This window comes from Rhea americana, unplaced genomic scaffold, assembly GCF_003343005.1.
Source record: "Rhea americana isolate MKP2758 unplaced genomic scaffold, rheAme1 scaffold_72, whole genome shotgun sequence".
NCBI lineage: Eukaryota > Metazoa > Chordata > Aves > Rheiformes > Rheidae > Rhea > Rhea americana.
In genome coordinates, this window is record NW_028186890.1 from 623,526 (window position 1) to 695,614 (window position 72,089).

A 72,089-nucleotide genomic window follows, 5' to 3' on the forward strand; every position below is an offset into this window, starting at 1 on the left:
TTTTAAATGCACTAGCTAATATGATTTCAAATGTCTTATAGTGATTAGTATGGAAACAGACAGACATATTTAAAATTATGATAGGTTATTTTAGAAACTTGCTTATCAGTATGTCAGCTCATATATTTCCGTTTTTAATAAATGTTCACTAGAAATTATGGGATGAATGGATTTTAGCAATGAAGAGTAGATTCAGGTACCTAAACATCAAGTGTCATTTCATATACCTTCTTGTCTTCAAGCAGCTGCTATGGAAAGCTGCAAATTTCCCATAGGACCTGTGTCCTAGGTCCTAGTCTATCTAGGGTTTATGAATTATCCTTAGGTACCTACGTTTAGGCACTGAGTGACTCCCAAAGTGTTTTCTCTTTGATCCTGTATAGTAATTGTTTGGTCTTCAATGTGCTATGCCTATTCTTTGATTAGGCAGTAAAAGCATTTTAAACAGGAAAACGGAATAACAGAATATTGTTATTTAATCTAACTTTTCATATTAGTGTTTATTTTGTGAACATTTAAAAAAAATCATATTCATGACAATTTCACAGCTACTAGAATGCTACCATATAGTGTATGATTTGATCTTACGAACTGTAGCAAACCAAAAGTACCTTTCAGTTAGAAAAAGATAYGGTATTTGAACAACTCTGATTAGATACTTTAAGTGAATGGATTCCAAGATAACATGGAGTCTTAATTGCTAAGTGCTCACTGCTGTCTATCAAATTCTGTCAGCAGTCAGCAGTTAAAAGTAACTTGGCATGAACACATTGCAGAATTAAATTTATTTTGCAAAATTATATTTTTTTCTTTTTTCTTTGATTGCTCTGCAGGGTCTCCTTTTGCAAAAGGAAGAGAGCATATCCCTGAAAAGCAGCTCCCAAATTCTTCACAGTCAGAATCCTATCCAGATACCTAAAGAGCTTTGAAGTCCTCCATAAAGAGGGTTAAGAATGTGAGTTTTTATATAGTATTTCTCAAAACATTTGCTAACTATCAATCAAGTTTGCTTTGAGCAAAACAATAAGTTAGACGTACCTGGCTGATAGAGGGTTTTTGCGTCCTCTGAAATCTTTCTATGTAATTGGGATTCAAATGTGAGCACTTTGAGGAATCTTCTCTGACTGCACAGGGGGTTTGTGGCATAGAGAGGCAGCCTGATGGAGAGGAATCTGTTTGCTTAATTTGCAGATGTGCTCCTGAGAACTCAATCTACTGTGGCTAACTGGCTGTGACCGTTTTTTTTTCTTTCCTTCCTTGTCTTCAGATGGCATAACAAGGAACCCACTACCAGCTTTAAAAGCTTTAACTCTTTGAGGTAGAGCCAGAGCAGAGTGAAAGTAGGTGTCTGTAGAGCCAGAGCAGAGTGAAAGTAGGTGTCTGTTACTTAGATTGTAAATGGCTTGGAGCTTGCACTTCTTTTTGTTTTAATTCTACTCATTGCTAAGCTTGGCAAGCTCCCAATCTTTTTTAGATTTTTTCAGTGGCACTGTAATATAAAAATAAAACCTGAAGTAATTTTTGAGTTWAAAAAAAAGTAATTCTAATATCTAGTAAAGAAAAATAAACCCATGCTGTACAGATTGCTGTATGCTTTCCTCAGAAATCCTCACTGATAAGTAGATTGTGACATTAAAGCAAAGGAGCAAAGGAATTGACAAATGTATGCAACCCAATGAGTAAGGGCTGACTAAAAGTCTAATCCAAAGTCCACTGAAGTCATTAGAAATGTTTTTTTTTTCTATTTCAGTGGCCCTCTGATCCGACCTGAAAAGAATAATAATACTTTGCACCTTTCTGTGGCATTTTTCATCAATTTCACAGAGCTTTTCCAACAAAAATAATTAGACTCTTCAGTCCTCTTGGAACATACCCTTTGGACAGCTAGTAGTGTARGGTACAGAGGATAATTAACTTGCATAACAAAGCACAGCAAATAAATGGAAGAAGCTGGAAAACAGCTCGCTGTTCATAGCTCCCTGCTTTTGGTGTCTTGGCCTTGCTTCACCTACCCTTGAATTACATCTGCTGCATAGGATTTTAGAAAGATCTTATCTCCTATTTGAAACTGCAGTGAGAATATAATTAGGAAGATCTTGAAGTGAAATTTGATTAGTAAAGGAAAGCAAACATACCAAATGTTTGTGGAACTTGTCTGGAGACCTTTAAAAACTGTAATATAGATACGATGTGGTGATGTTTCTCATCTGAAATACAATAGCTCCAAGGCACTGTGTCCTGTAACATTCATATGGACCTGTTACTTTATTACTGATACAAGGATAAAAGTAGACTCTATTGCAGGGTTCAGAGCTAAAGAACTTCACTTCCTCCAAATTTAAGAGTGTTCAGATCAGGTTTATTTCTATTTCTAGTAGTGCCTAGATGATATTTGACAGTTTCCTATCCAAGTGCTTGACATAATCTGGTCCTTGTTAGTGTGTGTGATGAAAGGATCTACTGGCAGAAGACACAGAAATATTTAAAAGAAAAATTTCTCCTCCCTTATGTCTCATTTAATATTTTAGATTTATTTTAYTCTTCTTCTGCCAGCTAACGTGTCTTATCTTTAGAAATTCTTTTTCCAATTACTTTAGATGAGAAGACAGAGAAATTAAAGTTTGTTGGCAACAGCATGTTAGTTCTGGATGAGGAAATAGTCTGTCCAAGCTGGTCTTCTATAACTGCCAGTGACAAACTGCTTTGGAGGAGCTGCAGCAAGTAGCTTTGGAATAATATATCTGTAAGGTAGAAAAATTATGTTTGGAACTATCCAGTTTATAGCAATAACACCTAGAATTTGCACCCTGAATTTATTTGGCAGCTAACACATGCAAAAATATATAAATAGTCTTCTTCTTTACAAATTCTATTTTGATAACATTGACATAGGTAGTCTATTTCCAACAGATTCCTCACTGTCGTGCAAATGCTTTATTTCACTTGATTTTCTTCTGCAGTTAATTACTAAAAATAATACGTGGTTTACATCATCTTCATTCCAAATCTTATATGTTTGTATAAGTTTAGCCAGCCAGAATGCAAATGCTCTGCTGGAAACATAGCCAAGACCCACAGGCTGAAACCTGTGATAAAATGGCACAGGGAGTCCAATGTCCTAGAGTCTTCAATTTTCTGTCTCACCCCAAAACATTAGTATACAGTATTTAACATGTGAGTGACTGGGTTTTATTTGGATGCCTCATCTAAAAGAGCTGATAAAATTCAGCTGTACTATGGACACTGGGGACTCCCGCAGAGAGTGGCTACTGTGCTTCAGAACAGTGTTTGGTGCACCGGAAATGATATTCTTGTCGTAGGCCCTTCTGGAGGTCTTTAAAATGAGCGGTGTTCTTGAAGCAATTGGAAATTCATAAAAAACAACTGTCTGATCATGCACAGGACTGAGATAATAGCACTGAAATCAAACAGGATCAATGTGCTTGCTTGCAATTAAAGCCCTTAGATATATCCCTTAAAAGCCCATTCTAGTTGTGTATGAAAGGCGCATGTTTTTGACCATCACAGAGGTCAGCTTTGAGGCTCAGTAATGCACTTATGTAAGCAGATGCAGCTCCTATTCAAGCAAATTGCTGATGCATTAAGTGTGTGCCCTTAAGACCTTCTCCTGCTGAAGGCAGTGGCAAACATCCAGTTGATTTAAACAGGATTAGAGTTAGGCCTTTAGCTATTGCAGATCACATTGAATTGAGAGATGCTGCAAGAAACATCTCTTGAAAGTTTTTGTTCTTTGTAACTGAAACATCTTTTACATCCTTTTTTTTTAAAAAAAAAAACAGTGGTTCCCATCATTCAATTGACCCACACCTGCTCATAACCAGAGCTTTCTACTGCAAGGTTAGCTCTAGGAGTTGCTGTTGAGTTGCAGGTGGTGGGTAAGGGGAAAGATAAGGGAGAGAAGTAGGACAGGATTGTAGAGCAGGGGGGCTTTGCTTTTGCAGCTGTAGCTTTGCAGATGTCAGGAAGACAAGAGTGCTGGCAGGAAAGAGAGTTACCTGCCTGTTAGAAGGTGGCACTTTCTGTGTTGCCCCATAGAGGCATTTACTCCTTGCTCAAGGCAGTCGGGAACCCCTCAGCTCACTCTTTCTGCTTGATCAGCTTCCAAAGTGCTAGCCTGAACTGTTTGTTAAGATACGCGATCACAGCCCATACTCAACAAAAAAAAATTATGAAAGACTGGCTTCCACTTAGTCCAAGTTCCAGCTTTGTATACCTCTTTTTCCATGGTGCTGAAGAGCTGCACAGTAGCAGCTGTAGTGGTAACACAGGTATGAGTGCCCTGGTAACAGCTGCTATTGCTAGTGTGAAAGAAACATGGCTTTCTTGGCCGTTTGTGAGTGGTGTTTCTGATGAAGATCTGTTTTCACAATTGCATAGACACGACCTGCTGCCAAAAGGGGCAGTCTTACATCTTTCTCTTGATACCACTGCATGTTCTCACTGTCCCCTTGTGCAGGCACTAGTGATTTTGTGGCTGTACAGAAGATCAGAAAACACATGTATTTAAAACAAGACATACCTATTTACTCTGTTTAGTTTCAGTTTTAGATGGGTTGTTATTTTGTCTGACACAAGAAGGGCAATTAATTGCCAGGGGATGGAGAAGGAAAGAGGGTGGTGCTGTCCTTTTCTGGAGCAGCCAACACTTAGATAGGCTTAAGAAGATTTTGACCTCATCACTGGTGACAGCTTACTTTCTTTTATGCCGCTAAATTATCCAGGCCAAAAGAGTCCCTCCAATCAAGGTATTTCTGGTTGAGACCGAAGTGTAAAATCTTTATAGAGCAGACGTGTTGAAGAAATGTTTGTTGCTAGTTGGATATTGTGGGTTTTAAGAGTAGGGTTGCTTTCATGTGATGTTAGTTAGATCTAAGGTATTAAAGATTCCTTTGAAGAAAGTAATTGTGACAGGTATAGTCACTGTACTAGCTGTGTAAAGAAAAGGATCAGGCATTGTCCAGTGGTAGCACAGCGTGAGATGTCACAATCATGTAGCTGTGTTGAATATAATTTATACAGACATAGATTACAAAATCTTGGGAACACCAGCTCTGTTTAGTGATCTTTTATATGCACCAACATAGTCATCTCAATATAAATATTTCTGAATAACCTTATTTTTACTGAGAATGACTTTTAATAGAACAAATTCATAGTATGGAAACCTGTCTTTAACTTATGCCAGAAATCTTGGTGTTTTTTTTAATGAATAAAACTATCATGTAAGATTTCAGTGAGTTTGTAGAGATGGGTAGCTTACTGCTCTTTCAGTTTAAAAATTCAAAACCTTGATTTTCGTTATTTTCATTTTAAGTATTTTATTTAAAAGAAACATAATAAAGGACTCAAAAATGCATTGTAAAACAGGAAGTTGATGTTCCGCCACATTTTTCATTGTTTAATAGAAGTAATAACTGTGTAATTGAAATCATGCTAATATGCAGTTGACCTGCCTCTGTGATTCAGTGCAGGGATTTCTGGTTTGGCTTAAACTGCTGGGAAGATGACTGCATTTTGGGAAATAAAATTGATTTTGCACAATCTGCTGATGATCAGCCAAGCTTAATGAATGATTGCCTCAAGAAACCTCATTACAGTAATTTGGATGGATGATCAGGATTTACATGCAAAAAGAAGAAAGTATACTTGCTGCATGAATGCATCATTTACTGATATTTGACTCTAAAACTATTCAGAGTCAACACAGGGAAAGGATCAGATATCCCTGCCATACTTTCTGTGAAGCCTTTGAGTTACTTTGATACCTCTTGGGAAAAGTATCAGTGGTAGTTACTCCCTAGCAGAAGAACACAGTCTTTTCACTCTTAGGTATGGTTTTGTCCAGTTCATAGGTTATGGGTGATTCTAATCCATTATTGTAAATTAAAAGAACCTATTTTTTTTTCCTTTTTGTAAAGTTCAAAGAAGTCATTGCCTTGATGTGGTGAACTAGATGATTGCTGTAGCCTTTTACTTTTGTGGAGCTCTCTAGGAAAGGTGAGAGTCTTCTGGTCAGCCTGGTTTCAGTTGTTCATGTCACAATCCTTCTCTGCAGCTAACACAGTATGGTGTTCATTTAAAACGGGCTCAGGAATCAAGTAGGTGGGAAACAGCAAAAAATCAAGTTGGAATGAAAATGAAAAATGCCAAAACCTTGATAGGCCGAGATAAGTTACTGAACACATCTCTAGTACTATCCAGTCTAAGCATATGTTCAGTTTCAGGAATAGTGGATGTTCTCCAAATACCATTCTCTGTGCTTGCTTTCATCTAGACTGACAAAATAGCACCCTGCAGTTCTTCAAAGTAACTGAAAATAGTTGAGACAGATAGTTGCAGCTCTCTGTCTCTCCTGTCCATTGTATGAGTAAATGGGTGTTCTTCTGATAAAACCTAACCTTTTATTAAGATCTGTTTGGTTCTTCCTGTTCGTGGTCTCCTGATTTCTGCAGCCATAGATTAGAGCCTTATKGCAGTGCAAGAGAAGATTAGATCTGTGTTGGGCTATCACTTCTTTGGTTGCAACAGCGAAGAAACGAGCAGGCAGATGCCAGTAACAATCGGATTTTTCTCCCCTCTTTTCTAATTTAGGATATGTCAGAGTATGAATAGCTAAGTGAGCTCATGTTTGGCAATGTGTTATTTGTGTTTTTCAGAACAGAAACTGAGCAACTGTTGTCTTTAGATTATATGTTATTTCCTTAACCAAGATGGATGCCTTGACATAATTGATAGCAGACCTCATATACAAGTGTTAGCCTATAACAACTACATTGACCTTAGGGGAGCTACTCAGGGTGGAGTGCTTTAACTTGGATAAAAATTTGATCCATTCCTTTGCAAAAGAGCTGCTAGTCTTCAGAAAATGATCTTTTCCCATGCTTGGAAATCCAGGGAATTTTCTCATTTTTTTTTTTTTTTTTAAGTAGCACTGTTTTGGTGAAGTTTTTCCCAATGCTTATATTTTGAGTGCATGCTAGAGGGAAATACATAGGCTCAGTGAAATACATTAGTGTAAACCTGTAGGGATAACTTCCTCTTTAAAGTACATCATGAGATTTCAGATATTAAATGTTAGATTATATTCTAAGGACATCCAGTACTGCTTTTTTTTAATGACGCTGATGTTCAARATTTTACAAGTGTAGTTTGGTTACACTTTGTCAAGCTGAATTCAGCACTGCACATCCTAGCTAACTATAAGAAGTCAAAACATGGTGTTTTTCCAAAGTCGTCTTGTACTATTTCTCCCCTACAGCTTAACTAAGAGAGGATGTTAAAACCTGAAGTAAAGTTTCCCAAATTCTGTAGAAAGTAGACTGGGCAGCTGAGTAAAAATTCAGCTGTAGCATTTTTCTAAAACTTTAATCTGGACACTTAATCTCAAAGGGATGTTCAGGTGTGTTCAGGTGGCTGTAAAACACAGCATTTACTGAGAAAGCTGGTGTTGTGTTTGCTTAATGATGTAAATCCCCCAAATTGCTTATCAATTTTCTAGCTTACTAGAACGTTTTAGAATAAAGAAATCTAAGCTGTATTGCCAACCCTCCTCTGATTTGTTAATAAGTCATTTAAACTCTCTGTGATTCAGTTTTATCAGCTATAATTGAGAATAATATTTGTTTGCTCTTCCTCACAAGACTGCTCTGTTGTTTCAGTAGTGTTTATAGAAGACTTGGAGATCCTACATGCCAGGTGCCAAAGAAAAACAAGAGGTTGTTATTACCATTACTCTTGGTTAAATAGATGTATATTTATTTTTTTTTTAACAGTGGGCTTACAAATCACCATAGTCATTCATACAATGAAATTTATCTCAAACAATGATTGTGATAACTGAGCAATAACGAGGAATAGAAGAGCATTGCTTCCCTCTGAAACCACTACAATTTGCATAAACCACTCTGAGTGTCTAGTAAATGATATTTTGCTTGGTCACTCCACAGAGAGATTAATACTGGCTTGTTTTTAGTAAAACATTAAAAAACTTTTTAAACATTCGATCGTGTGCATCGTGTGCATATGTTTTTATATCTTCAGAACATTAGCTTTCTTTATGAGCTGGCAGTCCAACACAATTAGAGTTTGACATTAGAAACCATGCTTTCTTTTCCTGATAGACTCTGAACATTTCTTGTTCAATCTTACTTAAATTCTTAAATAAGGTTGACAGATGTTTCTTAGTGTAGTTGATCTAAATTTTTGCCACAGAATTAAACTTTTATTCCTAAAAGATGCTTTTTARTGCTGTGATAAATCAAGGGAAGAAACATGGGGCCACATGAAAAGCAACCACTAACTGTATAATGTATTCTTGCACCTTTATCATGATTAATGTGTGCAAACTGGTCATTTACATTTTTTAGTTAATCTGCCACTGTATGAGAGATACCTCGGTTTTAATGAGACCTGTGTTTTAATAATGTGCCAATTATGTATGTTCCTGCCCTGGGCTTTCTACCAGTAGCCTGGTCATATATATATATCAAAAATCAGAAATATTATTAAGTATTTAAAAATGTTAACAACAGCATTTACACAGCTTTTACAAGCGTTGGGCAATGTTAACTTCGACATACTTCACTGACAGCTGTTTCAGGGCCATTACTTCCCTGATAGTTTGCTGAAGTAATTAAGATCAACTGGAAAGCTGTTGCTGACTGACTGAAGAGCTCTCAAGTGAAGAAAAGCATCCAGTGTTCCTTCAGCTCTCTGTATTCTTTCCCTTTGTAGGATGGGATCCATGCTTTCCTCTGTGACTGCCTCATTCCGTCAAACCCTCTGTCCTGTGGCCTGTCTCAGTACACATACATCAGCATGATTTGATGTGCCCCTCCAAAACTTAGGTTTAGTGGCTTTGGTGGTAGAGTGAGCAGTGCACCTGCAAAATAATGGATTCAGTCCAAACTCTGAATGTACAGGTGTCCCAGTCGTAAAATCCAACGTGTTGGTGAGTGGTGTCACTGTTTTGGCAAAGAAGGCAGGGATTGACAGGTTGTAAAACTGAACAACKTAAAATTAGGGGGGAGGAACACTGTTGAGAGAGCTCAGCACTTCTGTGGTCCAGATGCTACTTGAGAACATAAATTTTAGTCAAGCATGATGCCAGTCTCTCTCTTTACACTTAAAATAACTATGTTCCCTTGAATCTGGGGGGAATTGTTGAGTAAAATTCCAGTGAGAGAGATCAGGCCTTCACAAGGAGGGAAGAAAAATCTGCACATTCTGATGCTCATCTCTGTGAGTTAGGGACTCTTCAGTTAATTTGTTTTCTGCCTACAAAAATATATGGCTCTTTGTTTTTTTATTGCAGAAGCCTGATAAAGCAGATATATCTGTTTGACTATCAAGGTTGTGGATCATGGAAGAACAACTAAACAACAGCATCCTTGACCAATTTATTAATAGCCATGAGCAGTCATATGAAGAGTTTCTAAATACATTCACTTACCTTTTGAAAGGTATGTAACTTTCAGAACATACCATTAGAAATTGTGGAAGGAAGGGAAAGTAAAAAGAGAAGCAATGTTATTTACTGCCATTCTGCTATTTACTTGCTCTGTGACCTTAGGCAAATCCTTCTCATGTCTTTGCTTTTCCTATCAGCAGTGGAATCTCTAACAACAAGTTTCCTTGATTTGGTTAACAGACTGCTAAAGTGTAGCTTTAGAGGTGGTTAACAGCAAATTCTGAATCCTTGTGATCCACATTTTGCTTGGGAAGGTGGAGCACTATAGACTATCTAGAAGGATAGGTTTGGCTCTTCCTAAATAAATCTTGCATCATCTTTCTAAGGAAGCCTCCATGAAAGGGGAAGAGCGTAGCGAATGTGTGTCATTGCAGTACAAGATGGCCTATGGTTGGGGTTGTGCAGTTTGAATGCTTTTGCTGGTTTATTAACACTGGGCTGCTGTGCTATGCTGTGGTATGCACCAAGCTGCCTATACAGATAACTTCGATGAAGGGACATCAGATTAGGGTGATCAGGCTGAAAAGGTCTCATGCTTTGCAGATGAAATGAAAGCATTAGAGGTGGGGCTTAATGCTGATGTGAGCATTGCTGAACTACAGGAAGTTCAGATCAGTACCCAAATTCTGCAACTCAGGTTCATTTCTGCTGGCCACGTTAAGTCAAATGCCGTAAAAATGAATGTGAGTTGCATATTACTCAGTTATAATTCTCTTGACTGCAGCTTTCCACTAGGAATGATATCCTCATTTTATTCCAGAAGTACTGTATTTCCCAATTACCTGATGTTGCATGCTCCACTGATTGCTACGCTGAAGTCCTGTCCTTGTCCTTCAGGCAGAACTAAGTGTCAGTCACAGGCACTGAGCAGAAAAACAGTGGGGGAGTGGAAGCTGCCATAGAAATAATCTTATGGCAGCCTTCTGTCTCTACTCTCAATAAAAATAGAAAAGAAAGGAGGCACTGAGGGATGAGATAAGAGGATTGAAAATTAGGTTCTAGTCATCTTTATGTATGATTGATACACTGGGGATAGCTCCTATCTTAAAAGCATGCTGCACATCATGATGCAACTTGCAAAAAGCCTCAGCATGTAGTTCAGTCACTTTGAAAGTCACTACAGCATTTGCCGCCAAGAGTGTATGTATAAAAAAGGTGGAATTTTAGCTGAATTAAATGCTTAGAAATGCACTTTTCTATGAAAAACTCAGGTTGTTTTTCTCCCATCTTAATTTTCCTTTAAAAATAGCCAAAGGCTCTGGTTTGCTTTATAAAGTAATGACCTGCAAGAATTCCACTTAAAGCACAAGGCATTTTAGCATCAGAACAGTGCAAAAGTACTTTTAAAAATATCACAGTCTTAGTTTCTGTATTTTGCATTTGAAAAATAGTCATTTGACTTTCAACAAAAAATGAAAAAAAAAACTGTGATATCTTAATAAGACTGTCTGTTAGTAGTCTCCAGAACTTTTCGCTTTCATGTCATGAGTTCAGCTATCTACTGTGGAGATAGATTCATGGTTACTATCAGTATATTAAAAAACAAAAGTAAAATCTGACCATTTTCAGGCTGCCTTTTTGAATTTGACCTGATAATGATCCATAGACTACATCTTTGCACAATGGGCATTAGTGTAAGAATTTGCACTTGTGCATAATTAAATATGGAGAGATCTATTTGTGTGCACAGATAACCAATGAATCTGTTCAGTTTTGTGTGTAAACATATATGAGGTCTTTAAAATAATTCCTTGAATATCATCACCATCTGACAGATTTCTGGCTGTCGTAGCAGTGGAAACAGAAAAAACACATATAATTAACTAGATCCCCTGGATTTCACAGGCTATCATGTTTATAAATAGTGATTTTTACTTCTGCATGACTTTGTATTAGCTCCCTTGCTAGGGATTGCTGGGGTATCTGCACCAGGAGTTTCTTCTTTATTCTGGCAAGTATGTCATAGAAATCTGAGTTCTGAACTAATGTTTAATTTTTCTGCATTTGTTAAATTCACACAGAGTGAAAAGAATAAGTATTTCAAGTATAGAAAACCAAACATCTTTGACTCTTCTGGGATATCTAGAAAGAGCTGTTTGAAACTATGAATGTCAGCCTGGAATATCCCCCTGTGAGCACATTAAGATCTTTTACTAATAGAATATTCCCATTCTTTTAAATATGGAAAACTGAGTTTTAATGTATTTTGGCATCCCTGGCTTTATAGGCTTTTTAAGAATTGCTAATACCCTATTAAAGAAAATTGCATTTTTATAATGTTCTCTTTGTATATCTGAATGTGTAATATTACCTTTGACCTTTGAGTAGGAATAGAGATCCTATTCTTCCTTGTGTTAGTTAAGAGAACGTTTTTTTAGCTCTAGTAGAACAAGATTTGGAGACAAAATAAGGTAATTCAAATCTGTATAATTTATTTAGTGATATATGTGTGGTTTAAATACCACACAGATACACTAAAACTTAGTTGAACCATAAAACCGTATCTTTGAAATAATACTTTAATCTTCCTGACTTTGGTATTACTTTGATTCTACTTGTTTTAAAGTGTACTTGTTGCTGTGACAAAATGATAGACTGATTAATGGGTAGATCTCATAGGAAATCTTTTACCTCACTTCTATCAGATGTTGGTGATAGGACATGAATAAACTTACTTAATGTCATTTTAAAACTGAGCCAGCATTTAAAGCATTTATATTCCAACAGAAAATGCTTTGCATGTTTTAAATGCATATTTAAAGAATATGGCAGCACTCCTTACATAATTGGTAAGAATTTTAATAATTTTTATTGATCCTGTAGTGGATGGACACTTGAGGCTTAGATTGAAATTCTAGTAAGTCTCCTGGTTTTCCTATGCACAGCCTCGAAAGTGTTTTTTTTTGAAGAGGATAACACTAACAAGATGCATAGATAGATGAAAGGGCTGGAAAACCTACTGTAATATAATTTACTAGTTACAGCACAAGACCGGAGGACTGAAATTTTCAGGCTATCTGTAAAGCTTTGCAGAAGCTTTCAGTTTCTGGAAAAAAAATGGCCATTTCTTCTGTGCAAAGCCGGAGCAAGGACATTCCACAAGAGGAATCATTTTATTAGTCATTGATTTTAATACATTCGTGTTGCCCTTAGAATCACTGTACCCCTTATGCTTATGTCAAGTTATGTATTTAGTTTTGTTGGTTTGTTCTTTTAGCTTTGAACAATTTGATAATAAAACAGATGGTTGGCATTTACTTTAAGGCTGTACAACTCTACTATGCTGCTTAAGTCAAAAGAAAAATCTTTAAAGTGACGTCTTGACTGTGCAGTTGGATTTATCTGTTGACAATTCAGTTCTGTGAGTCCTAAGAAGCCTCATAAGAGTTGAATTTACAAAGAAATTGATGATACAGATTTGTATAGATGTGATCAATGAGTGGGCTCTTCTAGTACTAAACATTTCTTAGAGCTACTTTGGGTACCAAATCCATTTGAAATAGACCCAGTCTCCACTTAAAAAAAAAAAAAGAAAAATTGCCACACAGGCAAGGAGGCTCTTTCAAATTGTAGAAAGAGTGTTTGAAATGTGGTGAGAGAACTATGAGATCCAGAATTAGCAGGCAGCATCTGCTTGTTTTTCTAAATTCAGAGGAAGATTGGGAAATTCACTGGAGCATAAAATATCTCYGTTGATCTTCTACAGGAAATAACAGTGAAAAATAAAAAAAATGGCCTAAGCAATTACTCCTCTCCTGCTTCTAAAAATGTGGGATCCTGAAGTCAGTCAGCTGAATAGAGAAATGCTTCCAGGAACAAAATTCTTATCCAAATCCAAGTTTAAGTTCAGAGTTTTTCCATGGTGCTGGGCATTTAACTGCCGGGATTAATTTCAGTCCCTGCAGCTGTTTAGTTTTTTTCTGCTTAAAATACCTCTTACTGCCTGCCACTGAGTTTGGGTCTTGGGACTATAGTCAGACCCATCTCTAAGTAAACTGAACCGTGGATAGGTATTTTGTAGGCTCAGTGCTGATCTGATACTTTTGTACCTAGCAGGCTGACAAGCAAAGGAAGCTGGAAAGTGACTGACCACTTCCCTGCTTCCAGGTGGCATGCAAGAGCCAGACTCTGTGTTGTTGTGATCAAATTAATTTAATTCCCCAGTGAAGGCTGGGCAATATATTTAGTTCACAGTCCATTTGACAGTAGCTGTCTGCTTCCTTTTTTCGTTAACCACGTTTAGGAAAAACAACAACTTTAAACTTCCAACGTAAGTGCCAGTGAAGGCACTTTACAAATACGAGCTTAACAGCAGAAAGCACAGCAGAAAACTATACAARAAATGACAGTAAATTCCCTTTAATTTTAAAAATGGACCAATAGGACCGTGCTAACCCCAAGAGAAATTTGCAGCCTTCTTCATATGAGTGGATTTGCCAATAAAAGCAACTAGGCAGTTCAATAAAACTAATTAAATTAATCTGTCATCCCCAGRGAACTTAAACAGGGCATGAAATAGGGAAACAGCGTCAACTCAGAGCTTTTTATTGATGCATTTTGCTGGATCATTGGAAAGAATTGGTTAGGAGAAAAAAATGCAATTTTCTATTGATCATAAATTCAGTAGCCATCTCTATGTAACCTTCATTCAATATAGTATAAAATCAATTACTATACAGAACCCCTAAATGAAGATAAACACAAGGATGCAGACAATATATTATTTTTGAAATAATGACRGGGAATCTGTTCTGTGGATATTTTTTGTCCTTAGATCTCAGTGGTATTTGCTATATAAAGTCCTTCAGCTCCATTTTGTAGACAGAAAAACTAAGGCATGAAGAGGGGAGATGACTAGTGAAGTTTGCAGAGCAGCTCGCTGGCAGCAGCAGATAAGGACAGAGGGACTCTGATGCCCTGAAACTCTGACAGTCCTTGAAAACTGGTGCTTCCCTAACAGCAATTGTTTGTTCTTTTTTGTGATGCCTWTATTATTAAGCAGTTTATAAAGATTGTTTCAAATGGATAAAAATTTATTTTTATTCTGTTGCATTTTCTTTTTCTAGAAAATAGAGAAAAGAGAAATCTATAAAAATATCAACAACAAAACTACTAAAAATTTCTTTCTACTGTGGTTTACTGGCTATGGATGAATTATATAGTACTATATAAAACAGTAACACAGAATGAACCCTTGTTCTACCTCATCACCTTTCCTTGAAAGGCACCAAAGYTCACTAAATGCAGCAGTTGGCTGTTTCATGACCTTGCAGGGAGGTGAGAAAAACCTGTTATCCTTCCTTCTCAGATTTGGAACTGACACAGAGAAAATATTGTCAGAGATCAGAGCCATTTAGTGGCTGTGTAGGAAAATCAGAAAAAATTCAGGGGACTTCACTTCAAGTTTGTGCAGAACTCTTTATAGAAAGTACTGGGAAGGTTTTCTAAACCTGTGTGCTTTTCTACATTCAGGATGAAATCACACAGAAATACCTAATTTGAAGAAAGTAGATATTTGCCAATCTGTGTCCTTTAAAMATTTTCATTGTTTCTTTCAGTGCTCATCTCTGTATCTGCTAGTGCTGAATTGTTCCTGAATGCAACTACAAAGGTTTTCAAACCAATTCCATACTGATTTATTAGTATATCACCTGCTCTTTTAAAGTGTTCCCAATGTATGTGTTTCATGTAGTTTCCTTATGCTAAGGAGAAATTCAAGCACATCTGTGCTTCCTTTGATAGTGAAACRGAAAAACAACTGTAACAAATGCTGTTTCCTTTGGTAATAAACCCAAATACATTCTGTTTCTTTTAGCTAAGTTCAAAGTATGGCTCACTGCAGCCARGATTCAGAAAGAAGTATGAAGTTCCTGTACACTAAGCTAGGATTTTCCTATTAGTTGCTGTCAAACTTAAAGCTATTCCTAAACTATCTCCCAAATATAATTTCTAAACTGTACTATTTTTTGCATTCAGCAAAAGGTAAGGTAGATTTTCTGAAGCCATCAGAGGAAGGCCTACCTTTCTTTATTAACTACTGCAAAAAAATCTTTACTTATACCTCCTATATCCTGATAAACTCTCAATTTAAAACTGTGAAATGGCACTACTTGGACCTCGTCCCCGGTAGATATTAATAGATTTAGCTCTCTTAATAGGAATTTTCCGGTTAATATCTGCTGTGGATATACCTAAGATTTCTGTCATAGGCTCTTTGAATTTTTTTAAAGATTATTTTCAGTTATTGTCTGTTGGAGGAAGAAGGATTTTGGTCTTCAGCAGGATGGTGAAATGGTCAAATGAACATGTGCTTTGTTATTTAACTGCCTGCATTAAAATATTCAAATGTAGGTTTCTGGCAACAACACTATTGAACCATGGCAGAATAGTGTATGTTTTTAAATGATCAGCTGGGCTGAATATGGTATAAACAGGAAATACTACCACTTTTTCTAACACAATACGTAAAGCACAACACAAACATATATATTGATATAGATAAACAACACATAAAACCACAACATACAGGTTACATTAAGGAAGAAAAAGAGATACTGATACAGTAAAAGAGCAGTTATACTCTTGAAAATCTAGAGCTGAGTTAGTTATGTGACTGAAATACACTTGAGAGTAGTAGTCTTTCTTCTTTCCCCTGAAGGAGGAAAGTCCTTTCCTTCATGGTTTTTAAACATATTGCAGGGAAGTATACAAAAATGGCAGTAAAAAATAGTAATAGTTTGCCCTAAGTCAATAACAGTCCAACTGAAATGACATGCCTCAGTCCATATATTTATTTATCCTAGCTGAGTATATGGCTTAGTGAACCTTTTGCAGTAAATTGGTACTAGTGAGGGAAGAACCAGGCCTATATTACTGAATATAGTAAAAGTYGACCTCTTAAATGAAAAAATACAGATAAACAATACTTTTTGCTAAATATTTGTCCTTTAATCAGGGCAAGATCAAAGACATTCAGGGAGAAGGTTGTAATAGCTGAATCTCTGCTCTGGTGTAAACTCTGCAGATACTAATGAGTTACACAAGAGAAAAACTACAGTGAGGGAAAGGGGATGCAGCAGCATAAATGTCATTGTTAATTGAAAAGGAGGTGAAGTATAGAAAAGGAAGACCACCATGTTTGACATTTTGTGCTTCCAAGATGTGATATGTGTATTAATTCACACTCTTGGGCAAGTAAGTTGTTATTCTCTCTGCTTTATAGATAGAGTTGCTTTGACAAAGGAGTTCTGCTTTCCTAGTGCCACTGTGAAATCCCTGTCGCTGAAATTAGTGAGGGTTTTCGCTGAGTAAGATTAGAATTKGGATAGTTAGGGGATAGGTAATTCAGATGGTAAGGGTTAGCAGATATTATATTAGATTTATGGAAAATCCACAGCCTTCTTGCATGCCAGCAGAAGGGCAGGCAGGATACCCCTAGAACACACAAAGCAGCACTAGATGACTATATTTAGGCATCTGAATTGCACCTGGATTACTCTTATTTATTGACAAATATACAGGCCCCTAATATTGAATTCCTCCAGGTATTTACTGTAGGGGGTACTTGGGCTTTTTGTTTGTCACAGAGAGGCAGACAAACTCAGTGTCGATTTACAGTGATTTGTACATTTAAATACATGGAAATAGGAAGGTAGCTCAAGAATGTAAATCAGAACAGATTTTATAGGCTAAGTAAATTTAAAATAAAACACTAAGTGCTGTTCTTAGCTGTACAATACACAGAGGGAAGCTCTACATTTTGATGGAGTTAGTGTAGAACTATGTGTGGGAGCAGGTTTGACTAAATTATTAAAAAAGAAGAACTTTAAAATTTTCCTCCCAACAAATTGTTTTTTCAGGCTTGGGAATTTTTGTTTTCTTACGRCTTGGCATTTAGGGTAAACTACCTCAGCACAGTAAAACAGTTTGCATAGTTGCAAATAGGTAAATACAGGTACTTCTCCTGTGCTTACCTATGTCATCTTCTGTTTTGAACGTCCAAAGTAATATTTTATGGAAACATTTCAGTGACAAGCTTTAGTCATGATTTAAAATACGTCTAACACCTTTGGTTCACAGCATCTTTTTGCTGAGGATGTGTTTGAAGAATGGAGATGGTAAATGAACATGAAAGTTGTACTCTTGATCTCTGCAAAAGACAGATACCATGTTACTATGAGTAAAATTATTTTTTTGTTCAGAAGTCCTGTGCAAAGTCATCCTATCATTTGAATCCCAATTGTTCCATTAAAGCATGGCTTAGAAGGGATTTAATGGATTCACAGGCCTTCCACTGGCCAGCAATTTGAGGACAAAGAAGTAAATCAGAACTTATGATAATAGCTTTGCTATATTATATTTTATAGTTAAATGGGACTGTTTGTCACCCTCACCCAATTTTTATTAAGATTTTTGGAATGAATTCATAGAGGGAARTACCTGGTAGTTTATATTGTGTAGTCCAGCATTTTTTGCCAAGCCAGGTTTTCCACACTATATTATTGAGTGCTGTGTCTGCTCTTGTTTTGCAGTGTTTCAAATCAGAGGACTTTCATCATTCTTCTGGGGCTAGTATTTCATCTGATAGATTTCACTGTCAGGAAGTTTTTCCTGATAATCCTGATAGCTCTCTTCTCTGGCTGTGTGATAAATGACTCCATTATTCTTTGAAATATGTGCGTGATCACTGAACGTTTTCAAGAGATTCTATTCCAAATTGGAAGACAAAAAGAATTTTAAGCAATATAGAGAATAGATAGATGGACAGAAAGAAGGTATCAAGTGGGATATACTTTCTGATAGAAATATGTTTCTGAAGTCTGCAACATACTTTTCAGTGACACACAGTTACGATGAATATTTCTCTTGAGAGGCTCAGATTTACTTTTCTAGAGACTTAAGCTTGTTATGTCATTGTTAAGGTACTGACAGTGGAATGTCTCGAAAGTAAAACTGAAAACTTTCTGCAGAGTGAATATGTGAGTATGGAGGAACCTTCTTCCTCTGATACTTTTGTTGTGTTTGTATCCTTTAATTAGGGCTTTTGTCAGATGTTTTTAGGCCAGTGTTGTACGTTCGGGTCTTGGCAAGTTGAGAACTGTGACTGTGAATAATGAGTCAGTTATCAGGCTGGGGGAAGGCAGAGTGGTCCTTGCTGGCCGAGACGAGGATGAGAAAGGTTGGAATTCAGAATGTTGTCAGAGGCACAGCATCTTTCTGCAAAATGTAGCTTCTTCAGATTTAGAACAATTTGTGTGAGTTTTTTTAATATAATTTTGTTTTAAATCATAGCTCTGACTGCTTTAAGGGAGCCAGTTACTTAGATGCACATGTTGAGAAACTAGAGTTGTCAGTAGTTACTTTGGACATCTGAAGAGAGGACCTCATGGCCCTGAACAATTGTGCTTGAGGCTAGCAATATAATCCTTGTTTCATCCCCCAATTTGTGCGACATAGCCTCATTATGCACATGATTACTTATCTCTTATTGTGACTGCAGTGTGCATTTTCAAAACTGCTTTTGGTTGCTTAGATTTTTTTTCTCTTTTCTTTGTGAATTTTTCTCCACTTGCAGTCATGAATCTAGTATCACATTGTATTTGTGACTGTTTCATCAAATATAATATTTGATATTATATAATCCAACAACTCTGCAAAGATCTTAACCAAAAAAAAGTTTGACAGCAATTTATGACTGATCTCTTAGGAACAGGGACAGTGCTTCTAGATATAGCCTGGGATGGGTGAATGGCATATAAATACAGAAAATACACTTGATTTCTTATTGGTTCATTTAATCTATCTAGCTTTTTATCTGTGACAATAACTCAGCTGACCAAAAATATATATACTCTATTAAAATAAGTTTGTGGGCTTATGTATGTACATCTAATTATAACTATCCAACTCCGAGTCATAGATATTTTGATGCTAAAAATGATATTCTTTTATTTGGGGTATTCAGAATCTGCATTTTGGAGCAAGGTGGTCTGATTTATATTTCAGTGGAATGTCCACTGGAGTATCCAAGATTGGCATGGGTTTGTGCAGAAATATCATTTTTATTCAGAGAATACCAGCTGTATGAATTATGATTCTGATCATTCCAGTTGATGCTTTTTGTCTCCTCGTTGACCTTGCTGAGAAAAGTATGTCTTCCAGAACCTTCTTCCTAGTTCACATACATAAAGCTCCCTGAAGTGTGTACAGTGAGGACACTGGTTCCTCGGTACCTATAATTACACTCTATAGAGCTGCTCATATTTGGCTACATAACTTGCTAATGCAGATATATCCTGAAAGACATCAATATCCTTTTGTGGCTTCTCAGTCTTTCATATGAAACTTTTACATTCTTAGGATAAAACAGGAAGTTCATCCTGTTATTATCTCTGTAATAATAAAAGATTGAAGCTTTGTGAGCAGCTTGTCTGATTCTTCCTGTTAAGTTGAGAGGACAATAAGAATATCTTCAAATAGTGGGTGATTATTTTACCTGTCAAGAGTTTCAAAGAGGGCTTCTGGTGTGATACATCATTTCCACAGCTTGAAAAAGAGAGTGTGTAGGAAGAAGTGATTGCCCATATGTAGTGCTGTTTCCAAATATTGTTTTAAGAAAGTACTTGTTAAAAAAGCAGGGAGAAGCCAGATGTCATATCAAAAGACCTGGGATTTAGGAATTATATCTGGTCTAAGAGTTAAAATCAGTTTTCTAGGTTATTCTGATTGGTGCAATTTACTTTTTGTGAACCTTGACTCTTATGAGTATAGACCTCAGGTTGTGTCCAGAATGCCAGCCCTTTCAGTATCATAATAACTCGGGCATGGAGCTGTCCATGGGGATTAATAACTCCTTGGGAAAGTGGGCTGCTGAATGTACTAACCCTGAGGGCATCATTAAGACTATCCACAAGAACAACTTCAGTGCCCATAACATATAATTATGCCTTCAAAATGTACTGCAGTGTTTCTTATTGTTGTGAAGCAGATTTTTCAAATTAAAAGCAAGAAACTTGTTAAATTCAGCATTTATTTTTCATTAAGAACAGGTGGTGTGAAGTCCATTTGAATTTATTGTCCTGTAGCTGTTCCATATTTGATAACGGAATTTTTAAAACAGAAAAGTTGTGCAGTTTTGTTTTGACCATGATTAATATATCTTTTTACCATGTTGTAAGGAAAAACTATTCAGTATGAGGTCAGAAATCCATACTTCATCCACATACTTGTCCTGATCTCTAATGAGCTCTTATATCCAGTCTTCACTGTTGAGATTTGGTTGGATGATCAGCTAGCCATTTCCTAATTCTGCTGGCTGCTCTGTGCCCTGTGGATTTGATAGGACAGTCAGCAGAGCTAACAGTTGTCCTAACTTTGCTCCTATTGTCAAGAGAATTGTTAAAGGTCTGAGAGATGTCCCAAGCTATCACTGAAAGCCCCACTTTTGTTTTGGAATACTTTCATATTTTCTTTGAGGGCCCAATTAACTATTACTGATGAATAAAATAAACATAAGAGAAGGTATTCCAATCTTTTGTCAATGTACTGTCAAAATGTTTTTCCAGTCTGTCTTTCAAGATCAGAGGAATACCCTAAGGAAACCAACCCTGCTTAAACTTCTGCATTTAATCTTTAATCTCAAGAACTAAACCTCTGGCAACCAAATATCACTGACATGCTGCTGTTTGTTAGTCTGGACAAAAAATAAATACTTACTGACAATTTCTTTCCCCACACAGTAATGTTGCAGGTATAGTGGGGCAAATCAAATAAATGATGCTCTAAGTGAAGATCATACCACAGCTGTTAAAATACTGAAAGCTGCAGTGCCTAGTGATCCCAGTACATCCAGCTAAAACGAGAGGATGTTCTACCAAATAAAGATACAAGGGCTAGATACAGTGAGGGAAGAGGAAAGTAAATCCTTGCTCAGTGTCAACTGCGGTGTAGGAAGCCAACCTCTGCAATTTGCTTTCTTCTCCATTCCTATACAGATACACATCAGTGTATCTGTTACATGGTCCAAGACTGGTCGAGGTTCTGACAGTGCTGCCTGCAGAAGCATGACGGCTCTGCAGGGGTTGCAGCTGGGCAGATTCAAAGCCGCGATTAATAAGAGCCGTGACAAAGGAACTGCCAAGGCACACTTCCCTGCCAGACAACATGGGCATCTGCCCTGATGGTTTTGAGATTCACACACACAATGGCACGTATTTGGACTGATTGTCAGTTTAAACACAATGATATCAGTATATTGAGGTAGAGAATATTAAAACTATCAAGTTGATAATTTGATCAAGCTATCAAGTGATTTTTGTGAATGTAGATCTTGGACTTTCAAAACTAGACATGTAAGTGGTGGAGCATATACTAGTTTTAGGGAATGAGGAGCATTTGGTCTGATCTGGTTTTAGTTCAAACAATATACATCTAAGATATAGCAACTGCAGGTGCTCAGTAGCACTGGGTTTTATACTGGTATCACAAAGAAAAGTATGTGTCTTCATACGTGCTGGTGTTTGTGGTGCTAAATGTAGGCATGAACACAGGATGTGCCATTTTGCATAGCAATCGGGTAATTTTTATACAAAGTATTTAAATAAAAAAAAAAACTGCAACCTTTCTTATTGTCTTGCTTGTTGTTATTTTCAGCCTTTGGATTATTTTATCAAGCTTTCCATATATTACGTAAGGTTTTAAGACAATGAATTCTTCAGTATCAAGGCATAGGTGATACTCTATGCCCTTTAAGTTCAAATTCCATATTCTGCTTTATGATAAAGACTGCAAGATAGATGTCTATGCATCATGTGATGTTTATGGAAGCTCAGAGGGAGAGTGGAAAAACAGCTATGTAAAAGAAGTCAATATTAGATCTAACAAGGTTCATATTTTTCTTTTTTCCTGGATGGTGTATTATGTTATCTATCTGGTGTGAGTCTCCTTGCAGAAGAAGAGGGGAAGCCAATACAAGGATATAAAGTGGATTCCCTAAGAAAAACATTTTCTACATYTGAGTTACCAAACAGAAATAAAGAGGATGATAGCTCACCTGAAAGAAGCAAAGAACTGTCTGTGCCCCTCCCGCCAAAGATGCCAAATGGGAATGAGGTAATGAGTTAACATTTGTCCATGTGAACAAGCATCACATTAAAAAAGATAAAAATATGGGGAGATACACAATCCAAATGCTAGAGGCTGATGGTATTATCCCATCTGAGGCAAATATTTAAAGTRCTACGGTAGTGTGTAACACAGAAGTACCTGCAGGGATCACATTTGGCAGTGGCATTTGCTCTACTGAAGAGTTGTCACAATCTGACTGATAAAAAAGGAATCCTGTAAAGAGCATTTTAATGTTTTCACTGCAGGCTGCTGTTAACAGTGGAGGTTGGCATGGCAAGAACGGAGAAAGTCTTGAGAGTGTAGTCAGTGTGGACAGAGTGTGCATAGACTTACTTTGCTTCTTGGGGATATTAGCAAGGATGGAATTCTGTGTTACTGGAACTAGATTGCTTCAGCTACCTAAAGTAAACAGTATGCAGTCAGGAGGCATTTTTAACCTTCTCAAACCCACGAGATTATGGATTTAATGTGTAGGGACAGGAAAACAGTAGACATCATCTAGAGAGAGAAAGGTGGAAATCTGTGAGTTTTCTTGTTAAGAACTTCTGCCTTCCTGCCTGAAAAACAAATGATGGGCTGTGATCAAAAATTCCCTTCATTAAACATTTTATTATAAAAGAAGTAGAGGATCATATTGTATAATGTACAGAGCAACACACTTAAGTGACCTGAAAAGCTGTGGCTACCACGTCAGTCAAAGAGCAAAAACTGTCATTTTTCCTCTGTACTAGCACACGCTTTTGAGGTTGAATTAAGCACAGTTTTTAAAATGATCACTTTCTTTCAGTTGATTATATAATAACAGCGACGAGGATCTTTCTGCCATTTTTTTCATGAAGAATGTGATTGTCTTGTTGGGATAGGCTGCTTTGGGGTCTCTTACTGTAACCATTTGGATGTGAATTTCTGACCCATAAAGCAATGTGCAGCTTCCATTATCCATTCCATTATTTATTTAATGGAACATCTTCATTTTTTTGTCTTTGTTGCTACAGAACAAAAGTTGCAGCCATTGCATGTTTTTGTTCAATTAGCAATTTGAGAAACAAATACAGTAATAGTACAATGCATTAGAAAAATTGCTGGCGTAGTAGCAGGAGGAGTTTATAATGCAATAGATTGGCCACTGTAACATTTAAACCTGCCCTGAGGAAAGGAGAGGGAAAAACTACTACGGAAAACAGTGCTTTTGTTCTAAACACTGTTTTTTAGGTATACTGTGATAATACATACTGTTGTTCCAGTGGATTCAGTCTGAACCTGTGTAGTATTACCTATGTATATTCTATTTTAAGGAGTATTGCACTCACTTTTTTTTTTACATTTTAAATACAGTGTAAAGAGTCCGTATGTGTAAATCAGTAGGAGCTTTGATTGTGATTTTGGTTCTGTTTCATGCATATAAATATTTTTGCTTGCCTACGTACAGATGGAGATGACTGAGTGCTGGAAAGCTGGTGGCCCTGATGGAAACAATCTCAGTCTGTCTGAAAGAGTGAAGGTGAGGTTTTCTTTGAGGTCCTTCAAGGTGGGGATTATGAGGAAAACATGACTAATTTTTGTCTCATTCATTTACGAAGTATTCACAATTTGGGGGTTTTTCTCCACCAGCAGGAAAGAGGAATGACAGCATCACTATACAACGTTTTTTGAAATGTTAGTGAATGTGTACTTTTATACTATAAGGGTTGTGTAAGTGTGAATGAGAACAGTGTCAAATCAGTTTGGAAAAAAAGATCTACGAGCATCTCTAATTACTGCATAGAAACACAGAAAATTGTGTGGTGCACGTAGTAAATCCTCCATGGCAAAACTCTTCACAGAGCCCATAACTTTTCTTCACTCTCTGTAAAGGCTTCCAGTTTGAAGATGCTAATTCTGACTTTAAAAAATTGTTGTTTGTGCTCTTCCCCTGTTTTAGCTCAATAAACTAGATCTTTTAGGGCTTTTGGGGGATACTTTTTAGGGAGAATGAGAATTGTCTCAATTTGTGTTCTTTAAATTACTCTCCCATTTGTTCCAAGTCATTATGTTCTAGTCTCTTCTGCAAGGACGGTCTGTTTTCCTAGGTTTTAGCTAAAGTGATCAGAGTTGCGGGATGAGTTAAAGATAACTCTAGTTTTTGAGTCAGACTGAATCCTTTTAAGACTTTCCATATTTTACAGGTAGYAAGATTGCAGAGTTCCAAAGTTTACAATTTGTAGATGATTATCTCAGCTTTCTACAAACTGAAAACAGCAAAAGAAAACCCAAACTCAAAAAAGAAAAGATGCCATTTTACTTATAGACATTTTTTATGCTTAATTGATCAGGTCAGCTGTGGCTTTGTTTAGCTAAGCCTTCAAAGCCTCAAAGTGGGGAGATTCCACAAACTTCTGGGAAAACTGTTCAAGTGCTGCATGACCCACTTAGGGAAGGAGCTGAAGGAAATCTTTGCTCTGTTTCTCTTCACAGTTTGCTGTTAAGAGTCTCTTTTGAATGTTTGTAAGATTCTGCCAGCTTTTTACATTGATCATAAAGGCTAGGAAGGACTTTCGCTCTTACCCAATGCATCTATGCAGAGTGCTTCCTCAAGTAAGAGAGGTGTATTCTGGACATTTTCCATTCAGTTCATCATTAGTATCAAAATAGAAGGATCAGGGTCTCCTTTGCTTATAGCATTTACTGTGTCTGTTTCACATGCAATGAGCTTGCAGAACTGCCGACTAACTTATCATGTAACTCCTTTCTATGAAACTGCTTTATTCTTCCATCTTCCCACAAAGTTCCTGAAAGTTCACTGCAGTTGATATGCCAACTCCGGCAACAATTTGTTGGCTATACTTAAAAATATTTTCATTGGGTTATACATTTCAAAAAGAGCTGTCTTGGAAAAATTCAGGAGGAAATGGAGAAGATGGAGACAATTTAATGATTTTTCCTTTGCTCTAGTTTATTTAGAAAGGAATGGAATTCTACTTTCTGATTTTGTCAAAAAAGTCAAAAGTCTGATTTTGGACTTTTCCTGCAGGTGGACAGGTACTTAGATTTGCAAGACATTGACACAGATGAAGAGACATACAGTGGTAGGTTTTTCCTTCATAATCATTGTCTGCATTTGTATTCAAGTGTATTGATTTTCCTTTTTTTTTCATGGCTCTGAGACACTGTTTAGCAGAACACTTTCCCCTCTAAAAAGGATATATTCCCTCAGTTTTTCCAATGCTAGAAAATTCCCAACACCTCAAAATTAAACCATGACTTACTCTAACAGGTAATCATGACTTACTCTAACAGGTAATGAGAAAATGTTTCGAACAGTCTTTATTATACTGTGTCTTGGTAAGAAGTGATTTTTTTCCCAAGATTTTTCAAAATTACAAAATACTTTTTAATAACGTTTCTACATTTTTCCATACTTCTATTTAGTATTGAACTTATTTTGATTATAAAGGGTTTCTCCAAATAGTAATGTTGTTTCTAAGAGAAAGGTCTGTAAAGTGGAAATATTTAATGAATATATTGTCCTTACTCATTAAAATGATTTCATCCTGGGCTTAATATAGATTAGATTAATTTTGAAAGCACAGTGAAGTTCTCCAGGAACTCCAATTGTAGGCATTTCAAGTTTTGTTAAACTATTCCACACATCTATAATAATTTGAACTCTCGTAACTCTAAAAAAGTAAATAGTTTATCACCACCAGAATTGAAGATCTTTTCACGATTAAATCTATTTTCCTCATAGATACCTGTGAGTGCATAAGGAAACCAAGACACACAGATAAAGGGATTTGTCTAAGGTCACTGAAAAAAGCTGTGTCGGAGCAGGATTTTGTTCCTTGGGTCCTTGGTTATTGCCATTTGATTAGTCTGTCTAATCTGTTAACTGTTTGATTAATCTTTGCTTTCTGTATGTCCAGAATTCCCATACAGAGAATTTACAGGTTTCCAATTGACAAATATTTAGAGCTTGGCTGTAACTCGCAAGACAGCAATAAAACAACCTAAATCAAGTTTACAGCATTCTTTCCTCTAACCCGGGCATTTCAAAATGCAGGGATTAAGATAGAGGTCCTGTATCAAGTACGGAAATCAAGGATTTCTTTTCCACGTAGAAGCATGTGCAGCATTTTTTCCCTTTGTAGGACACTATTCTGAGTTCATTTTATAATTTTTATTGGTTAAAAAATGGGGCTTACTGGTGGAAACTTAACCTTAAATTTCACTTGTATCATAATGAAATGAGGCTTGTGGTCCTATCTAGTTCAGTGAAAAAATTCCCAGATATCTGTAGTTCAGAACAGGCCACAAAGTTGAATGGTAYGTCCGACACCAAAATATCAAGCAGGACAATGAGTCAAAAAGAGCTCTGATAGAGCTTGATGATAGTTTACAATGCCACTTTCCACRCCATGCCTGACTCTTTTCAATCATTTATGTTTATTTGTGCATGTGTGTATATATTTATGCCTGAGACTCAATGTTAATCAGAAATATTTGGAAACACATAGTAAAACAGATTGCATTTAAACAAGTTGAGAATTAYAAAAGTGATCATCTGCTTGTACTGTCTGAATATCACTTTATGCCAGTATATTTGGAAAATCTTTCAGTTACTGCTTTTATTGGTGATTATAAAAATAATAATCATAACATTATACCATCACTACTGTAGATTATCTTTGAGCTAACTACCAGTTTTTTATGTGATACTTGATTTGGCTTTCAGTATCTGCTCTCCTCAGCTCCTCCCATCAGAGAGCATTCTCTGCACAAACTGTCTCAGTGCAGAAGGAAGCCATATCCACCCCAAGCAATCTACAGTGCCCGTAATAACAACATTAAGCATTTATATTGTATTTTATAACCCTGAAACACTGCACAGCCAGGAGCTAATTATTCCTGTAAGCTCTGTAAGGAAAGCAAACAGCATCCAAATTTATACCTGGAAAACACACAGCCTGGGTCTTGCCCAGGGCTTCACTGGAGATAGTTATTGAGTCAAGATGAAAAATTTCCCCTAGCCTCCTAAGTCAGCATGCAGAAAATATAGGCCTCATAGTTCGATATTTGTCTTAAATGATAAAATTAACTTGATAGGCTTCATGATTACAGAGGTATAATCCTCACTCCTGTAGACAGCATTGTAACAAAATGCAAATTAAAAAAATGGTATCTCTATTATTGTTTGTAATAATAAAGTTATATAAAATAATATTCCTAATGACCACCTTAATGAAGGATTCATTCTGAAGGACTCTAAGTAGTTTATAAATAAGGCAAAGTGTTACACAAATCTGTAAGGCATTCTGCTGCAGGCTTTTTTATATGCTGCCACCAATATTCAAAGCAAACAGTAGTCTTAGCGTTATATTGGCAAAACAAGCTAGGGCATCCAGTAAGGAATACCATACCTTGCTAATATAATGGTAACAAGATTTTATCTCTACTTTTCTCTCTTCTATTCTGGCAACATCTCAGTATCTCTACTTCATTTAGCTTTAAGAACAGACCAGTTAGCCTAGTTAGCAACTGTACCTCAGTACAATAAATATTCACAGTTAGGGGGAAGTGGCTCAAAGTTGGCAGTGTCAAAAGCATGATAGAAAATAGGTGTTAAAACATCCCATCTAAACCAGTGCTTTGGGGGGAGGCCCTAGGAGAATCACTCTAGTAGGTTTTTCTTTTTTTCTTCTTTTTCTTTTTTTGTTTGTCCTATATGCAGTGTCTTTTAAGGTATGAACAGCTGCTTCTTATGAACAAAACAGCCCATAGATTCAGCCAGTGTGCAAGTATACTGTAGCTGTTTTCTGTAGTAGCTGTTTTCTGTAGACAGCACTGGGCCGAATGCCTGAAACCAAGGGAGAACTTTGCATCGTGGGACTTTGGCACAATAAACCCTGACTGGCGAAGTAAAATTGCTTCCCTAAGCCATAGCTTTAACCCGTAGTGTAGAGACAGCATGTGAATGGTGGGCTGTTTAATCTCTCTTTCTCATTAAATTTAATCTCCAACTATAAGTAGCTTAAGGCAATAATACAAATCATCAGGCTTTCTCTTGGGAGAAGGCTTAGGACCAATGTTTTGGCAATAGATTTCCTTTTCAAGACTGCTGACAGATCACTTTCTGCAGGCTTGGTTAATAATATAAGAATGGTTGGTTAAAATAAAATAAGAATAAAAAAAAAGAATAAAATAAGAATGGTTGGTTAATAATAAAAAAAATAAAAAAATAATAATAAAAAAATAAAAAAAATAAGAATGGTTGGTTAATAATACGGAATATTTGCATAAAACACAAAATATATAAGATGCATATGTGGAGACCTTGAGTGTGGTATTTGTTAAATACAGAGGCAAGTAACAATAGGACTGATAGAATGTTACATGGGTGAGGATACATAGGCAAGGATACCGCAGTCTTGTCTGATCTAGCTTGGAAGCTTCAAATACTGCAAACTTGTTTTTAGAAAGTCCCTATTATCTATAACCTCACAGAAGTTGTAGAGAATCTGGGTGACTTAGTTACTTTGAAGCAGAGGCCAAGCACTACTATTTGATTATTTAACTAAGCAAATGGTTCTTTAGGCAAATTATATCCATATCTGTTGTTTACCTAATCTGTGTTTTCCCATTTGTATTTTGGACCATATTTGCATTCAGGAAGATAAGCTTGGGGAACAGGATTCAGAATTAAATTCTGTGGATTTTTTCAAATATGGAGCTCCTCCCCCGCCTGTGAATCTCCTTCTTTTTTTTCCCCCTTCAGTCTCTGCAACCAATTTAACACTGCTTTGAGATGATTTCACACAAGGCAGCTCTTTGGGGCTAACAGCCTGAAGCCTGAGAATCACAGGAGATGGCAAAACCTAGCTTTCAAGCTTTTTCCTTTAGCACTTCCTATCTCCTCAGCTTCCATCAATGCTATTTTTGTCAAATGTAGCATCTGAAAGTGAAAGCCTGAGCTGGTCTATCTATAGCTACACATTGTCTGGGATGCAGTAAAGATGAAGGCATAAAGACTTTAAACTTCTTGACTCTTGTGAGTTTAAATCAGATTTATACCAACATCTTTCATTCTATAATTTTAATTATTATTGCAATGGTATTAAACTAGCAAAGAAACCAACACAGCAGTGGTCACAGATGCAGTAATCAGTTTCTGTAGATCCATCATGGGGGGGAGGGAGGAGACTAAAATTAAGAGCTCTGTTTCCAAACCTGCCCTGCTACCCTGTGGTGGTCTTGAGTAAGATCCCAGGATGTCACTGCTACATCAGCCAGGGGGCTGATTCTTGCAGCATTAGGAGAGACATTCCAAAACCTCTTCTCAGATTTTGATATCACTGCCTCCTCAATTATCTCTATATATGGTGCCATTGGCAATATCCAAGGCATTCCTGTTGCTAATTAATCACCTCCACAGAGAACATAATTAGCAGCTTAATTAGGATCATCATCCACTAGTGATGTAGCATCAGCCTGAACCAGCTGTGAGGTACTGGCTGGAACTTACTATAGCCTACAGTTCCTTTGGGAGTCCCACCGAGAAGGAGGACTGTCAAAACTCCCTAATTTTTCTCTCTGAAGGAGTTTCTTGATTAAACATTATCAGGGAAAGCAGCATTTACCGATTAGACTTTCATATGCTGTCACACAGCCAGAATAGAGAGACAAAGCTCATTTCTGGCATGTCTACTGGCAAACAAAGGTTGATTACCATGTTCTTATGGGGTGATTGAAGGAAATTTGAAACATTGTTTGCATTACTAACAAGCCTTAAAAAATTGGAACTGACATTCTGAGTATGACAAGCACTTCTTGCTAAAAGCAAAAATAAATTTCCTTCTGTTGTCCTAATTTTAAGAGTTTTCTTTTTGAGCCACTGCCAAGACTGTTACATAAGATTGCTTCCTGCTCATCTTCTTTCCACAGATTGGCCTGTTGGGGTGGAGCAATGGGAATTAGCTCCTACTACAGAAATAATGACCATTTGGGAGGTGGTACAAACATTTTGATCTCCAGGCCTGCCTTCCTTCATTGAGAGTATATGTTTAGGATGCAGGTTTGAAACAATAGCAGAAGATCCCCATTGCCTTTGGATGTGCATTCACATCTTGTGTCCTGTACAAATAGTTTTGGATTCCAATCATGAAAGAATGAAACTCACAGTTGCAGAGCATGTGAAGACATGACATATACCTACAGACTGGACTCTGTTTTTCAGAAAGCTTTCTCAAATAACTGAAACAGAGTGAGCTCAGATACTATGTTGAGAACAAGTACTGCAAGTGCATAAATGGCTAGAGATAGATATAAGTAACCAAGAGAATAGGGCTGAAAGCTGGAAACCACTTGATGTGAATTGTGAGCCAAAAGATGAAAATTTGGGAATAAGATGAGATCTCAAGGGTGTGAACTTCAGCTCTTTATTAAACAACATTCTACTTTAGAAATTAAAAGTGGTTAGCCCTACTGGCTTTGAAATTATATACAAATACCAGAAGAAAAATTAAATGAAGAATTTGATCATGGATTTTTCAGAAGGGCCTAGCTAGGAAATCATTTTTTTCAAATTCAAATTTACAGGAGTATGACAGATCTATAACTCAGCTACTGTTGTGAAGGTGTGCATGTAGAGACACAGGGCCACTTCTTTCTTTTCACACTGGATCTGTGTCCACTCCTGTTATTTCCATTTTTTGACAGTTAGGCAACACTTTGAAAGTTTATTCTGAGATTTCAAGAGGGAATCAAGCTACTAAAATCTAGTATAAAGCTGTAAAGAAACTTGTACATCAGCTAGAAAAAATAGTAGGTAGATTTACCTAGTCCTTCAACTAAATTGTGAGACATGCTTTCCTTAAATTTCTTCAGAAAAACATTATTGTGAGAAGATGGACACATTCATGCTATAGCAGAGCTGAGACTGATTCATGTTAAAAGATATTTCTAAACCTAAGGCATCTCCTTCAGCACTGTCACAGAAAGCAAACTGTTGTTCCCAGTGGGAAGATTTAGCTTAAGAAAAAGTCATTCAGAAGGTCTATGCATTTGTGAATTGTGGACCAAATCCTGCTAGCGTAGAAAGGCATATGTGTCCTCCTATCCCAGGTGTAAGGAAGTCTTCTCAAGTGCCTCTTTTTGGAAAGCTGAGAGAGGAACAAATACCCATGAAATATCCTTAAAAAACAGGGACATCTGGCACTGTATAGTCAAATGGGGGATATTATTACTTTTATCAAGTATTTTTACATAAAATTTCAGAGGAATGTGGTAAAAGCCTTTAAAAGATTCTTTATGCCCAATGTACAAGTGTTGAAACTCTAGCAAAAGAGAATTGAAATAAACTGCTCTGCAAATCAATAGCAAGATGAGGGTTCAGTTTAGCATTTTGTAACTCCTACTGCAGATGTGTCTGCTCAGGACTTTCTTTCCTTGTTRTGAAAGGGATTAATCTAATCCCACATTTTATCTGAATTTAGGAGTTTCTTGATCCAGGGTTTTAGTTCAGCATCCTCAAGAAAGAGGAGTTAGCCATCTATTTTTGATCAAATTTGTTTTTTCTTTAGTATAGTCTATTTTATGATCTAGATTTTAGCCCAAGACTGCATCTGTTTTAAAGAGAACTACCTATATTATATATTAAACAACAATAAGAGTACAGCACCCTTTGACTAACAAGCTCCTGGCTCTGAGCATTGCAGGACTTTAGACATAATTTTGCTTATTTAGATATTGAATGGAAAGATAAAGTTGTGTATTTTGTATTCAGCAGGGTCATTAGTTCTTCCAGGAGAAGTGGAACAGACAGTGACTTGCTGTCCACTTTCTTTTGATCAGCCTATTCTACGGAAGTTCAGGACCTTGCCAGTTATACAACCAGTGGACAACAAAACACAAGAGGTATGAGGTCAGAATTATTTACACACTTTTTTTTTTAACCTTATTTCCCCATAAGAACAGGGGAATATAGATAGAGTATGTGCTGTAAGTTAACAGCAGATTTTAAAATTAATTATGAATTCTTAAATACATTAAAAGACAGATGAGATAAATACTCTGATAGAAAAGTTACTGTTTTGTGTTGCACACTGCTATTATATAAGCCTACATTTTTTCTTATTTCTGACTTTAAACTTTGTGTAGACTTTTTTATATTTGATTGATGTAACTCACAGAGTACTGAAGTAAACTTTTGTAGTTCCTGACCTTTTAACAATTCATACCTTACATAGAATGATGGACCATTTAATTCCCAGTGATTTCATGATTGTACAACATACCATTCTCATTGGGCTGAATGTAAGAATCATCTTCTGCAACAAACAGTTAATGAATAGTACATCTAATGTGACATTTAAAAGAAAAAAGATTTTAGAATACACTGTGATCAGAATTGGGATTAGTCCTCATGGAAATGAGTGGTCGCAAAGTGCTGCTGAGGAACAGCATTGTCTAGGTCTGTTGTTGAGAGGTTTGCATTATGGAGTCTCAGTCTATTAATCAGAAACAGTCAATAAAAACTTTAATTTAAAATTGCCATTTTCCCTCAGAATTTCAGTTCTATTCAAACTAGAAAAAAAAGGTATGGACTGCTCACAGGCTTATTTTAAGTCATTAAGCTTCCTATCCAAATAGCTGGTATGAGCATTAACTTTCAGGGATGTTTCTGTTGAAAAGAATTCGTTACTGCTCTTTCCCTTGCCTGATCATTATAATAGAATCTGCAGCTAGCTTCTGGCTAAAACTGGGCAATTTTGATAGTTTCATATGTTTATTGATGTCCCATGGGGCTTAAATTAAGTTTATAAATGATGTGTGACCAATAAAGAATTGATGTTTTTGCAGTGCATATGGTGCCTCCTTTCCTGAGTTCAATTGTGTTTGGCTCTTTGCAATAAACTCTTAAAAACTGACTGTAAAGAACAAGCCTGCTTTGGGAAAAAGTAAATGTTTTGAAATGACCTTTCAAACTGTAATACTCACAAATCTATGAATAAGAATACTCACTGTTTTCTCTAAGCATGGAAGTAATTCACGGAAGTTTTTGCCTTTAGAAATATCCATTGGTACACAAAAAAATCTAGAATGAGGTATTACAGTTTGCTCATCTGGTAACTTTTCTATATTAGAACTGCAAAGGAAAGAGGATTGTAGGAGCCTGCCGTGTTCATAAAGCTATAATTTGTGAGAAACGGATGAAGATCCCACTGCATGCAAAATTCATTTCCATTTGAGAAAAACTTGAGTTAGGCAAGAGAAATTGGGTATTCTTACACTGGCAAAGGGCTTATTGCATTTTTCAAGAATAAAGATGTGTGATTACCACAACTATTTGTTTGGTGTCAGGCTGCTCAATACTTAAGATGAAGGCACTCTTTCCCCTAAATTATACACATATGTGTACCTTCATTTAGACATTATAACTGTGGCCTGATTTTCAGAACTGTCAAGGCTGAACAGGTCCATTTAAAAATCCCTAAATATTCCAAATTGTCACAGCTTTGAAAATTAAGACTTATGTTGCTTATGGCAGGATTTGTTTAGGACGGGAAAAAGATATTCCCTAGAGACATCCCCACTTTGAAATGACACAATTCTCTATCCATCAAAACAAGCCCATTATGGAAAGGCAAAAGAATGTGCCTGCCTAGTCTGTAGTTTGGTTTTCCRTGTCCTGTGAAAAATAAACAAATTTAATAGTGCAATGTAGATATAGGAGAGTCTGTGCTATGGACGTATTTGTGAGAAACTTCAGAGGAATGTGTATATTTCTTAATGTATTGCTAGTGAAAGTTTAATATACAAAAATAAGCTCTATTAAGATCCAATGTAATTTGCCTAATTGTTAAAGAAAAACTCCTCTCCCTGAAAATGATTCCTCTATCAAATGCTGTTGGGAAGAGGCTTTCAATAAGAAAAGAGGCTTAGTGAATGACTCAGTAAACTGTCTGTTTTGGCTAGCAGCTTTGCTTTGTATCTCTTCCCTGGTTTTTGGCATAGATATATTCCTGGATTTTGATATATACAGTGCAGCATACATGACCTCCCACAGACCACTGCAAACTGAAATTGCACTCACTCTGTGGTTGAAGTACATTATCACAGCACATTTACCTCCCCTACCCAGATATTTATGCCCTCATCTATTTCTGCTTAATAATTTATTTCATAAAAAATAGTTTTTTAAATTTAACTGTATTGACCGAGTCAGTTTTCTCTTGAGTAGACAATGAATTCATCAGTGTGTGTGTATCCTTTACATAATTTGAATAAGTGAATCATAGAGTGCCCATAATTACACAGAAATACAGGTTTTAGAAGGACAGAATCAAGCTGGTCAGTTAACTGTAACTCCACACATTAAGAAAAAGAACCAAGTTGCTTGGTTCTTAATTAATAGACTTTTGAAAGTCTCAATTTTAAGGTATTTTATTTACAAGATTACTTTATAAAACAGCCTTAGGCAAAATACTTCAGTTATTAATATGAACATTACATTCTTTTCTTCTTTAATTTGGACATGCAGGGGCTGTAAATGAAAATGATTCTTTCTTCAGATGTGTCTCTGAGTAAATTACATGGGCAATCTTAAGCAAACTGGCAGTTTTCTAATAGAGCAAAATTCTATTCCCAGAGAGCTTCCAAAAAGATTTCAATTAGATGTTAAATGAGACACCTGGAATTCACATATTTCTTTCAGCTCCTTAGGCAACAATAACAAGATAATAACTTGATCAGCTCAGAGGACTCAGTTGTCTTTCTTTTTGCAAAAATGTCTTTCTTTTGAAGTAGATCAGAATTGCAGTTTGCAGTTTAAAAATTTTAGATTGCTTGTCTGCGTGGAAGGTTGAGATGAATGGCTTTTTGGGAGAAGAAGAAAAGAATCCTCAGTGCTTTGAGAGCACACAGATAAATATACAATGTGAATAAACTTTTTTGAATGTGCAATGAATGGGTAACAATATTTTTTTTAACAAAAGCTTTTCCAGTATTTCTCTACCTCTGCATGAAATATTACTGGAATGAAATGAAGGTCAAGACAAAGGCACAATGAATAAATGTATACTTTCCATTACTATGCTGGTGCAGGAAGGATAGATTTGATTTTGTAGAATCCCAATGAAGGTTTACTGTAATTTAAATTACTATGATTTAAGTTACTTACAGATGAGGCAACAAGCACTGTTACAACCAAAGTAACTGAAAAATATTTGTATATTACATCATATTTTAGAAGGATGTTCTGGCCTTCAGCAAAGGAAATACAAGTATTAATGAAACCCAATTGCTGGTACCCTTTCATGGAGTTTAGTAAGCTATGCCCATGGGAAAGATGAAACTGGACGTGACTATGGTGAGCAGGTGGAGGAACTGACCATAGCCTTGATGGGAAAAGAGAGCTTGCGTGCATGTTTTGCCCCATGTAAGCTTTTTTGAACGTGCTATTTATAAAAATTAACTATGATTTACTTGTGATCGTCTGTGGATATAAACAAGACAATGTTTGCATGCTGTATTAATACCTTTTGCTAGACCAGTTCTGTTAACAAAGGTTGATTGCTTATTTATAAATGCATATGGTCTACAGGTCTGTACCTAGGATGATTTATATGCTACAGTACCTATTGAAGCCAGTGTAAGCCAGATCCCTAAAATATTGAACAATATAGACACTTAATGAAAATTCAGCAAAATCAGACAAATATTGCCTGGTAACTCAGACTGTATTACAATTTACTTGTAGTAACAGTAGATTTAACAAGAATGTAGACACTTGCAGAATATTCACTGCCACATCTAACCATCAGGTGCCCAGCCACTGGAGAAGAATCTAGCTACCACCTCTATCACTTACTAGATAGCATTAACTGTATCCACGGACCTTTCAAAACGTTACCAGAAATTGTGTGGGATATTGCGTTTCTAAATTGAGTAGTAACTGTCAGATGTGGAGTGTTTTTCCTCRTGTTCAACAAAGCAAGTAAATGTATGCTTAACTTCAGATACACAGTCACTGGTTTGAATATAAGGATTCATCAGACATTTGAAAATAAGCATGTGTTTAATTGTTTGGCTGATTTGGGACTGTCGTTGAAACACAGAGCCCTTCAGATCTGCTATCTGTCATGGCTGAAATTTCTAGACATTTTCTACTAACATCCTCAAAGCACAGGGAGCATTCCTGTACTGCCTGGATAGCGAATACACCTCTCCTGTAGTTCTGGAATTCATTTTCTGTAGCTACTTACCATACCCCTTTTGTGCTGTGGCCCTCTGCAGTTTCTTATCAGTGTACAGCTTGTCATAGTTACTAATTTAAATTATTTTATAAGCAAAGAGTTTCTTCTAAGATATTGCAATGAGAAAATATAGAAATGCTATACAATATGTCAACTAAGCAAATAYTGGCAAATGCAACAAGACTTTCTGTTCATCATCCAAGAAATCTAAACTAGTCAATCTCACATACATGAGATAGTTAAAAGAAATTATTAGAACCGAAAATCAGTTAGGTGTCATTCTGCTCATTTTATGCATTTCCTTTGCTGAAACTGTGTTTTGGGAAACATATTGTATTAGTATCAAATGCAAGTACACTCACATTTTATGTAATACTAGCCCAAATTTTAAAAGATAYGGAATCTGTCTTTGAAATTTGACATAGTCATACATAACTTGTCCATATCCCTGCAGCCCTGCAGCCCTGTTGCTACAAGTGCTAGAAATGTAATAGATGTGTGCAAAGGAGGTTTTTAGATTCCTTGCCTCAGGCAAAATTAGCTAATGATATTCATTCAGAAACAGTACAGTACAAATGGGGCACATTAAATGGCTTAAATTAGGTCAAATTGAATAATTGAATTTATTCTTTTACTTAAAAACAACTTAATCAGCTGAGAGTGCTGGAGTCTGAAAAAATAGTTTAATTAAATATTAATTAAAAGTTTATACTTTGAGCTTCCTTATCATTACTTGCAGCAATATTATTTATGTATCTGTTTTTCCTCATTGCAGCTACTAGGGGATGATGTTCAGCCATTCTCACTTGATGAAGAATTTGATTACGACAATGTGGATTTGACTCCTAAGTTTTCTGAAGCTGAGCTGAAGTCCATTACAGGCTTGTCTGAAGAGAAGAAAATGGAGACAGATGTAAAGTCAGCAGGAGCTGAAGACTGAGTCAGAGGCACCTTGCATGGCATTCTGTGCAGTGCTGTTGAATAATGTTTTTAGGGGGTAAATCTAGCTCCCTATTGTACCCTTATTTAATCTTTTTATCTGTGTGGTCTGTAAATAACATCTTCAAGATTGTTTTGTGTGTTCCACCAAAGTGTCTTGGAGCCCTGAGGTTGTTTTCTAGTCCTACTACATGCACAGAACAGAAGGAAGAGTTGCTTGTGTAGTAGCCCTTCAGCCAGCGAGGAAGTATTTCCTTCCCTTTTATACGTATGTACATGGACTTGTGCATTCAGGTTGGCTAGGGAGGTCTGGATTTGTCCCTAAATCCAATAGGATTTTTGTATACATCTGTGGCCTTATTTATTCTTAGGCTCCAGTCCTCAGCTACTTTGTTGTTTTCCAGGTTGTACAAGGCAGTTGGAAGGATGTCTCAAATGACAGCCATGAATTCCCTTTTCTAGARGAAGCCTTGAGTAGGCTGATGCCTGTATTGCCTCAGGCTAGGCGTGCTGGAATAATTACTCCTTAAGACCAACACAAGCTGATGCAATTCAGAATAGGTGTATGGCTACTTTAACTTGTATTTGATACTGACTCCAGTTCCTGACTAACTCAAGGCTCGTCCTAAAACTACCTTTCCCTATTTTGTTCATCAGTGCAGGTAAGAACTTCATGCAGCTGAGGAATCAGCCTCTCCTTATCTTTCTATCTATTCAAAGATAAACAATTATACCAGCAAATAAATCTGGGAAATGTTTTTTGTCCCTTCTGGGTTGCTTCAGTTCTGCAGAGAAATAAATATTCCTATTTCCAATAAATTTTTTAAAACAGATGATCAAAATTAACTCTGTGTAACTGCTGATAATTAAAAAATTAACTGCTACTAAAAGTCTTCCAGAAAGAGAATAAAATAGTGATCTAATCTGTTAAAGAAATTGGCATTGAAATGCTGTCAGATTTTACATTTTTTTCACAGGAGATTATTTCAGATAGCAATTTAGGACTTAAACTTAGCATTGCTCAATACAGGAAGATCTAGAGTTGAGTAAATTATGCATAGTATAGGTGAGAGAGAAGAATGTGCATCTCTAACAAGATAGTATGTACTCTTGCCATGAGATGTTTAGAAACAACTTTTCTCAGCTTACTAAAGAAACATTGCTAGTGAGGCTTGGTTTAACATTACATTACTGAATTGTATTATTGGTCTTTTTCATTCTGATGTAACTCCATTAGTTAAAGTTGATTGACCAGCATTTTCTCCTTGGCCTATCTCCATTATCGCCGACGTAGGGGACTAACATGATGAATATAGTAAGAGAGCCTGAGCAGGTAGATTAGAGACTGAACCACATGTTGTTTAAATGCTTTGGACGAAATCCATAAGGCCAGGTGCTCCATTGTCAGCAATTTAAAAGAAGAAAAAAAAATGCTTTGTTGTTCCAAAGGAAATTATTTGGATTGGTCATTTTGTAGATTAAAAACCCAATTTGAAACTCARATTTATTTTGAGGAATTTTATTAGAAGGATATAATTTAAGGTTGAGATTATCAAACAACAAAAAAGCAAGCAGTCTTAGCTAAAATGTTTAAGGAGAGAGTTATAAAATTAGAAGTATGTTGAGTAGCAAAGCTGGTTTGTACAGGATCTTGCTGGTAGAAGGTAATGAGAAAGTATTTTTAACATCTACACTCATACTGGTTCTGTAGTTAAAACAGATTTTGATAGAATTGACTTTGTAGCAGATTTTGCTGTTGTTTGAGAAACATCTTTTTGTTTTAATTTGGACTGAATTGAATTGAATGAAGAATTTTGTTGAACCTAGCATATTTTCAGTGAAGATCTTCAGACCTAATTAACTGCAAGTTTTTAGTGAAACATTCAGATAAAAATTCCTAAGCGGATCTATTTATTAATTCATCTTATTCTGTAGAACATAGATGTTGTGTATGAAACATCTGAAATCAGAGGGATAGGAAAGAAGTTCTTCCAAGGGGAAGAAATTGAGCACCACTATACGAAGTGGTTCTCAAAGATCAAAGAACAAAGATACTCAAGTCAGCCTTTAAGAACCTTGGCAGAGATTCCTCTGCCCACAAGAACAACCTTCTTATATACATGGCACAGATACAATAAGGAACCCTAAGTCTAAGAGGCCACTATGTACAGAGATTACAGACAAAGAATCGGCCATAAAAAGAGATGGGCTTTTGTGGGTATGTTGAATGATTCACTGATGATAAATTTGGTACGCTTTTTTATGTGTTTTATAGAAAGGTACAGATCAGTTCTATTGGAATGCTATTCCCACTACAGTCAATGACAGAACTTGTCCAAAGGTTCATAATGATCTTCAGGTCAAATCAACTCTGGAATCTCTAAGTGTACTTTCTATTCATTTCATTAACAATTTTTCCCTGTACATTAGGGATACATTCAGCCATTCAGTTCCTTCTCTCATAGGCAGATGATTCTCTTACCAAATGTTCAGACTATATATTATGCTCTGTAAGTGTTGTTCAGTATATTCATTATATGGTTCTGTTTGATTCTCCACTGCAGAATATCCCCCCAAAATTGGAACCCTTTAATGACATCCATCTTATGCAGAGAAACAGGGATAATCTACTTAGTATTAACACCACTGAGTTATATTTTCACTCTTTTTGAGTATCACAGTGGAGCTGTTTCCTTTCACAGTCTTGATGGATCCTGGGCCATGGAGAGGAGCTTCCTGAGTTCTGTGGTGAATGAAACAGGTATCTGAAGGGCTGTTTCCTTGGCTGGCCGTGATGCAGGCACAGGTATTAATACTCAGAGTTATTCCTCATGGATTTAAGATGAAGAGTCATTATTTGCTGAGTTAATGATAGTAAAAAGAAAACAACAATTAAGAAAATGAAAAGAGGTGCAGGCATATCTATCTGACTTAGACATTATAGTTTTAAATATATTTCTATTAATGCACGAAGGTATGATTATATACAGTTRTTTACACACAGTACCACTGAAAGCAACTAATTCTAGTGCAGAGAGCACTCAYCAGATAATTCAGAACACTATGAAGAAGGTGGCATGGAAACAAATACCTGCTCTTACAGAAAAGACCCTTTGATCCTCTGGCCTTCATTTTGTGCTGCTATGAATTGGCAGAACTCCACTGAGCCCATTTATATTCATGCAGAGCAGACAGGACTCTGGTATTTACAGTTGTAGCTGAAAGAATATAGAGCCAAATCAATTCCTGATTTAACTTTACTGAATATAAAGCTATGTATATGACCCATTATCTTTATGGGAAAGCATTTAAATGCAGAGCCAATGCAAATGAAATGTAAAAACCATATCTTAAATTTTCAGTTACTRATCTCATACAGGCCATTTTAGAGTGTTTCTCTAGTGTTGTGTGTTCAGAACATCATCTTTTTGCTTTAACAAAAATATCAGCTATATTTTCTAGTCATGTTCAAATCACAAAACTTGAGCATATRCATAGATGCTAATAATTTCTTTCTCTCTCTTTTTTTCCTCTTCATCTTGGCAAGGCTCAAAATGGAYTTTGCTTTATCTTGGAATTGTTTTAAAAGGAACTCATATTCTTTATAAAAACACATACTTCATTATAAAGGAGGATTCTCTTAGTGATGGAACTGAGCTTAGATTAGCTCTTCTTGTTGCAGAAACCAAAATAGAAATAAATTCTAATTATTCAGCAACCTCAGGTATGGCATGGCTTGGCTAAACAGCCACTTGGTATCAAATGGTCTACTGGAATAGCAGGCTGACACATATCGTATTGTCTTCTATACCCTTATTTTTATTCAGCAGTCTAAGTGATAGCTTTGTTCCACTTAGGTATGAATTCTTACAGCCCTATAAAGAGACAAGTCAGTTGAACTGACCAAAAAAGCTGGACCAGCAGTTTTGTACTGGGGCTTCATGTACTCTCCAACCTGCTGAACAGCTGAATGTGGCTATTCACCTCTGCTCTGCAGTGCTGCATATGTAAGGACTTGTGTCACAACTGCTGTGAACATATACTTCTGAGGATGCCAAGCTGAAAAGTGGTAACTGACACGGGTGAGACATAGATTCATTGGACCTGCTTGCGCCTTTGGGCTGCATGCTGAGCAGAAGGCTTACCACCTAATTCACATCTATGGTTCAGCTTAGGATCACTGAAGTTGCACAGTGAAGTGGAGGAAACCCTTGATGAGAGTTCAGRCTGGCCTCTCAAGATGAGTTCCCCTTACCACAGAGATGAGCTCTTGTGATAGCTGAGGGCATTCCCACCACCCTGGCCTTTCTTGTGGCACGGCGTCAGTTAGCACAGGTGGGTGTGAGGTGCTGCATGTGTCCTGGGACTCCTCGCGGAGGCCACGGACCCCTTTGCTGAAAAACAGGTTGGCTGGGCCAGTCCCTGGCACGTGAAATTCTCCCAGATGCTAAATGTCTGCCTGTCCCTTGGGAAAGCAAGAACGACTGTTTTCTCTGAAATACTGACCTGAACTCACCAAATTACTACGAGTTTGGTGAATTTGTCATTGCTGGTCATTGGAGGTGACATCTTGGTCTGTGTTGGCAAGGTGCCATAAGGCAAAGTTGCATGCATATGAGCTGTGAAATRCCATGGAGTTAAACTGGAAATAGCTTTAGTCCTGGTTTATAAGAAGTTTGCAAGAGGAAAAGCAAGTGTTAAAAGGTACTGTCATTTTTATAGACAGGCTAGTTTATTTGCAATTGCAGTGCCCCACAGGCCAGTGGAAATCAATTTTAATGCCTTATGAAAATGTAGAAATATTTGTCTCATTTACAGCACTTCCAAAAAGGACAGAAAATAAAATTCCTCTGATTAATGATCTATAATTTTATGTGCTCTGTGGTGTCTTTTTCAGTACATCTATCTGTATAAACATGTTTCAAAATAATAAGTAAAGATGGATCCGAAAAGATCCCTAAATCTAACTTCACACTGAATTTCAGGCTGTAACAACTCTGTGTATTCAAAGCCCTCTTTGATATATTTGGGAATATTCAGATATTTCCAAACTTTGGGGAAGCAGAAATTACTCTAAAACTCTCTAACCAAACATTTCTCAAGCAACCATTTACCTATCCAGACAGCAAAAAGCAAAGGAGTCAGGGACATGCCTGTATAAAAAAGCACCTACTGGATCTAACAATTAGAATAACTACATCCTACAGGATGGTAATAATGTTCTATAAAATAACTCTAAATATGGTTGAATTAAATTGAAAATCATATTTTTTTTTAGAGAGTGAACCGAATACAAACACTAAAATACTCTGTTGACTTGACACAAATCTCAAAAATGTTTCAGTGCCCTATTGAAAAATTAATTTAATCATTTACTGGATTTACAACTCATTGATCTCTTGACCCATTAAAAAGAGATAAAAAATTGTGTGGGATTCTTCAGTGTATTTTGTGGCACTGCTAATACCATAAATTAAAGTTTAAGCCTCATCATATTGAGTGTTATAACAGAATTTGCTCTTTTGTAGTTGTTGTGGTTGGGCATGCTGACACCASTGTTTCTAGAATCAAGGTGTGTACTTGTAGAAAGTAAGCCTTAAGTTTACTAGTTGTTTTTGGAACTCATATGCTTTTCTGGTCATACRTATAAAACCGTGTAATAAGTAATATTGTATGCATAATTCTTAAAGGCAAGTGTCATTTATTATGTTGTTTATGCGCCTCAGAATAATGTAGCTAGAGGACAAATTCTACCCATTACTTAGAAGTGTTGATTCTGCCATTTAGATTTGCTGCAGATTGCACATTTGTTTTTCAAGAGAGAAATGTTGAAATGCATATTTTCCTCTTCCTTTTTTTTAAAWTTTTTTTTGTCTTTCCTATGTCAGATTTACAACTAGCGTCCCTAAACATGACAAGACACTTCATTAATCCAATGAGCTACTTTYCTGCTGGATGAAATTTTACAGTAAAAAAGATGGAAGGCTGGTGTCCAGGCCAGGAAAAATCAAAGCACTGTTAGCATTTTATGCACAAGCTTAGCATTTGCAAAGCTTTCAAAAACAATCAGGAAAAATACAAATGATGGTCAGCCTGCTTACTGAATGAAACTGTAATTCCAGACTGCCTTTCTTTAAGTCAGCTGCTCACACTTCAGTTCCTCTGCCCACCAAGAATTGTTAACCAGTGTATGTCAAAAGACAGACTGTCAAAAACACTGACAGCTAGCACAAGCTGAATAACATTTCCTCCATGCGATCCATTTAAGGCTTTTGTTTTGGGTTGCAAAACACTTCTCAAATTCCACAGATATATTTGTCATTCATGAACGCTCATTAAGCAGATTGTATAAAAAATAATGGCCCAGCAGGTATCTTTCTGCTGAAAGCAGGAAGAAGGGAGATAATGGGGAGAGAGGCTGGCTGGACAGCAGAATATCGACTGCGCTCTGTAGGTGATATTTGCTATCTTGTTTTTGATTCTTTTGCAATATTAGTGTAAGAATTCTGGTTGTCAAAAAGAGCTGGCTGAATTGCAGTTCTGCTCCCCTAAGAAAAAACCCAGATGCATGAATGTGCTGGCAAGGAAGCTATCCAAATTCAACTGGCTACTATTGCAAGGGTAACATTACTCCTTATGGGCCATGTTTTACAAGTTGCTTGAAACTGACGGAATTTATCAATTCACAGGATTAGACCCTGATCACAGATGTCCAAATGAGTGTTTATCTGGTACTGCTTGTAATTTCATGCTTCACAAAATTTTGTTTTTGGAATGTATATTTTTGATACTTTTCACTTCATTAAGGCTGCCCTATCACCAACAGACCAAGGTCATCTTTCAAAAGTGGAACTGAAAACAAATAACTTGGAGTGCTCTGAACAGAAAGATGGAAAAAAAGAATAAAATCTGCTAGACAAATGAGCTAGAAGAAATGTAAGGGAAGCGGGGAGATGATTTGCTAAGGTCAATTCAAGGAGCCTGGAAAAGTATTGGAGAATATGCTACAGGGTCAAAATACTGAACCAGCTAGGAGATGGATTTGATTRATATTCTCCCTCTAAGTTTAACTTACATGAGAATGAATGATTGAAATCTGAAGAATTTTACATATGATGGCTATCATTTTGGGATTCCAATTTTTGTAACTGAAAAAAGTATGGTTTAGTTTGGTAGTGCAGGTTCAGTCGAACTGTTCTAGCTCCAGAGTGTCTTTACAAACTGTTGATTCATTCAGAGGCTGGACAATCCATTTATGAACTATTACTGCAGCATTTGCAAAATGTGAAATAGTCCATTATTTAAATACTCTGATTTTCTGAACAGTCTGATTGCATTACAACTGCATAGTAAGAAAGGAGAGAAGGCTTTTTTTCTGCTCTTAAAAAAGCAGTAATGTTTAAGTAAGTTAGAAGTGAGCTTGAAGTGGAACATCAGATCAGAGCCACATTAAGGCTTTGAGAAAAATTGTATTTGCATATGGATCTTGACTGTGTCAAGCATATGGATCTTGAAAGTGTCATGACTTTGTGGCTCARTCTTATCTCTCAAATAAATGACGTCACCTTTGATTTAACTTTGGAATATGTGAAAACTTTCTCCAAAAACACTGTCAAATTTATATTTGCAGGGCATGCTTCCTTTACTGTTTATTCTTCTTGCCTTTATTGGTCTTTTCTGCCACTTTAGACAGCAATCAAGATACGATTAACATAGGACAGGATATGGCACTTCTACGTTTTTTTCAACACAAGTCAGRAATCTTATCCTTGTTGAGAGCTGAAGAGGCCATTGAAACACCTTTGGTTGGCCACTCATCAATTTGAATAGATGTGTATTCAGTTAAGCCTGTATTTCTTTGCTATTACCCAAATGGGGGTGCTGCTGCAGATTTAAGTTATTCAGAACAGAGCTCAGTTCTATTAACTCAAAAAACATTCTCTCTTTTGCTCACTACAAATTCCTCTTGGTACTTCCACTCCATTGTAGCTGCATCAGAAGCAACAACCAAACATTTGTGTATTAATCTCTCATATATGATTCCAATTCAGTGGGCATTTCCAGTGAACTGCAGCTTACTAAAAGGCTCCCTCAGAAGAGAAGGTATTTTTTATTTTTCTTTATGTTCCAAAATACACCTTTGTGTAAGCCTGCCTCACCCTATCCTCCCAAAAGCTATGGCTAAGAGGTGCTATCAGTACCTAGACCATTTACCACTTGTTAGTTTAAACTGAGTTTTCAATTTTGTTTTTCAGTTCACCTTTGCTAACTTCTATTTTCCAGATGGAATTTTATTTGTAGTGCCAAACACTGAGGAAACAAAATCCATGTCTCTTCAAACCAGTGCCATCCTATTAACATTCAGAAAGACGTTTGCTCGTGTGTTCAATAAGAGAGGAAACTGATTGCTGCCTCACAACGAAGCTTCTCTGGTTTAAATGTTAATTGTTTTAAGCACTCTGGAGTTTTCTGTGGCCTCTCGGTCATTTTTTTTTATAATGGTTGATACAATCTCTCACAAGAAGGGGAGAAAAAAGTACTTTGCTGGCCTAGTTTCAGGTAACCTCTAAAAAGCTCAAGTGGACCAATTACACATAAAAGAACAACAACTTTTGTGAAGCTTCATTTGAATCCTAGAGGAACAAAATGATAGAAAATCAATTAACTTTCCACATGAAAAAATAGCTCATATTGCTAAGCTTTCCTTCTTGATTATGTTTGGAAGCAAATTGCCTTGATTATACCTTTGACGGGGAGGAAAGCCTTTTAATTAATTTAATACATACGATAGCACTGCTAAATTGTATCATGGAACTATTAAGTGGGCCTACACCGATATTTTTGCCCTGTTGAAAATGGATATTGCTCACTTAGTGAGTCATGCTCTTGCTGGGTTGACGCAATTATCTGTTCATTACAGAGCATGTGACATAAAAGCTATTAGGGCGTTTTATGTATAAGGGAAGCTAAATGGAGTAAACAAAAAGCCAATTTAGGTAGAGAGCCTGAAACAAGTTTCCCTGGTCAGAATTTGGGAGAAATACAAGCTAAACTTCATAGCCTGTACCCACGTTAGAGATTGAACCAGAGGCCAAATTCCAACACAGCCCTTATTTTGGGAATATTCACGCTTCACATCTAATTTGTATTGATCCTGGATTGAAATGAGAAGTGGGTGTGATTCTCCATCACTTCACAGATGACAGGCAAACAGTTGTTCAGCTAGGAACTACTGACATTAAATTTATATAGCATTTACAGAAAGTAGCTGCTTCTTAAACCGTAATTTTTCCTCAAGCTCTTAGCTGAAAACAATTTTACTTGCTGTGTTTGCTAAGAATAAGATTTTTAAATGACATTATTAATTCACATATTCAAAATACAACATATATAAAGAAATAATGTAATCTATATTTTTATGAATAATGTATGTACTTGTATCATTAATAATATACTGTAGCGTTGAAATAATACTAAGGATCATCTTGGTTTGTCTCTGCTGATAATGCAGATTATCTTGTCATGCTGAACTAGTATGACTAGGTCAGTTTAGCTTCTTTGATGGATTTTGCCTATTAAGAATATAATGAAGTGCACAGTGGCTTCTATCCTGAGGTCTGTTGGCCCTTTCCCAGTGAGCTGTAGAATGAAGTATCCAAAAACTAATAAAGGAAAGAAAGAGTCTCCACCAGAGGCTGTTTTTTATGAAATCGCTAATAGCTGTCTAAATTCAGATAAAATATCACACATATTTTTATATCCCAAGGCATAAACAATGAAATTCTGAATTCTGAGAAAAGAGCAAACTGGTCAGGGACCTGTTTGTAAAAGGAGATTAGCATGGATGGTTAGGGAAGGAATCAGGATGGGAGAGGAAGCTCTCCTGCAGCTGTGTGAAAGTGAATCTATGCTAGAAATGAAACTTAGAGTTGAAGAAGCATAGTGATGGATGCTCTACAACAAGACTTRCATATTGTGTGCTAGTGGGTCCTACATTATTTAGAGCTTTGATTTAATAACGAGCATTTTGAATTGTGACAGAATTCGACTGGTAAATGTTCGTGTGCAAGGAGCACTGTCAGATGCACTCTCTAGGCTCGTGTACCATTTAGTTTTGACAAAAACTTAGAGATGGGCAAAGCCAGCAACTAGAATMGCTGCATGACATTCATCTGACATTAGACAGAGAGATGCAATTCGCACTATTTAATTCAGTAACAGTTCACTTTTCTTGAGGACAGTTTCAAATCCACTTGTGGCTCACTTAAGGGATCTATTTGTTGAAAGTATTGATCCAGTAACTGTCCCCTCACTCTAATCCCAAATGGCTGTCAACAGTCTTTTGGACCAACTGGGGACTGTAGCTTCAGTGAACCAGACTGTGATGAATAGGCTGGATTGACTGAGTGCAATCACTGAATGTACTTGAGAAAAATAAATGTATTTTTTCCACACTGCTGGTATAAGCATATATTTGCTTCTTGCATCTGTGACATAAATGGTCCAATGCAGCCCTGTAACTTCCCATCAGTAGGCATTAGGACAAAAAGATTTTTTTTTTCAAATTCTTTCCTGTCATCGCAGATGCCATACTAATATGTATTGTCTTTAGTTATACCAAGTTAAAAATAGTAAAAATATAATACGCATTCACATTACTGTATTTTGATTGCATTTAGGTTCTATTTTTAATGCTTAGCATTCTTCATCAAGAGAGAAAATGTACATTCCCTTCTTATTAAAAGACAAATATAGATGGTTTAGGAACTCTCTTCGTTCTGAGATCAAAAATTACAGTTAACTAAGACCTGATTAACTAAGACCTCATCCCTCCATGAGACAGAAGCGTGGATGAAAGATGGAAACTCTACAAAAGCATAAAGGCAATCATGTATGTCTAACCATTCCTACTATAACTGGAATGTGATTTTCATTTGGTTGCTCTAGGAATGAAACTGCCTCACAATTTCAGCAAAAATATTAAGGCTAATACCTTTCTAAAAAATAATGTGATATATTTCAGTTCTTTAGTTTTCCACTTAGACCAGGGATCATTAGTTAATAACACAAGTTGTGCCCCATGAATGTAGCAGACCAATAAGAGAATCCAGGTGTGCTGCTAACTGATTGGAATTGCTTAAGAGATTAATGGTTGTTGGGCAGGGTTCAAGAGAAAGCTGACACAAGAAGAGAAAAAGAGAAATGTAGACACTAACTAAAAAGTCTTCCCCCCCCCCCCCCAAGAAAAGAAAGATTAAAGGTGTGAGAGCAAATACATGATTCAGTTTGGGAAACTGGATTAGAAAATTGATATTGTGCTCTCTGAGCATTGTGTRTGAGTTCCAAAATACTTTGGTTGGGCACCATTTTCCAGTACCTAAGTCCAAATAAAAAACTATTTTGTTAGGGAGAAAATACTCAGTTATTTTTTAAAAAAAATCTTTTTCTAAAATAACATGGAAAGGAATGTAACTGTACAGATACCACAAAAATAATGCTCAGATTACAACGCATGGTGGCAATGTTGCATCACTTCTGAACTACATTGTGTAGTACTTACCCAGCCAATATTCGTTTACTAAACAATAACTAGGTAGATGCAGTAGAGTGGTGCTTTACCCAGGGAATATTATACTTGTACTTGGCAGCACTGATTGTGTTTTCTATTAAAATATAGAGTAAGATTTAGGATAAATATTGTATTTTTTTTCCCTTTTAGCACTATTGTGTAATTTGAATGTGTGCTAAGCACTGATCCAGTTTAAATTTTGCAGCAATAACAAAGCTGGTATCGCAAAAAGATCTAATTAGCTTTATTGCACAGAACCAACTGTACCTACCTGAGAATAATGCTTAGGGTAGAAAAGAAAACCTCACCCATCAGGCACACAGAGAAATCAGGAACTGTCACACTGACATTAAAAGGTTTCTCCCTCTCAGAAGAAAGCTTTACTGTTCSAACATGCTAACCATGAACTCTCACTTACAAAAAGATCTCTAGTCTAAATATAAGCTTTCATAAATGCGTACAAAGACATGGTGGCATTGCGAAAGCACTGCATGTATCTTAACAGGAAAAGTTTCCAGTGTAAATGAGTGTGAGTTTCTGGGTTCAGTGAGATGTAGGTGGCTACGGGCACAACAAAACCCATCTGAGCTGGTGCGGTTTGGCTGAACCCTTTTGGTGATCATTTCAGCAGAGGAGCCAAAGGTTCATTCATTTGTGCACTTTCCTCCTCTCTCCTGCCTGACAGGAGGTCCCTTCAGAGGGAAGACTTAGTAAGGGAAGACTTATACTATAAAGACAATACTGACTTCAGAGTATTTCATGTCTGGGGGTTGTCATCTTTCATATTTATCCTGTTTTTGGTGTGCTGTGGCAGTTTCACTGGTTCCATTCGCAAGCCACATTCTTTTGTGTTTATCTCTATATTTGTTGACCTCTGTCTCCTGGCAGACATGCCCTTTTCTGTGCTTCTGCCTAGGCTCAGCTGAATCCTTTTACCCAGTGTGGAATTGATGATTTTCCTTCCATTCTTCAGCCTTTTAGGCCTACACCTGTTATCAGTCATTACTGGGTTATTCCAATTGTCCTTAGCTCTATGAATCTGGGAGGAAACCCAGCTTTTGCCTTACTCTGAGTGGGAGAGGCCTAGGCAAACAGTGAAGCTGCAAAGGCTTAAAATGACAAAGGCTGAAAGTACCGTGCAAAGAGAAAAATGTAACTTGCTTTAGTTAACAAATAAAGCTGTGCTGTCTTTACCCCTTTCTCCTCATTCTATCAGAACAAATGAAAAATAAAAYAGAAAAAAAAATTAAAGCATGAGAGCCATCACTCAAAGGAAGCCATACTAAACCAACTGGCTAGATTTATGCTTGGAAGATTAGCAGTTTCAGATCGGTTGATTCTTATGAGCAACGCATCCACACAGGCTAGCAAAAAATAAAGATTAGGAATTAAACAAGTATTAAACAAGAAACAAGTCACATCTCTGTTAGTGTTGCTGTAAATAGCAGCTGGCTAGAAACACTGAAAATGTACTGAAATAATTGATACAGTAGTAGTGATGAAACTGATATAACCTTGTGGGTTTTTTTTAAGTCTAAAGTCCTTTATAGGTGTGTATTTCTAGGTTGAAAATCAAGAGACCTATAATTCCATGTCTTTTTATTGATGGGAGGTACAGCTTAAGCAGCAGTGGAGAAAAACTGAATGGAAATTTGCCTTCAACTGCTAATCATGAGCTTGGTATGCAGGTAGTTCCTACACTTGATAAAGTATAAAAACCAAGACCAAGGCCTTCAGAAATAGTCAGGCAGGGAATGTGTTATACCATCCTTTCCAAGTGCACTAAATAACCTCTATGTTATGATAACATATTTCTAATGCCAGTAATTTTCAACAAGAGAGATGAATGAAGTGCCTTTGGTATTGTAATTTCTCGAAATATRTTGCTCTTGAGATTCACCTAGAGCAGGAGAGATCCCACTTCAATCCCTGCAGGTTTAAAAATACATTCCAATCTCTTCCATGTTATTTTTTGACAAATATTTTCTCCAGTCATATTAATCTATTGCCTTGACAATCAGTTCATATTAAAGAAAATGCCTGATCTCAATTGATAGATATTTCACTTGTCAACCCTTCCCCCTTCTCCCCGCCTCAAATAATCTGTTCTGATGCTTTATGGAGTCAGCATGAGGGACCAGCAGTTGCCTGCATCTATTTTTCCMCCATCCACAAATGCGTTATATTTCTATTCTGTCTTATAATACTATTCTAATGGGAAAATTTATTGAAAAACTTTACTACTAAGTTTGAGATCTGTCAGCTCCCTTACAATTCTGGTGTGAAGATTATCTGGTTCCCTTTACTAACAACATTAAGGTCCTGGAGGTTTGCTTCTTCCTCATAGCATAATTTTAGTCTTCAGACCCTCAGTTCCATTAGCTATCATACTTTTCCCACATGCTCAACATAATTGTCACTACTAAAAACAAAAGTGGGTTTTAGTCTGTGGGCTTTAATTTTTTTGCATCTTTCTTCTTTCTCCATACTCTTCTTTCTTCCTGTTTAATTATCTGTTTTCTTCTTTCATTAATATCTGTGACACAAAAAGGATGAGTCTGCCAATAAAATTTATTAGTGACAGTGCTAGGAAGTGTTTTCAGTATAGACAGGGGCCAGAATACTGCTCAGGGATCACTGGTTTCTCTTGAGAATAGGAACAACATGAATTAGACAGAATTCAGTAATATAAAGTGAAAGGAAATTTACTTGGATTTGCCAATAACCAGACCTACTGCTTCTAGTAGGGGACTCATCAGGCTTCTKGTAAGAATAATGGGAAGAGTACTTGGAGACTTTAAATGCAACAGAAATACACACCATCTGCTAGTCCCATCTTCTGTCCTGTGCTTTTGAAAACTAGGTTTACTTAGCAAGGAACATCTTGGACAATAACAAGGAATTATTTTTTTTTCCCCATGATATGATAAAAGCATATATCTGATAGTTTATTTTATTAATGATTAGATGACGTCTTTGCAATAGAGGATTTTTGCTGTTCCAAACATTTGAAAGGCAGAGGGAAAGAAAAGGCTATTGTCTAACATTTTGTTTTCTTTAAATGTTATCCCTGRAGGTGCATGTATTCATTTGAAAATAATTGCAAATGTCACCACTCTGCTTTCAGCTTACGTGTTGCCTGGCTTTCAGGGATAAGGCCACTTAAGTTGCTAGTAAACTCGAGCCTAGARATACTCTGGCCTTTTCAGTTCCTAAAACCTATTTCATAAACAGCATTTCTTTTCTAGCCTGCAGCAACAGGACTTGACATTTCTATATTGCCCCACACATATATCACATAATGTTGTCAGATTCTTTATGATTAACTTATGTAATTGACTTTTGAGATAAAAAGAAATTTATGTGGGAGAATCCACAGAATAAAGTAAAGTTTGGATTTTATTCCGAAGTTCAACTAAGAAAAGGAAAAAAATAGATCTTTCTTGAGGACAACCATTCCTTCAGGAAAAACAAGCAGAACAGGTAAGAAGCAAGGGCAGTCCAAATTTATCCTACACCTGGACAGTGTATCAGATCCAGGTATCAAAGGAAATGCAGGAAAACTGAGAACAAACAATTTATCAAAGAAGTTAGAGTTCATAAATAACAATCTCAAAGTTTACAGTAAGTCTTCTGTCTTTAGGAAGGACTGAATCACAGTAATTTTTTTGGACTATCCTTATACTCAAATATTGCTCAAATAYTAAGCTTCCTGGTAGCATTCCATTCAATATCTGTCTAAATGCCTCACAACTGGGTGTATTCCTAGTGTTCTTTAAAAAAAGACTCCAAAATTTACAATGGATATGAATATCACCAAACTTGCATCTGAAATTGCAGAGCAGCAGGTCTCAAATGACATTCTTTTTCTACCTGATACTTTAGGTGGTTACCTACAAATGTTACTACAATATTTGACAATTAAAGCATTCAGTGGTTAACTTAATTGTTAGTTTAGTCAGCCACTTCCAACAAACATATTTATAATGTGATTTGAAACCATCTGAGAATCTCTGAGCTCCAGAACTGCAGATTTCTGCAGGAGCTATATTAATTCAAAAAAAATTTTGTCAGAATTCAACAAAATGAAAAAGAGCAACAGCAGCATTGAAATAGCAGTGTAAATCTTATTGGAACTATTATGAAAAGAAGAGGCTTTTGTTAATGTCCTGAAGGCTTTATATATTAGCCTGCATCTCTTGCTTTTTACCACTGCACCATCTGGGTAAACRACTACTAGGATGAATATCATTTTCTGTTTCCTTGATGATGAAAAGACATCAGATTAATCAGACTGATAGAAAAAAGGCTCCTGTTGATTTATTTATTTTTATTAGAATGCAATGTCATTCTAGGAAATTTATCTTTCTGAGGAGGGCAAACCATTAGAGTCCACAACTCAAGAGGGACCATTAGTGATGCTAGGGTAATTTGTAACTAGGCAGTGGTACACTGTATCTCCTATTTGAAGAGCTTAGGATGTCTATCTAATCTTCCTTACTGCATATATTAGGAGCTCCTCTTTTTGTTTCATACCACAGCACCAAATCACAAAGAGCAATAGACACTGAGTAAACCCCTAGCTAGTTAGTTTTTCACTACAGAATTGAACKTCAGCAATGGGAAATAAATAAGAATAATTCAAGACCTAAAGAAAACTGTTGTTCTTGCGTTAATAAAAGAAAATTGAACAGAGGACAGAATAATACAGAGAAGATTAAATGACTCCTTATCTCATAGYGCAGTGACATTTTCTTATCCTTCTTAGAATTTGTGGCCAGCTCTAGGAGTTGTGTTAGTAAACTTGTATATTAAAATTCAAACTACTTGCTGAACTTTAAAATATTTTCCCTAATGCCCATTAGATTGAAAAGAAATCTTCATTGTTTCTCTATTTGAGTGGCTTCCTTCTGTCAGCACTGTTCTGTGAGTCATCAGTAGCTGATGCATCTCTTTTTACCCTTACTTAGAGTGGCTAGAAATGCAGAGTTACACATTATTATGAGTTAGGTAATAATTTATGACAAGGTGTACAGTATGCAAAATGTCATATAGTTTGTAGAGATTAATGCATGAGCCAAGTGCAAATACATTAGCTTAACCAACTCTCTGGAAGGCAAGCTTAATGAAAGAGAGAAATGAATACAACATAGGAAAAAAGAGACCTTGTGGTGACAGAACATTGTACATAGAATATGTATTCAAAATATTATCATATATTACCTGTATGAATTAATATCTCATCTCTGAGCTCACATACATGGATACTCATCACTGGCAGGGATGGGCATATTTATAATTGGCCATTTATGTCTGATACCACTGATCCAAACTCTAGTGCTGGAGTTGACTTTAGCAAACATTAAGTCTTCAAAAAGCTTGTTCCAGGGCAACATGATGTCATACTCCCAGGTACAGCATTTCAAAGCATGTCTTTTGGACCATTTTAAAGCAAATATCCATGCCTCACTCTGCTATGTGCAAAAGGGAAGACTAAATTTCAGTGTCTGCAAGTCTGAGCATTTCTAATAAACTGCTGCACGTTGCTATCTTTGGGAAAAATCTGCTTACATGCTCAGGCATATATGTGAAGGTATGACTGTATCTGTATATTGTATATTGAATATTGAACTGTATATTGAAGTCGGCTTCAAAAGACTCTGGGTTTCTTGGTTACTCTCCAAACCTGGAATATTTTCTACAATACTGCCAGAATTTACATTSTAAAGCTTGACCTTCAAGTCAGGCTTTTTTTCCTGGAGTCTTTGGTGTTGACACTACTTACAGATTGGCACAGTCTAATTTGAACCTTTATAGATACTAGTAAGCTTAGGCTTGATAGAGACTTTGAGAATCTTAAAAAACTACCATCAGAAATGTGTGACCTGCCATCTTGCACTTTCTTCTCATAGTGGCAGACTCTATCTTATAATACTTTTGGCATCAAGCGTTACAGTCAGTTAAGCTATAGGACAAGGCAGTCTATAGTTCACCATCTTTTTACAGTTGCAAGTCCAGGACTCCCAGACTTTCATGTCAAAGTAGGGGAGATATGAAAACAAGTGAGTTCAAAGAAATAGGTTTAGAAAGAAACATTCATTCTAGGTGATGTCCTTCTGTCCTAAAGGCTGTGACTCTCTCCACATGCACACTGCAGACCCTGCCTGCCACGGTTTCCGCAGCTCATTACAGATTGCCATAGGTGATAAAGATGACTAGCTGCGTATTTACTCCTKCATTGTGGGCTACAATGTGAAATTTAAGAGCCCCTCAATATATAGAAGTCCAACTAGATTGATTGAATGGACCTTTCTAGCACCATGAATCTGTCTATAGATATATAACTATTAGGATTCTGTTTTCTGTAGACAGCACCATTAAATTTATGGGACTTGGCAGCCTGCAGAGGTAGCTGCCATTCTGTGAGACAGAACAGATGCTGCCTGTTACACAGAAATGCACAATACGTTGTTCGGATAGTCTTTGTGGTTCATATTAATCTAAAATAGATCAAATGCATTTAAAATATAGATTAACTTCAGGGCCAAGGACAAGTATAGCATAAACCTGTTTAACTGACTTCTCTCCATATGGAATTTAGAGCAGAAATAATRAAATAATAACCAGTGGATTTCCATTAGAAATAAAGATTTCCTCCCATGGTATTCTGTCTTTGCTCATAAGTTTCATTTGGAGTGAAATCTTACATTTAGCCATTCAGATATAGTCTCTCTTCATAGAAAATGTTCTCAAAGATCCCTCATGGAAGACTACTACAAATGTACTGTGATAACGTTAAGGAACTGTGAGTTTGAATATGCATAAATAAATAGTGAATCTTCACACAGTGATTATCTATATGTTTCAGGAAAATATGAGTTTAAATTTTTATATGTGTGATTTACAAAAAAAGACACTAAAGAATTAAAATATTTCCTGTTTTAATTCCTAATTTTTACTAACAGTAAACAGAATTGCTGACAGCAGGAACTATTTTCCCACATAAGTAGCAAAACAGTGGGTGCTACATATGAAATACCAGAATGTATTATAGAATGGAATTTGTATGTTTTTTAGCAAAACATACTTTGTGAAACATTAATGACAATTATTTCTCAGTCACTAAAAATACGTTTGGTCTACATTTAACCAGCTTTTTCACAATTTTCTTAAATAGTTTCTTGGTTAATATGGTAACATAAGAAAGATCTTCAAGTTTCTTTAATTATTTTATTCTTGTAAACCAGATGTATACAGCATGCATTTGATTCTGAAACCAGTTGGGGAAGATTTTTTTTTTTTTGCTTGTGGACATGACTTAAAGACAGTGAGCATTACCAGAAGAAAAAAAAATAGAAAAAGCCATGTCTTCTGCTCTCTATTTGCTTCAGGGGATTATATGATATCAAGACAGCACAATAGCAGCTATTGTACTGGTTTGCATAGGAATGAATAGGAACAAAAGTAGCCTTTGCGAGGTCAGATAGTGGGCTGAAAGTTTCAAATCAGCCCATTTCTGGGCTCAAGATTTGGGTAAGTCTATTCAGTGAAAGTTATCTGAATATCAACTTTTGTCCTCACAAATGAGTTTAGGAAGGACAGATATCCTGCGCTTACAGCTGTCATTAAGCTGATGTATCTCAAATGCTTTTGTGTGTATTAGAGCAAAAAGAGAGGTCATATTCATCTTAAATATGTGCTGAAGGCTATCTTCTGGCTGGCTGTTATAAAATGCGTTAATTAGCTTCCTCTTAACAATGTTTTCTCTCCTGCCTTTTGTTGTGTATATGTTTTTTTTTGTTGTTGTAAGACTCATACATGATTGTATCTACATAATTTTCAAGTGTTATTCACTCTGTGAGGGAGAAACCGTACTGACAGTAGTGCTAAGCATTGTTTGCTTCCAGTRACCTGGAAAGATTTGTTGGTTCATTTCTTTTCCTCACAGTAATCTCATGATATCCATACTGCCTGATAGTTCTCTAAARAAATGTATTAAAAAGTACCTATTTTTTATTACTTGAACCTAGAGCCTGTTTATCTCATTATTTCTTTTTGAACCTTTCTCCTTGGAATAACTCTTAAACTGGCTTTAAACTCTTTTCAGTTTTTATGATTCCATAAATAATCTTGTTTATGTGTAGAATATATAAGTCCATTCAGAGAACTTACTCGTGACTAACATAGAGAAGTATCTAAAGGTAATTAAGCCCTATATATTTACAGGGTGAAAATTCATAAGATATCTTTTATTAGTATATTTCTATTGATGTTCTATTCTTTGTTCCATTTTGTGAAACAAACTCGATATACTGAATTCTGTCACTGTTAATTATACTGATTACACTTTCTATGCCTTTTGTTGAGGTTTACCCTGAAGACTCTCTCAAAATGAGATTTGCTATCCATATGGAGAATATCCCTGAAAGCACTGCCCAAGGGTGATACCTGAGACATCAAACATACTCTCTCTGTGCCTGGGCACTTCTAACAGTGTAGCTGCAGCCACGTATGCCCAGTCACACAGTTGATGTGACCTGTTCACTGTTTGAATGTGAAGTGAATCAGAAAGTATCCTAATGGCTGCTCCTGAAACTACTCTAAAATAGTCCCCTTATTTAAGGGGTCATGTAAAGATACACACCCTGGCTGTAGCCAGGGTGAATGGAGAAGAATTATCCTCAGGAGAACCTTTAAAGGTGGTGGGGGGGGGAGAATTCAAAATGAGGAGTGGGGACTCATTCTCCAGCAGGATGCTTCCAGTGTCTTGGTCCAAGTCACTGGGGTGGAACCACTGGGTCCTCCCAAGGAGAGAAAACCCTCCAAAGACTACTCAGACAAGAGTTGCTAAAGGGATTCAACCCTATTTTGTTTGCATGGTTTGAGTTTTTCTGAAGTGACTTAAAAATACCAAAAGGCCTTATATTCAGCCTCAGTGGATGGATTGTCTCCTTTGCTCTACCTGGGCACACCACACAGATGATCTCCATGTACAGGGAGATCAAGATATGTATGAGATCAGTATATCCATTCATCAAAGAAGATACAGCTCAGCAGATGCAATTTAAAGATCACTGAGGTATTTCTGCTGAGTAAGTTTTAAATCAACCTCAGGGTTTGGTTATACAGATACATGTTTTTTGTATCTATTTGCTTCTTACATTTCATGAAATTATATATCATTCATAGAAGGTACACCAGCAATGACCAAAACTGCTAGTTTATTTTATCTCCTACTCACTAAATGTCCTGTGATTTCTCCCTATTTAATTGACTGATCAATGATATAGCTTTATTAATTTTGCTAATTTTCCAATGTGTAGCTTTTTGATCTCATTATGTTTAACCATGTCCATTATAAATTTGAATCAGCATGCACAATAGCATCATTACACACTAAGCCCGCATATTATTCCATAATCTGTGGCTCACTTGGATTTTCAGGTATCATTATCTATCAGTTCACAGACTTACAGAATCACAGAATTGGTAAGGTCGGAAGGGATGTCTGGAGATCATCTAGTCCAACCTCCCTGCTCAAGCAGGGTCACCTGGACCATTTTAGACAGAATTACATCCAGGAGGGTTTTGAATAAAGTTCTTTCTGTTTCTTAGGAAATGATAGTGAAATATACTCAAATAAAACTTTATTCCATGAAATTTTATTTCAATTATCTCTATTTTRTCTGCTGAGAAAAGAGCAAACCACTTCAGGTAAATATTTTATTACTTAATGAACTTCCTTCAATTTCTTTAATGTTAGTCTTTGAGAGATGACTATGTACCTCAGTTCCTTTTGCTTCTGTTCAAATATATCCAGAGTACCAATACTGTCTATACTCCTTGCACTTAGCTTCACGATTTTTGTTTCCTGTCATTTATCTTAGAGACAGAAATAGAGCCATATTCCCTTATTATTTGGAACAGTTCTGGGATTGATTTTGAATGGATTGAAATATACTATAAAGCATCATCTGCATAAAAAGGATTTTTTATGAAAGACATTCCTTCTTTCCATCCCCCTTGGTTTTTTTTCCTCCTCTCTCTTATGCTGCCTGTCAATGGTTCTGCTGACAGCGCAGAGAGGAAACAAGTCTGCCAATGTACACCCCATTGTGGACAGAGTACAGAATAAATAACTTGTCTGCAGGTAAACCATCCCTGCTTCTTCTTTCATTGTCTTTTCTTCTTTCTTTCCAAATGAAAAATCGGAGGAATGTGTAGGGGATGCTGGGAGTCATGTTTCTGAAGGACAGTGGTGGTAACAGAGGGGATGATTTTCCCCATGTATGAGGCGCAGTGGGTATTGGAAAGGGGGCTAGCCTCTAATCTTTCCTACAGTCTTCTAATCATAAAAATAAAGTATGGGACACAGAACAGAAATCTTACTCTCAGAAGTTACCCTGGAAAGTACATTTCTGTGCTTATTCTACACAAGTGGGTGGTAAAATATGTTAAATCACAACTCTTTTTCACCATGGGATTCTGTTCTCTCTTTTTAGGTGAATCCAGGTCTGCAACTAGCAAAAGATCTGCCTTCTTTTAAGGAGTAARAAAATCAAATATGCAGAGTCTGCTCTTTTCAAAAAGTGTGCAAAATATGCAGAAACTCCAGGATTGTGGGTAGGCTGGGAAACAGATTTCAGAATCCAATGTATATCTTTATTGCTATATTTCTCTCTCTGCTCCCTCCCAAATTGTACAGAACAGAATACTAGAAAAATCACTGCAAAATCTGTCTGGCTCAAAGAAGAATCAAGCAGTTATGAATACAGACACAAACTGTGATCCAAGTAGGTGTCAGAACAGCTGGTTTCTTATGTGTTTTGTAATATATTGCAGTACAGTGTCCTTTCCTGTAAGAGTGCAAAAGAATTGCCTCTGTGATAGTTCTTGAATGCTGTGTTTTGCCTCAGTGTATCACAATTATTGAAAAACTTCTGGCTAAATAATCATTTTCAGGACCTTCAGATTTTTAACTCCATATCTCCTGTGTGACAGCTTAATTGACATAGTAGACTGCTGTATAACTCATGAAGAAAAATGTAAATAATGATATTTGAAATAATGATAATGAAATGTAAATGATAATATACTAAAATCATGTTTTCATTAAGCTACTGGTTAGATCAGAGACCTCTTTCTCTTTCTTTGCCACTTCTCTATGGAAAGGCCCACTGTAAATTATAATGACGTGAGATTATCATTTCCCTGACCATCCAAAACCGACTGACTGTTGAAAATCACCAGCAAGTATCTTCACAGCACCCTTTAGATTGCATCTTAGCGATCAATAAGGAAGCCAGGGGCTGTAAATGTGAAACACTAGATAAGTGTGCACAGTTATGTCCCTCTCTGTGGCTTGCTAACCCACAGTATGTAAGAATTGCTTACACTGTTTATTAGATATATTCCTTTAGATGACATGGTAGAGACCTATGACAAAGACTGCATATGGGTCACTCACAGACTACTCAAGAGTAAATGTTATTTCAGAGGGCAAAGTATGAAGTTGGAATTTACTACATGCATTTGACAAAGAATATCTGAAAGTATTCCTCCCTTTACAGCCAAACCATCAATCAAGATTCCTACCCCTCCTTTTAGAAAATAGTCTTATACATTAATCACCACTGAATACAAGGCACGATTTTACTATTCAGAAATGGTCTGTTTATCAAATTATTCAGTAGATGTAACAGACTTCTAGCAAAGATACAGGTACTTAGAAATGTATTCTGTGTAGTCTAGCTTTGTTACTGTACTTTGTGGAATACATTATCATTAAAAAAGTGCCTGTCAGCTATGTTTTCGGTCATTATCTCTTATCAAGATCTAACATTAGAGGAAGGTCACACTCACAAAAGAAAAGAGTTTTTGGTTACTGCAGTTATAGTCACATAACTGATAATCTGGACAACTGAAATTCAGTCCTGTTCATTACTGGAAACAGTGACATTTGGTATGGTCTGATGAAAGGCATAATGGCACATGAGGACAGATGGGTACAAAGATTACAGTAGAGCTGGTGGACGGGTAGAGCAGATGGAAGCCTCAGTAAAAAACATGACTGGAAAACAGCACTGCTGGGTAAGGTAAATGTGGAAACGGAAGAGGTTATGACAACCAAACACAAGAGGTTTTGTGTTGTCTAGTTTTGGTCATCCAGTTTCCAGGTGATGTATTATAATTTGCACTCCTGCTCACCTCACAGTCCAGCCAGTATCACCGGATGATCCAGAAAAAGTATGTGAAAATGTGTGTTGTTTGAATAGTTGCTCCTGTTCACATACAGTCCACTGACAAGACTGGGACTGGCTCATCATTTTGACTGCCTTCTCCAAAAGGTTAAGCTGCCAGATGACGTATGAATGTCCCACCCGAGAAGACCGCAATATAGGTTTGAGATAGGAAAGTGAGACGGGGGGGGTGGGAGATGGGGGGGGGTGGGCTGAATTGAGTGACCATTTTGTTGCCCTGGAAGTTACACTGCAGCCAAATGGAACAAGAAGCAAGAAGGTGGGCAGTGATATCCCTCTGCCCTGATGCAAGAACAAAATTGGCTGAGAAGGAAGGCAGGTCTTTGTACTAGCACCATCTTTGTACTGTGATATGTGTCAAAGTACAGCCAAATACGCAAAAACCTTGATAATCAACAACAGCCTATTTTATAAGGGAACCCAAGCGCTACTTCTGTGAAGAGGGCTGTTCGCTTTCTGGTAGTGAAAAAAGTTTATTTTATGTTTAATGTTTAATATTAAAATTCAAGAAAAGTGTAGCTGTAGTGAAGGCATTTAGGAAGGATGGTGAAAGGAATATTTTGGAGGGAAGATCCTTAGTGTGCTGTTCAGAGAGCAGGCAACATGCTTTCTAATCTGTTGTCAGACTTGTCTTCACACATGGTTCCTCTTTGTCTTACCCAGCACAGCACTATTCCTTCTGAAAGTTACTGCTTGAATGTATACAAGTGACAAAAACAGGTTATGTTTCAGATGATATAGTCTCTGCTTGTCCTGAGCAACGGACATAAGTTAGGCCTGGTTTGCAGGTAACGAGACGAGAGGAGCAGATGGGCTTGTTGCAGAGGACAAGACAAGTGTGTTTCCCAGTACTGAACCATAGAAACAAATATTGCAATTGTCTTTTCAGGAACACACTAACTGCTTATCTCTGCATGTGTACTGTCTAATGACATGACACGAAAATACAGGATAAATACTGGAATCTATTATTTTGAAAACTGGGGAAACCTCTTTGCTCTCTTCGTGTATAATACGTAGCATGAGAAGCTTATGAGAACTTGAGTATGACGAAAAGCACATTAGTTCTAAATGGCTCCCTTTCAGCATGACAATTTTGGAACTTATGACAGTGTCTGGCCAGATATACTTGTAGAAATCAGTGCTAAGGCCTGTTTTTCTGAAATGAAGTAAGGACTTCTCAAGATGTAACTTGTTTCAGTGGGGTTTTGTGTTTCCTGATTGGTGGGATTCATGACAAGAGAAGCTGAGGATGAACTAATTCTTGCAACCAGGAAAATGGCCCGAAAAATGCACAATTGGTTGTGACTGTGATTAACGACCTGGGAAGCCTGTACATTGGGCATTCTTCTACTGTGTTTGTCTCCAGGTGGGAGGCATCCAGATCTGAAAATCGTTTCAACATGCAAGATACCTAGCTGGTTTTCTATGCAGTTTGCCTTGCCTAATATGGCAGTCTGAAAGATCAAGACGGATGGTCTGAACTGACCAGCAGCAGCTATTTAGACATCCAGTTTCTGGGTGCCATTGTGTAATTCTTTTCCCCCTTACACCACAGTCCAATGTCCAGAGGAACTGACTGAATATTAAGGGCAAATAAGCCGAGGCAACAACAGGGACAAGGGGTATACCTGGGCCTAAAGACTGCAATCAATAGTTTGTGGCTGATTCAAAGCACCTATAGAAACCAATTTAGGAACCAAGCAGTTTTTTACTGGACAGGAGAAAAAAAGTCTATTTCTATACAGTTGAGGAGGAGATGGAAATAATTTYTAATTATAAGTGTATTTATTCCACCTGCTTGGTAATATTGCTAAATTGAGTTAATTTAACCGGGCTTCTTAGGAAAAGCTATCAAAAAGTTTAACTGTGGTAAAGGATTAAGGACATCTGGGTAAGCAACATCAGGAAAACAAAAGAGAAGTATTTGCTATTTGTTTTATTAATTATCAGGGCAAAGCTCAAATAAGCTCCTTGAACAAACTAACAAAGTACATCACATCCCTCTGGCAGCTCAGCGTTGCTGTAAATATACTAATCCTGGTACTGATTTGCTCATTTAAGTGTGCTCTGGTGTGTCTCTACCTTATACTTGTGTCTGTAATGCGGATATACAGCCTAACTGGGAAGTTTAACCACAAGATAGTAGAAACCTATCACCTGCAGACGAAGTTAGAAATATTAAAGAGGTATAGCACCAGTTTGCACCATAGGTGCCACAGTGTAATGAAAGTGGCAGGAGTTATGGCTTCGTACTGAGGCAATAGTGGAGTGAGCACTGAAGCTGCACTCTTGAGGAGCTGCAGTTAAGGGCTGATCTCTTGAAGTGAATGTATATGAAAGGAGAAAATCTGCGTGCAGTTTGCCACTAGCTATTACTTTAGGATAAGGGGACTGCGGTAAAAACATGCTAGACTTTGCTCTCARGCATGATCCACCCACAGCTAGGCTTCAAAGCCTTTAAAACTAGTTTTAGCACTGGACAAATACCAGATGCTTGGTCTTTTATTCAGTATCCATTTATCCTGACATCTGGAGAGTCAAGTGAGTTGTTTAGGTCAGCTAGAACTTTGTATGAAGATGTACGTACAAGGCCATTAATACCCTTTCAGTAGCTGCACATCAGTATGCCCTGCCGCGTTAATGTTTTCAATTCATTCAAAGGCTCTCAAGGGCACATGTTGAAACATAAGAACTCAACAGGCAGTGAAGTAGTGAATCTGAAAAGATGAGATGCAGTGAGCATTAGACAGTAAATGTGCTTCATCTCTAGTTTCCTGGGTAATCACAGCTTGGAACAGAGCTGCTGAAATATTTTAAACCATTCTGTAGACTGAAAGCAGAGCTCGTGAAGCACAGAAAATCACATCTAAAGAGGTCTCAGAGATCTGTCATTTTTAACAGCAAAGCAGTGAAGGTATTTTTACAGAGTGAAGCCCTTATGCCACCTTAAAAGAAAGGCAGCAATGAAAAAAAAAAAAAAAAAAAAAGAAGAAGATACAATGGTTTTCTGCATAAGGAGATGTCTGTAAAATGATAAATTCATCACTGGTTTATTACTCTTCATAAGTCATGCAAAATGAGCTACTGAACATGGGACTATTACTTGATCTTGCAAAAAAACAAGAGTATGTGAGAAATGCATTGAGATTGTGCACAGAACCAGCAGAATTCATTAATCCAATACACTCATTTCAGAAGGCCATGCATTTTTATCACCAAGTTAATGCATTAGTTCTCCACAATGCAAAATGGAACTGAACATGTCAAGGAACACAATAGTATTTTGACATACAGTTAGCAGATCCCTATTAATAATATAGGCTCATATCCCAAGACAGATTTACTCTGTTCTTTTTTTTGTTTGTTTGTTTTTGTTTTGTTTTTTGCAAAGCAGAGGTTAAACCTAGGTACATTATTAAGCAGATAGAACAACTTTTTATACATTGCTTATCAGTTCCTGGGAGAATTGTCATACTGCACAGACAAACCACATGTTTTCAAACTGGACTAGTCTTATTAGCTAGAGGTGGGCATATTTTTTTCTCTGTAAATAGTACATCTGAAAAATAAGAATTTCAGCCATCTCAATATCAATCCAAAATTTTGTTTTCGTTAAATATTTCCTTTTTGCAATTTTCAAGCAGGTGAGGAGAGGGAGAACGGGAGAGCAAACTAAACAGCTGTTGTGCTGCGARAGTCCTGCAGTAGGAGATCACTCCCTGGGGTTCAGTTCCTTCCCAAATCTGCAGGCATTCAGATCTGTACCTTGAACCCCTTGGTGTGCCTCCACTACCAAGGACAGATAGATGGACAGAAGGAGTAGTCTGCACTCCCTGAGTCAGGATCATTCAAATGTATTTCAGAGGAGGAGAAATAGACAGCTGAATACCTACTCATTGACATAACATCACTTATAAGGATATTACGCCTGACTTGAAACACTGAAGTTAAATCAAAATTAGGCCCTTTTTCGTGCCATCGCAGTAAACTGAATATATACCAACAGATATAAAACAAACTTTGTGGCAGAAATCAGGGAGTTCAATCCAGATCCATGTCCTGGAAGTTGGAAGCAGAAGTATTAATGTAGATTCCTTTTAAAAGCTCAGGATCTTGTTCACTGAATATATTATGACTATTTGGATAATAAGCTGTATAATATACTGGTTTGGTGTGCAGTATTCTCAAGTGCATAGTACAGTAGTAGATAGTTGGAGCAATTTTGGGGAAGAGAGCTGTAATGCCCTTTCAACTTACTTGTTCCCCAGGTAACAGCAATATAGTTTGCTGATCTTGATCTTTCCCAAGGCAAAGTTCACTTTTATCTGTTTTTTGGAGCTGAGCTGAACTATAAGCTCTCAGAGATTAAATTTGCTGCCTATAAGCATAAATATTTAGTCTGAGCCCACAAAGTATTTCCTACTTTCATACTGACATCCAGGTACCAGTAGCACAGATGAATCTAAAAGCGTTAGTCTATTCTGTCTTCTTATAGCTTTCAAAATTTTTAATTATTCCGTAGTAGACAGGAACTATTCTGTATTTCTGTATGTTTCTAGGAAGCTGAAAGATGGCTGTTATCTGTGGCTTGATAAAGTTTATGTCAGATTGTTATACTTTATTTGTCAAAGTTGCTTAGCTTGTGACATCCACAGGGCTCAGAATAAATACACAGTCTTCTCTTGAAGTGCAAGAGCAGAGCTTGCCAAAATACAGAGTTTATTGTCTCTACAGTGTGCACATCTAGCTTCTCTTTGATGCTGCGGGAGATGAAGATACATATCAAAGGGGTGGACTGATGTCCTATGATTTCACAAGGCCTGGGGTCAAAGACAGAACAGTATCAGAAGTGACTGTATTGTAAATAAACAAACAGCATCCTTGACCTTCAATGTACATTGAACTGTGCACTTCAGCCTGTGAGAAATAGTATGAAAAAATCAATTTGCATTAAAGCTACTACACTGTTTCATAAAACCTATATATGGTACAACTTTTGAAGTATGCATTGATATGCATAGCAAAAACCACCAACCACTAAACAAAGGCAAATTTGAAATATATCTGTCTTTTGTGACTTCTCATATAAGTAGACTCTATTCCTTAAAATAAAAAAATACATTTTTTGATAGTACTAACAGTTCAATATTAATGCTGCTAAGGGCAAGGCCCTGAGAATGAGAGCTACAGTAGGAAATGAGTTCCCCAAGTTACCTCCAAGTTTGTGGCAGATTATGGGAAGTGTTGATCTAGTGACTTCTTTGTGTGCATCTATTTCTACATGGTTTGTTAGATCTTTAAAGGACTTTTTAGTAGGACGGCACCCTGCACTTCTTCTAGATATGGAATGTTGGCGGCTGAAATACTACAACTTCCAAAATGCCTTGTCATTTTAGAAATGCAGGCCATTTGGCCTTCTTGCAAGAGACATAGTTCCTTCTTGTCATACTGTATTACAGAGTTATGACATCATTATATTTTGTATCTCTCTCTGTAAGTAAAATCAGACACAAAACACGGGAGAATTCCTTTTGCTTCTGCCTCATTTTATTACAGTGCTGTTAGCAGGTAGTTTACAGCAGTGTCAACGGTCCTTATTTCTACTCCATGTAGCCTACATTATTCAGGTGTGGAGTCTTGTTCATTAACGTATGCCCTTTTGAAGTTTAGTGTGGCTCAGCTTCTTTGCGAGACTTCGAAAAATCCAAAAAAGAAAAAGTAATATGGGTCTTTAAATTTCCTTCATCCCTCTAAAATGAGGGGAGCATAGGATACACAGAAGGCCCACCAAACTCTGATTGCTATAAAAGTAAAGATTTTATTTCTATAATCCTCAGGGACAGACTGGAAGGAGTAAATCCCATGACAGTATCCATTTAATTGTATGTATTTCAAAAGCCATAAAACTAAAGTGAGAGAGAGAGACACTAGTGTATGTGATAGAGGTGAATTTGGAGGAATAGGAAGAACTTGGTAGCAATAAATTAAGTGACAGAAAAGTCCAATATTGACTGCTCTGCAGAAGGGCTATTCAGAAATTGCATTTCAAAGTCCTAAACTTGGAAATGAATGGCTTATAGGTAAAAATAAGACTGGATGGCAACTTACTGCATGGTTGTCAACACTGCACAGACAAAATTCATGCAAGATATGCTTATTTTGTGCATGTTTTATAGGGAAAGGCAGGAGTTTGTGTAGAGACAGTCTAATAAAAGGGATATTGCAAATGTTTTTGGTAAGTTGTTTGCCATCATGCAGTACTCAGAAAACACCTCAGGCTTAGGGATGTAAGAAGTGATTTTTCTTGCCCTAAGATTGAGGAGTCAGAGATGGATAAGGAACTTGGTCAAAGAGCCCTAGGAGAGTCTGGAGTTTTTCTCACCCCAGTGCCTGCCAAGAAGGCCTTGGCACTAGGCTTTGAGGCAAAAAATGTAGCTTCCAGTACAGGCAGCACTGTTAGCCCGACCTGTGTCCCACATCAGCTCCATCACCCCTCAGGAGAGGCACCAGCCAGTTTGGCTTTCCAGGACTATGCTAAACTAACAAAGCAGGTCAGGTCACTCCTATTCTGCTGCCTTTTCAGGGGAGCATTGCAGAGAGCTGTCTTCTTTGCCTATATCCTAAGGTTTAATTATACAATTATTAAGATAGAAAGAATTGATTTACAAGTAGGAAAAAGAAACAAAAAATATGGGAGTACTATTTCTTTTCCTCTTTAAATTTTAAGAGCTAGCTTGGCCAGAAGGACCAGCCATTTGTAACAYCGAAGAAATGACACTGTAAGGTTGACAGCACTTATAAGTGGAGAAGGGGGGAAGGAAAGAAATATACTGCTCCAGAGATGTTAAACTATTAACAAGAAAGACTTCTTTGGTTATTCTAGTCAGAGAGTATATCTGCCAAATTCAGCATAATAAATTCTGGTAATTAATCCACAGGGACACTTACGCAGCTGATCAGATTTGAGATACCTGTGTTCTTGGCACAGGTAATGTTTCATCATTACTTAAGACTGGTATAAACTGGCATTTAGCTGAAGATAGCACCTGCACAGAACATGTGAATTTTTGCTTGTCAGTAAACTGCCTCAGACTTTTTTGATAAAGAAGCAGAGAAGAAGATACAAGAAAGAACTGGGAGATGCTGAAACCTTAGATCCCACTGGTAAGAGCAGACAGTTTTACAGACTGTATTTTACCCTCTTTCCACAAAAGCCCCATTCAGAAACAATTGCCAAGCCCAAACTCTAATCAAATAGTTCTCACGCCATCTCAGTACATAAGGCAAAGAAAAGCTGATTTGAACTTCGAGTGCTACAGTAATCATTACCCTGCAATCTGAGATGTGCTTGCAGCACTGTGGCTATATTAACGTGAGCGGTAATCTAGCTAGCCCAGACTCTATTGAAAACAAAAAGCATGGTCTTCAGTGGGAGGGTGGACTGTGGGTAGGTGAAGATGCTTTTGCTAGATCTTCACTACTGCTGTTAGCCACATTAGACAGCTACCAGTTTGCCTGCTGTCCTTCTGCGACTGCACATCTTGCTGCAGGGGAGACACTCCTCTGAGCACAACGGAGTCTCCAGCAGACCCAGGAATTTAACCTGCTTTCCTGAGGCACAGCTCAGTGTCTTAAAAGTAGTTAAGCTGTTTTCATCCTCTTCAGAGAAGATGCAAGTACAACAGTTGGGACTCATTGCACTTTACCTTTAGGTGTCTTACGCTAGGAATATAGTCGTTATAGCAACTTGTATAGTCAGTGGAAAAAGGGAAATTCTGTCCATCTGACACCACTGGAGCTGCCTTATTTCTTTTTGTTGAGTAAAGGGAAACTTAGACATTTATGCTTCCAATTTAGGGACTTTGTGCCTGAAGTTAGAGGGGGTGAAAATGTGTTCACTATAGCCAGATGGCTCTGAACAGGTGCTGTGATTTTTTCTCAATCTCAAAATAAGTTCTAGCTTTGTGGCTCTGCTGTGGAGTTACTATATCCGTAAATACCGGAAGATCAATACTCTTTTAAAGAACAGTTTCAATGCTCAGCAGTTGGCAGGGATTATCAGAAAGCAACTAAAACATGTTCATAACCACTGGTGACTGTCAGGACTTTGAATGTGGACTACCACTGACCTCTTTGGAATGTTTTAATTGTGCCAAATAATATCTATACTGCAATCCTTATAGCTATGGGGAAGTTTTAGTAAATGAGCTTCCAAGTGGTGACTTTGTCCAATGATGTCAAATAAATATTGAAACTAATCCTTTCTTAAGGCAATAGTCCGATATGATTGTTTAAATAATATCTTCACATGATTCACTATCCATAACATATTCTGACAATGGGGAATTCTGAAATTAAAAGGACACTGGCCTCAACTAAATCATTTCAACTTATATCAGTCAGAAGATTCTCTGTACTTTATAAGGCACTAAAAATAGACTGGAAAAAAGATTTCTCTATATAAACTTAATACTTACAGCTGAAAATAGACTACTGTTGCAAGGCATATTTAATATTGTCACTTGTTTGCTCTCAGCAGCACAGGTTTTATTTCCTTCAAGAGCTAGAAGTGAGTGAATATTAAAAAAAAGTATATATGATATTCTTATGAATCAAATTCAGTTAGATCATATTAATTTGGATGGAATTCAGGATCCTTTCATCACCTATCCAGGACCATCTAGTAAACAAATTTTTTAAAGCCAAAACATCACTAATATTATCATCAAAAATACTGGAACAGTAATGTCTGACATTTTAAAGAAAGCAATTTATTATTCTTGCATACAGAAGAACTATCACTAGTGATTAGTAGAAATGGTAAAAATATTTCTCATCAAATTTAGATTATCAAACCTAGGAAGCAAAAGCTACTGTGTGAGTTTGAGGACTGACTACATGGTGTGAATTATATTTTAAAAATGATCACAGTAATGAAACAACAAGTTGGTCTCAAAAAGTTGTAAAAGACTGTTTATTGTTGATGATTGTCAATTCTTGTCTTCAGAGAAAAATGTTCATCAAGTAGGAGAGCAAAATGAGGGGGTTCAGATTAGGAAGTCAGTGAAAATCACAACCCTGACGAAAAAATGGACCTCTGGATTTATGTGATAGGTTTTAAAAACAGCAGCAATACAAAGCTTCCTGTAGTCACAAAAAATGCTTTTCTTTCTTGAATGCAGACAGATTTTCAGGTAGAAGCTGCAGTAGTACTAAYTGATTTACATATAAATTAATCCATATTAGACCATATGAATCAGTCACTCCTTCAAGGGAATGATCACCATCCCGTTGGTCTGTGCACCTAAGCCAAGTGAACACATTCCATTARTTGTGGTACACATGCCATCCACAATCAGCAGATTTAAATAATTAAGTGGACACTACTGTTAACGAGTCTTACATTTCAGTTCTACCGGAGATGGGCCTAAGTAACAAAGTCCTGTGCTACAGGACTTCAAATTTCCACAGTTATTTGGCAAAATCAAGAGTGATATTTAAATCTATGATTTCTTTCAGACCTGCAGACACGGTCTGACACATGGTAACGCTAGAGAAAGTCCGGACTTAGTTCATTGGCCTCAGTTACAGAACATGGGTCAAGATAGCAAGGCTGAATGCCCTTGTTACACGACATTAGCCAATCTTCACTGATGCCAGTATCTTCTTTAACAAGGACATGCTCTAATTTCTGCTAAAGAAACTGCTCAGTTACTGCCCTAGCACTAGGAGTTTAATTTTATTGGCAGATGTTCCCTTCTCTGACGTGGATGTGCTTAGGTTAAGGAGTGAAGGTGTTTTGAGAAACAGAAATTGCTGAGTACTAGAGCTATGAGCCCAACAGTGCCTAAATTCTCCCACATCCTCCTGTGAGTTCCATGCTGGTTTCTATCATACAAGACAGTATTTCAGAATTAAAAAAATAATAATAATAAAAAAAMMCCCACCAACAACAAAAAAAGAAAACTAATCAACCAAACTGGTCTTCACTAATTTGCTGCAGTAGAAACAACATGAAAAATGCATAGAATTAAGGTAGGACCTTTTCTTTCTTTTTTTTTTTCTCTCTCTGGAGTCAAGCTAAAATGGAACACAGTCATTAAAAGGTTATCTAGTGTAAAAACCTAGGCAGCAAAAGGCAGATGCAGAAGGCTATATTCCTCTGTGAATTGTTTTATGAAGTATCTCATGGCTGACAATCAGTGAACTAAATCCTTCGACAAGGAGAGATTTACAAGGACTTGTCTAGAGAGACAAAGTGTTTCCACAGACTTTAARTAGCCCTGGGACCAGAGATTAGCAAAACTGCACATAAATACAGCTTAGAGCTACAGAATGCCACAACTGGGAGCCTTCAATAGGAAACTATTTGTAAATATGCCTATGGAAACAGGTTTTAAATACTGATCACAAAATGTATAGGTTTATAACAGCTTTACAGACCTTTGCATTGGACTTTGAAAATGTGTTTTCTT

At 36.8% G+C, this 72,089-nt stretch overlaps 1 protein-coding gene across 5 annotated transcripts; it reads left to right on the forward strand.

Moving 5' to 3' along the window:
- The first annotated feature begins 837 nt into the window (after positions 1 to 837).
- IFTAP (intraflagellar transport associated protein) lies at positions 838 to 43,178 on the forward strand. Of its 5 annotated transcripts, none has more exons than XR_014897864.1 (8): positions 838 to 955; positions 9,335 to 9,482; positions 22,440 to 22,600; positions 24,045 to 24,116; positions 25,626 to 25,680; positions 32,373 to 32,503; positions 37,619 to 40,588; positions 41,330 to 43,178. XR_014897864.1 is itself a non-coding variant. In XM_085321851.1 (7 exons), exons 2-7 carry the CDS (start codon positions 9,383 to 9,385, stop codon positions 37,781 to 37,783), a joined length of 684 nt encoding a protein of 227 aa, XP_085177977.1. In that variant the 5' UTR covers positions 838 to 955; positions 9,335 to 9,382; the 3' UTR covers positions 37,784 to 41,309. The 5 variants fall into 5 exon arrangements, 3 of the variants coding, with proteins under 3 accessions (XP_085177977.1, XP_085177979.1, XP_085177978.1); XR_014897865.1 differs by lacking the exon at positions 41,330 to 43,178 and having other exon boundaries at positions 37,619 to 37,840; positions 40,485 to 41,302; XM_085321851.1 differs by lacking the exon at positions 41,330 to 43,178 and having other exon boundaries at positions 37,619 to 41,309.
- The last annotated feature ends 28,911 nt before the right edge of the window (positions 43,179 to 72,089 follow it).